Source organism: Helianthus annuus, chromosome 6 (assembly GCF_002127325.2).
Source record: "Helianthus annuus cultivar XRQ/B chromosome 6, HanXRQr2.0-SUNRISE, whole genome shotgun sequence".
Taxonomy (NCBI): Eukaryota; Viridiplantae; Streptophyta; class Magnoliopsida; order Asterales; family Asteraceae; genus Helianthus; species Helianthus annuus.
In genome coordinates this window covers 81,289,387-81,361,475 of record NC_035438.2, presented here as the reverse complement: position 1 = coordinate 81,361,475, position 72,089 = coordinate 81,289,387, and the positions used below count along the sequence as shown (strand labels likewise).

The 72,089-nt window shown below is 38.0% G+C and overlaps 3 protein-coding genes, 1 non-coding gene and 1 pseudogene across 5 annotated transcripts; 4 read left to right on the top strand and 1 right to left on the bottom strand.

Moving 5' to 3' along the window:
• The first annotated feature begins 6,182 nt into the window (after window positions 1-6,182).
• LOC110944884 lies at window positions 6,183-6,711 on the top strand (annotated as a pseudogene).
• Window positions 6,712-7,128: 417 nt separating this feature from the next.
• LOC110865668 (protein PEROXIN-4) lies at window positions 7,129-10,354 on the top strand. Of its 2 annotated transcripts, XM_022114993.2 has the most exons (6): window positions 7,129-7,226; window positions 7,334-7,360; window positions 8,463-8,582; window positions 8,679-8,807; window positions 9,744-9,873; window positions 10,035-10,354. In XM_022114993.2, the coding sequence occupies exons 2-6, from the start codon at window positions 7,355-7,357 to the stop codon at window positions 10,121-10,123; spliced, it is 474 nt and encodes a 157-aa protein (XP_021970685.1). In that variant the 5' UTR covers window positions 7,129-7,226; window positions 7,334-7,354; the 3' UTR covers window positions 10,124-10,354. The 2 variants fall into 2 exon arrangements, with proteins under 2 accessions (XP_021970685.1, XP_035830628.1); XM_035974735.1 differs by lacking the exons at window positions 7,129-7,226; window positions 7,334-7,360 and adding an exon at window positions 8,173-8,322.
• Window positions 10,355-28,735: 18,381 nt separating this feature from the next.
• Window positions 28,736-30,964, top strand: LOC110865667. The gene is made up of 2 exons (XM_022114992.2): window positions 28,736-30,359; window positions 30,431-30,964. The coding sequence occupies exons 1-2, from the start codon at window positions 29,078-29,080 to the stop codon at window positions 30,853-30,855; spliced, it is 1,707 nt and encodes a 568-aa protein (XP_021970684.1). The 5' UTR covers window positions 28,736-29,077; the 3' UTR covers window positions 30,856-30,964.
• A 2,730-nt stretch (window positions 30,965-33,694) lies between these two features.
• Window positions 33,695-34,123, bottom strand: LOC110944883 (uncharacterized protein Rv2082-like). Its single transcript, XM_022186530.1, has one exon. It carries the CDS (start codon window positions 34,121-34,123, stop codon window positions 33,695-33,697), a length of 429 nt encoding a protein of 142 aa, XP_022042222.1.
• Window positions 34,124-67,068: 32,945 nt separating this feature from the next.
• LOC118479970 lies at window positions 67,069-67,175 on the top strand. Its single transcript, XR_004861612.1, has one exon. It is a non-coding gene; the product is annotated as a small nucleolar RNA R71 (small nucleolar RNA).
• The last annotated feature ends 4,914 nt before the right edge of the window (window positions 67,176-72,089 follow it).

Genomic DNA, 72,089 nt, shown 5'->3' with positions numbered 1-72,089 from the left:
TTGTTACAGGACCACTAAGGGTTGCCCTGACCACTCGAATTCGATAGGTACATCAATGCACTATGGAGTTCTACAGTACTTTCACCTTCACTTCAAGGTGTGACCCTTTTGACAATGAGGGGGTTGCATTTCGATGTGGTGGGATGAGATACTCGATCTCTATGGCACAATTTGGGGCAATAGTGGGACTGTATACGGAGGAAGATTCGGGAAATGAGGAAAACACTGGGGGATTGCGAGATCTGGATGAAAACGAGCGCCAAGCCGCATGGGCCCAAATTGGTGAAGGATACTACAACTCAAGCAGCACAAAGAGTACTAAGCTGAGGGACCCGCTTTATCGCTATATTCATAGGCTCCTCACTTACTCTCTTAGTTAAAGGCACGACAGTGGCGGTGTTGTTGGGTTAAGAGATTTGGTAGTCCTTCACTGCATCCACAACCAAAGACCCCTCGATGTTCCGTATCTCCTGCTTCGAAACATGCATCTGAACCGGCTTGCTCGTGCACCGACCCCTATCTTCTATGGGGGATGGGTGTACCGCCTCTTCAAGCACTTCACGCGCATTCCTAGGTCCTTTGAAAGGAGCCCATGGTCGGGACGAGTCGATATACACATTTGCCGTGCCATGAACCTAATTTATGAGGCGGAAGACGGATAAGTGAGCTTTCAAAGGATGCAAGGCCATGCATGGAACCCACAGGAGGCCCTAGTCCTTCACGCTCCACCTCCCCACTACCAATATCAATCCCATGGTGATCCGGGCCAATCCTCCTCCCAGGGAGGTGGTTTTCCTAACCTTCAAAGTTTACATGATCTTTTGCAGGAAAACCTCATGTGCACCAGGAACACATACAACCTCCCCAACAACACATACCACCGGGTCGGAACTATTGAGCGAAGCATCACCGATATCCAAGACGACATCAGGAACATCTGGGAGTACATGGCGGGTCATGGGGACGGAGGTGATGACAGTGATGAGGACATGGATTAGGTGGGTGAAGAAGGAGCAGGAGCGGGTTGGTGAGCCTACAGGTTAAAGTCCCCTTTTTCTATCAAAACAATTTCCAGCCTGCGTGCCGAGTGTTAGACAATTTACTTTCCTTAACTTCTTTTTATTTTCTGCTTTATTTTTCTTTTCACTTTACGGTTTGGATGATTAACTTGATAATTAGGACGTTCGGTATTGCTTGGTATGGTGTTTATTGATAAAACAGGTACAAATGAGGCTTATAGTGCTAAACATTAGCACTAATAAAAGCCAGGACAGGAAAACCGGAGAAAGAAACCTGTTTTTCGGCCCTGCAGACAGTCCACACGGGGTCGTGTCCAGCCGACACGCCCCCGTGCCCACCTCCCAGACCTGCTGTTTGTTTATTTTTCTGTAGCTTTTTGCCAGACACGGGGTCGTGCCCAGCCAACACGCCCCCGTGTCCACCTTCTGTAAGTTTTCGTTACTGGCACCTGAACACGGGGTCGTGTTCGATCACCACGGGGCCGTGTCCAGACTGCCAGTAACATAAAATTTTGCTTTAAACACCATTTTACACATTCAATCAACCTAAAAACTTATTTTGGGACACATTGAGGACAATGTGTAATTTAAGTGTGGGGGGGGGATGCTAAAACCTTGAATTTTTCAAGTCCTAATAACAAGCCTTACACAAAACTCTATTGGAACCGCTAATCACCCCAATTTTTTTCAAAAATTTACATTTTTTTACTTGTCTAAGTTTAAGTTGGGAATTCTAACTCTAACAAGGTTATATTTTTACAAATTTACAACCGATAGCGTCGTGATAAAAAGAACCAACATAAGAAAATTATGAAACAGCATGACAAGCTTAGTTAAAATTTGATTATATATACTTGATCACGTAAAAACCCATTCCCACAAAAGTGAGTTTTGAGCCTTTATAGAGGATACAAATATACATCTTTACACTAAATGCTCATTTTTCGTTTCTTGTGTGAATAGCCGCTTGGTTCTTACGACTCTAGAACTTGCCACGATAATTCATTCCCGGTCCTTACCATCTTAAACCCAAGTAAGTAAATGATGGAGGCATTAGGACTAACCCTTTTTCTTTCAACACCATTATTTTCATTTTTCTTTTTACCTACCCAAAAATTCCCCCTAGTTAACCCTTTTGAGCCTAAACCTTTTCATTTCTTAACCCAAAACCCTTTTTACCCACCAAAACCCCTTTTTCATTTTTTTCCTTATTTTAGTAACAAAGCTTGGTTTTCGTGTGACTCTTATTAAAAAAAAAAAAAGAAATTTTGACGAATGATGATGAAGTTGGAAATAAACAAACAAAGCTCCTCAAACAAAAGCTTGTTTGAATAAATACTTCATTGAAAATAAAAAGTCACAAAAACAAAATGTATTACGATGACCAACGCTTTTTACGCCTTTTCGCCCTTTTCAACGAACCACTAACCCAACCACCCACCTTTAGCCCAAGCCTAACCCTTCACCTAAAAAGTCCTCTTGATATTTACAAAGGTATAAAGTTAAAAAGGAGGATGATTGATTGCTTGGCAAGCTTATGGTAGAAATAAGTTCCACGCCGCTCTCGAGTGATTCACTAAAAATACACCTTCGGCCGAGTGTGAGTGATTTCCCCCGTGAGGTATGTGAACTTGTATATAAATGGAATTTTAAAAAGGTATGTTATGCCTTAATAAATAATTTATCTTATGAAATGTTTTTAATAAATCATGACGAATAGGATTGTAAATAAATAAAAATAAAACCTAAACGATCTTGGAAAATCCCGACACTCTATGACAAGCCCAAAAACCTTCTCTTCTACCCATTCCATTTGGGAGTGAATAAAGCCACATTATAAAGAGTTTTGCTTGAGGACAAGCAAAGATTCAAGTGTGGGGGTATTTGATACGCGCAAAATGCAACATATAAATTATATCAAATATGGCATAAAACTAACCCTTTTTAGTATTAATGTTGGAAAAAGTGTGCTTTTGTCTTCCTTTTGTATTTTCAGGATTAAATGAGCTCAAATTAACAAAAGAAGCAAAAAGACAACAAAATCTAACATAAATACAAGAAAAGGGACAAAAGTGGATTGCCCGACCCCTCGACAGCATCCTCCCAAGCAAAACAAAGAAAGCAGAAGACTGAACACGCCCCGTGCTCAGCGAGCACGGGGCCGTGCCCAAGAAGCAGCAGAAAAGACAAACTAATAGAAGCTTCTATTGCCCACCACGGGGCCGTGCCCAGCGGACATGGGGGCGTGGTTAGAGTACTGCAGGCGCATTTATTGTAATTGCGAATTACAATTAATGAAGAAAGAGAGTGTCAGACGGCCACGGGGCCGTGCTCAGGCTTCTGTTCAGCCTATAAATAGGAGTGCTTGGAGCCATTTTAACTCATCCCTTGGCACACCACCTCTCTCACACTTCACCCACCACCCACCACCACCATAACACCATCATCCACCACCATCATCCATTGTCCATCATAGAGTGTGTGAGTCGTCTTGGGGTCCAAGATTGATCGTAAGAGTTCTTGACAATCAAAGGCCATGTTTGCCTAAGTCTCTTACATCACTTGGTGAAGACAAGTGTCTAGTGTAATACTTTTTATTTTTAATCTTTTGCACTTTTTATTTGATTTTGTATTAATGACTTTAATAACTAGTTTCTTATGTTGAAGGTGATTCTTCCTTATCGTTTGTCCGTGGTGTCTTGACATTATTTTACTGTCTATATAAAATAAAAGATTTTCACCATTCATATCTCCACGGTCTATATGGAGGTATGTTGGCTACCTGGTCTGGGGTTAAGGGAACAGTTTGGTAAGAGTCTTGCCCTTGTTCAACGTTTAGAGGTCTTGCAAGGGACGTGGGTCAAATTTAGTAGGATCTCCTTCAATACCCAAAGGTATTGGATGGCGGGGATCCAAACTCTTTGACCCCCTCATAAGTAAACTAATATTAATACTATAACCCGGCTATTTAGGACTGTATCCCTGCTGACTCAGACTACTTAGTCGAGGGTAACGTCACCTTCAAAAGAGGGGCCTACCATAATTTGCATTAATAACTTAATTAATTATCTTTCAATAATCCGACCCTTTAGGATTGTATCCTTGCTGACTCAAACTACTGGGTTGAGGGTAACGTCACCTTCAAAAGAGGGGCCTACTACAATAACTAAGATAATCTCTTAAACAAGTGCAAAAGTGCGAAAATAATCAAAGGTTACACTATACATGAGTCGGATCCAAGTGATTCATCTTGTCTATCTGTTTTATTTTTATTTTTCAGCATTTAGTTAGTTTTATTTTCTTAGTTTTAAAATCTTTTCTAACATTTTGATTTGATTAGACGTTGAGGATAAACCGGTACTAAAAGCTCTTGTGTCCTTGGACGACCTCGGTATCTTACCAACACTATACTACGTCCACGATGGGTGCACTTGCCCATATGTGTGTGTAGTGTTAGTAAATATCGTGTTTTATAAATTTAAAACTTGGCTAAAAAGTGTAAAAAGGGCTTAAAAGATATACCTAAAACATATACACACTAGCACGCATCACAAAGTCATCTAGGTCTACTTTTTGAGCATCACTATCAATACTATCCATGTCATCTTCAGCATTAGCTTCTTCATCAACATCCATGACTATAGCAGATTTAAACTCATTCATGTCAACTACCACTTCCTCAACCATATTATCCTTATCCACCATACTATCCATGTCATCTTGCCCATCTTCAGTTTCATATGGACCCTCACCATCAACCCTATTATCCTTATCCACCATACTATCCATGTCATCTTGCCCATCTTCAGTTTCATATGGACCCTCACCATCAACCCTTTTCTGAACGAATGGATCAATAAAATGTGCAAGAAATTCATCATCAGACATGTTTCCTACATCCCCATGTACAACATTCTCATTATCAGACATGTTTCCTTCACCATTAGACATGTTTCCTTCATCATCAGACATGTTTCCTACATCCCCATGTTCATGCCACTCAATTAATGGCACTATAATAGTAGGTGGCCCATCATCAATAATCTCCTGAATTATCACATTATTACCCTGTCCAGGAACTTGAAAATTTCCATTCAACTTTGTGACCCAGTGTTCCGTGTATATTTGTATCACTTTAAACTTCCTCACATATTGTATCATGTCTAGAACATCTTTATCATTACCAAGACATCTAAGACCAACATCTAAGTCTTGATCAGGAATTTTCAAATGATAGTACATTACCTCATCTGATGAGTAGCCTAATGGTTTTTTGAAGATTATGTTTAACTCATGCAAGGAGAACTCATCAGAATCTGCATAGTCAAAGAATGTGACTTTACCATTCACATACTTCCTCCCTGGGAATTTCACAAACTCTCCTGAGTGGAATATTTGTAGGGTAAACAGAGTAGGTTCATTAGCTGCGATTTACAAACGTATCAAAGATCAGAATGGTTTAACATATAAAGTAATTATATACCAAAATTTAAGGTTTAAACATACCATAAGCTTCAAATGGGTTGATCTCTTCACCTTCCTCACGAGCCTTCCACTCAACAAGAACCATTACGATCGTATTTGGGGATGTCGATCGTAATTACATTTGGGGATGACGATTAGGGTTCTATAAAAATCGCAGCTAATGAAGTACCGTTCCATAAATACCCATTCTGATCTTTTATTGGGGAAGAATGCAAATGACAGAAATACCCTTTAGTGTTTTGATGAATTAATGTAAAATTAACTCTAGTTAGTGATTTGGACGAAAAGGGTTAAAAAATTAAAACCATAGGGAAGGATTTGTTAAAAATTAGATTTTTGGACGAAACTAGTTAAAATGAACAAACCTCAGGGATGAAAACCAAAATTTTCTCTATAAAGAATGAAAAGTGTAATTTACCCTTAATAATATAAGGAGTAAATTGCCATTTTCGTCCCTGAGGTTTGGACATGTTTGCCATTTTCGTCCAAAATGACACTTTTGTACCATTTTGCCCCCCACGTTTGGCATTTTTTGCCATTTTCATCCAAACCACTAACTGAGTTTGTTTTTTTCTGTTAACTTTTAATAAAAAAAATAAAAAATATAAAAAAATAATTATAAATCCTACCCCACCCACCCCCACCCCATTCTCTCTCCCTCTCTAAACCTCTGCCTCTATTAACACCAGGTACTCATCTTGGGTACGAGAACAACTCGATGACTTGCCTCATAGCTTCACCATAACCGACCCATGGATTCCGGGTCACCCGATTGTGTTTGCTTCAAAAGAGCTGTTGAAAAGGTTCGGTTATTCAAGACAGGAGGTTGTGCGTAACAACGGGAGAATATTTCAAGGGATTAAGACCAACCGGCGATAGGTTATGGAAATTCGACAGGCGGTTAGGGAGGAGAGGACCATACAACTTACCTTGTTGAATTATATGAAAAACGGGACACCATTTTTGGATTTTGTTTCACATGTTTCCTGTTTTCAGCAAGGAAGATGGGAGAGTGGTCCACTTTGTTGGTGTTCAGGTCCCAATTATGCCGAGGCGGCCCCGGAGTGAGTCGTGTGAGTACGATGCTGCTGTTGCTGCTCTTCGGTTTTGTCGAAGGGAGGTCTGTTCAGATACCTTCGCAGAGTTGACCCGTGTTCCTAATTTGGACCTTGCAGATCATGATACAGGTTTGGTTGATACACTTTAGTGTCTTGTGGCCAGAAGCAGAGGTGGTGGTGAAAATGGGATTACGGTGGTGGCGTTGGATTTTGGGCTTCGATCGGTGATGATGGTGTGGTGTTGGTGGGGTGGTGATGGGTGGTGGTCTGGTGGTGAGGGGTTGTGGTGGTGACGGTGTTGGTGGGCTGGTGAGGGTGGTGTGGTGGAGATGGTAGATGAGAGAGAAGACAGAAAGAGAGGTGATAAAAAATATATTTTTTTTATTAAAAGTTAACAGAAAAACAAACTCAGTTAGTGGTTTGGATGAAAATGACAAAAAATGTCAAACGTAAGGGGCAAAATGGTACAAAAGTGTCATTTTAAATGAAAATGACAAACATGCCCAAACCTCAAAGACGAAAATAGCAATTTATATTTATACTCTAATATAAGCCAAAACTCTAGGGACTCATTTCAACAAAGATATAAAAACACCTCAAGCACATACAGCACATACAAATCGTAGAACGCATCTCTTTTGACTCCATCATCAATTTCTCTCAGGTAATTCCACCAACATCTCTTTAGGGTTTTATTCTTCTTTAATCTCTTCGATCTTCTTTCTCTTAACATATTCATAACCATAATATTCTACTTTTGCAAATTTACAGGAAGATCACAAATCATATCAAATGCAGGTCAGTTATTTCCTAACTTCATGCCTCAATTTCACCCTAATTTGTATTAATTAACCCCAAATATTCACAAAATAATATTAGTTATACACAATTGAAACTCAAGCAGCAAGGTTGTTATCTGTTAAAATTCTAGGGTTAGTTGCTGATCTTCTGCACCTCTATATGCAATTTGATAATTTAAGCGACTATAATCTGTAATTGATGCGATAATTATGTTTAGTTGAGGTTTATGTAAGTTTACCCTAACCAAATTTGAGTAATTGTGATCTTGGTTTAGAAAGCGAGAAGCCAACAAAAGCGCACAACTTTTCGTACCGGAGGCCGGAGGCGCAAATAATTGTATAATTTTTTATATATTTTCTATAGGTTTCTAGCGTCATTTACCCAATATTTAGATACAAGTAAGCTTTATACATAATAGTAGGCAAAGTTGTCAATAGTGGTCGCTATGGTCGCTAGAGCAAATAGCGTAGCGTATAGGTCGAAGGTTGCTATAGGGTATGTAGCGATAAACTGTGGGATTTCAGTTTTTTTTTTTTTTTTTAAATATATATAGTGATTAAATATAGCTATAAAATAGCTGGATTTTAGGTTTTTATTAAATATACATGTAAAATAGCGTATACACCACCACTATACCAGGTATTTTGATGTAATATACCTATAATCCTTTTTTAATTTTTTTTCTAGTGTATCGCTATTTATAAAATAGCGCCCGCTATTTATCGTGATTCGCTATGCAGTATATAGGTACCTTATCACTATTTGTCGCTAGTCGCCATTAACAACTATGATAATAGGAGAATTACATACATGTACAACCTGAAAAGTGAAAAGCATGCTGTACAACAACTTGTTGGCTGTTGCACAAAATATGGGAAATACATGAGGCGCCCGCCTCAGGGTGAAATTTTTTGCCAATGAATCATGCCTCAGGTCGCCTTATGCTACCAAAAGCACAGGTTGTTGAGACTTTCACGTAGGCGTGCTTTTTTTTTTAAACCAAGATTGTGATTTTAGGTTTTGCATTTAGTTTGTATGTTCATGTTTTGTAGCTCAATTTTGACTTTTTGGTTTGCCAACTATTCACTGATGAGTTTAGGCATCAAGAGCAAGATTGTTTAAGGAATACAAGGAGGTGCAGAGGGAGAAAGTTGCTGATCCAGATATTCAGCTTGTTTGTGATGATTCTAATATATTTAAATGGACTGCACTTATCAAGGTGTGGCTGACATGAATGGATGTATACATATATGCACATATATTTACACACATAGACATTATGTATGGATATTGGTTGATGAGTTTGTATGTACAGGGACCGTCAGAAACGCCTTATGAAGGTGGGGTCTTTCAGCTTGCATTTTCTGTTCCAGAGCAATACCCTTTGCAGCCTCCTCAAGTGAGGTTTTTAACCAAAATATTTCATCCAAATGTACATTTCAAGGTATGAAATTGTTCTTTCATTTATAATAGTGTCGACAATTATTAGCGTATGTAGTAGCATTAAGAAGTTGATTGAATCTTTATCTACTTAACATTCCCATTTTAGAAGGATTGAATCTTTGTTCCTATTTGGTGATTTGTTGCATCTGTAGATCTTTTCTAGTTTGTGCTTTTAATTTTCCTTTTTTGTCCCATAGATATCTTTCCTTGTACACTAGAATGCAACTCTAACTAAATGATTTGTGGATCAGCTTCTTACATATATGAATATGATATACATCATTAGCTTGACTATGAGTGTGTTGTGTGATGTTTACGCAGGAGGGTGTTAGGTGTTTTGGAAGTGATTTATGTGATATTAAATAATCAGCTTTAATTTTACTGGCCATAGAAAATAGTGTATACATTTAGTTATTATTTTCAAACTTTAATAGATATTAAATTAATAATCGTCTGTTTTTGTGTGTGTGTGTGTGGTTTTTTTTTTTTTTTTGCAAATTCTACTTTGTTAAGAAAATAATATTTATCAAATAAAAAAACTTTATATTTGAATTAGGAGAGGGGTTGTGTGAAATAGGAGTAAAAGTCTCTCAGGGGATGTTAAAAGAAGAGACAAATATGTGATTTATTTACCCTTAATTAATAAGTTTTGTCACAGGTAGTATAAAACTGATCTGAAGCAGTCGGATGTTAGACGTATACGTTTATCCCAACATTAAAAAATCGTTCATTTTGACTTGACTTCAGTGCTAAAACGCAAATCTAAACAACGACTGCATATTGCTATTTGCTAGGGTTTACACTCTTTTTTCAGAGGGGATTTTCATGTATACGTAACTTCATTTCATTGAAAAAAAGTTCCGGTGTCTTCTTGTCAATGACTGTCGTTAATTTCGAGAGTTTCGTTTATCGTGATTTATCTTCTGTGGTTATGTAGACCGGAGAAATATGTCTAGATATCCTGAAGAATGCATGGAGTCCAGCTTGGACGCTCCAGTCTGTTTGTAGAGCTATAATTGCTTTAATGGCCCATCCAGAACCAGATAGCCCTTTAAATTGTGATTCAGGTACTTTCTTGAGTCGGTTTACGTGAACATTTATTCAATTTTAATTCGTCATCTGTTTTCATTTCTTCAAATTTTGAATTCATGATGTATATATTCATTCCTCTTAGTTCAGAAATGCAATCTTCTTGTTTTACATTAATTGTTGTGAAATTTGGTTGCAGGAAATCTTCTTCGATCTGGTGACGTTAGAGGTTTTCAGTCTATGGCTAAGATGTACACCAGGCTTGCAGCGATGCCCAAGAAAGGTTAAAATCATTCATCACTCGCCTTACTTGTGCTTGGTCTCATATCCACCACCATTGTATGTTTGTGTTACTGCTATTTTACGGCTTTTGATACTTTTGATTATGGAAATTAAGTGTTGTTCAGAACATACACAAATCCAAAGCAAACATTTGCTATTAAACATCATGAAAGTTGTGGTTCATTAGCACAAAGTTAGGTTAAATAAATGAATCTTTTATTATAATAGTTTTTACTGAAAACTTATTTGGTTTTCTTTTATGAGAAGAGATCCATTCTGTTCACATTAATTAAAATAAGGCAAAATATGTCCTTTTACTTATTATTTTTTTCCTTTTTAGTTAACTGTTCCCTTTTTAGCTACATTTACTCTTTTAAGTGTAAAAAGACCAAACCGATTGACTCGTTTTATAAGTAGACAGGCCATACACGTAACCTGTATGACCAAGTGTTGGGTATTTGCGAATCTAGAAGAAAAAGGATTGTTGATGCTTGATAAAAATAACACCTTGAGTTTATCTGATATAGTGTCATCTAGACAGACCTATGTCACTATGTGCTCTCGTCCGTAAGGGGCGGATCTATGTAGGCAGCACTGGTGGTAAATTCTCTTTTGTCTTATATGGTCTCATCTGTAGGGGCGGATCTATGCAGGCAACATTTGCGGCAAATTCTTTTTTATGTGTTATATAGTGTTCGATACTATTTCTAATATTTTTGAATAGCCACTCCATTATAACATTATATATTCATTTTCTACTCAGTTCTTTAGCATCTGTCTGCCATGTTATATCCGTCAGGCTTAGATGAAAATATATCAGAAATATGAAGCATCCCCATAAACCGAGTCGAACATATTCAATCTACAGTTGTCACTAAAAGCGTCATTTTAACTCTATATCATTGTGAATCACAATTGTTAAATAACCGTTGCGATAATTTCTTTCTAATGTTTGAAAATTTTTCATTCGTGCTCAAAACTTTACAAGCTTACTCGGTTTGAGTCTCTCTACCAAGTTGAAATTTAAGTTTTTTCGAACTCGGCTTGTTTACAACTTGCCAACTTGTTTGAAAATAATCATACATAAGAACCCTAAACTAACCAGCTTGAAAGAAACTTTCAAGAACCATAGAACAAATCAAAGAAGAAACCAAGGGCTGATTTAACACAGACTAAAGGACACACCATAAAATCGCCATCTGGGATATTTGTCGGCACTCGGCAGCCAAAGCTTGTTGTCTGACTGCTTGTTGAATGGCAGTTATGGACCTCGGTTCGTCGGCTGTGGTGGCCACCTTTTTTATCTTGATGACCAAGCCACGGTGGAACAAATTATACGACCAAACCACGTTTTAGAGGGAGAACAAATTATACGAGCCAACTCGTGTTAATGATCAATTCCTAGCTTAGTTACGTTGTATTTTACTCCACATAGCCAACAAGGGAGCTTAAATTATACTTGAAAACTATACGAGGCAACTCTGAGCCAAATTCGCTCAAGCTGATTTCACAGACTTTTTTCGCTCAAGCTGATCTCACATACTTTTTTCAAACTAATTTTAAGTGAGTTACAAGTCATGGTCATCGACAAGATAAGCAACCTTGTGTAGTTGTACTAACTAGAAATTCGACTCACGCGCGTTTCGGAGCGGGCAACGAAGGTGAAAACATAAGAAAAAGGGGTAGCTTATGGTATGACATCAAACAAACTTTTCAACTTCGTGACTCGTAAGTTTTTTGTGTGACAGGAAATTAGTTATGTTACAATAGCATAATTGGTATCACATCAAACGAACTTTTTAACTTCGTGACTCGTGTAACCTGTTTATTAACAGGTTTGTGTTCGTGTTTCAAAAATCTGACACGATAAGATTTCGTGTCATGTTCATGTTTACGTGTTTTGGGTTCGTGTCTTAACAGATTGGGTTAACTCGTTATGCCAGCCCTAGTTTTAACCAACCAAAAGACAACAAATTTTTATACTCACACAAACACACACAAAACTTATAATCAACGTACTGATTATTGTCTATCTTTCGACAACATAAATTCTATAACAACTCGTAACACACGTGCATTGTTTAACATTTTACGTCTGATAAAAGCATTGTTTAATATTTTTACGTCTATTTTTATCAGTTATCCCGCCACAACGGACAAGTTCTAAAAATTGATTAAATTAAAATACTAAAAATTGAATAAATAAAAACATTAAAAAGTGTCAAATAACTGGTATCAAGAACAGAGATGCAAGATTTTATTAAACCTAAAAATCAGAACGAATCCGAACTACAAAGAACTCACTCTCACAACTCTCTTCTCACAAGCAGATTATCAATATGATAATCTGTATAGACAATATACAGGAATCAACAACAGAAAAGAGAATCGGAGTAATTCTCTCAAAACCCTAAATCGTCTAAACAAGAGAGAGAGAAAGCACAAAGATGAAAACTGAGATATGATTGAAGTTAGGTAGACTTATATATAATCCAGATGACAAAACAAACTCCGGGTAACCCGGAGCCTTCACCCGATCCATATATGCCCATATCTGAGGAGGCCCATATTTTCTTTAGAAGCCCAGCTTTAGACCAGCAACTAACAACAACCCAAATATAACCTTCAGTAACTTCCAGCAGTCCAGTAACAAATATGACATGAAACATGACGAGAAATACTAAAAGATCAGTCAATAAATATAATGGAATTGAAAAAAATGTATGCAACGATATTTTCAACACCCCCCACAATTCCATTAACTGAACATATCATACAACTTCAAATCTCGGCATGAAATTTGATGTTCTTTTACTAATACTCCTTTTGTAAAAACATCCGCAATTTGTTTATCCAATTTTATGCCAACACATTTTATCGTACCTTTTGCAATTAAATCTCGTAGAAAAAATAAGTCTAATTCGAAATGTTTGGTCCTATCATGAAAAACTGGATTGGCTGCTATAGATATAGCAGCACTGTTATCACAAAACAGTTTAATAAGAACTTCAACAATAACCTTTAACTTACTAAGAAAATTTTTTAACCAAACAGATTCACATGCAGCTGCACACATAGACCTGTAGCTGAAGATCTAGACACAGCAGACTGTTTCTTACTTTTCCAGGATATCAAAGAATTACCAAGAAAAATGCAAAACCCTGTAACTGACTTCCTGGACACTAAACACTTTGCCCAGTCAGAGTCAGCAAAGGCTGTCAGATTAAACGACTCATTTTTACTAAATAACAACCCTTTTCCTGGAGCAGATTTAAGATATCTTAACAAACGAAAAACAAGTTTTAAATGTCCCTCACTGGGACCATGCATATACTGGCTTAACATATGGACTGCATATGAAATATCAGGCCTAGTGTGAGACAGGTATATGAGTTTTCCTATTAACTGTTGATAACCAGTTATATTATTCAAAGGACCAGAATTACTTTCAAGCAAAGCATTAACGACATGACTTTGTTCTATAGGCACACTAACAGGCTTACACCCTAGCATACCATATTCAGTCAATAAATCACTGCAGTATTTCCTTTGAGACAAACAAATGCCTGTTTCACAAGTTAACACCTCAATACCTAAAAATATTGCAACAAACCTAAGTCTTTGATCAAGAATTTTGTTTTTAAACTTTGTTTTAAACTTTCTATTTCACGAACAGGATTTCCAGTGATGACAATATCATCAACATAAACTAACAAAACAACAAACACATCATTAACATTTTTAATAAACAAAGATGTGTCACACTTGCTTTGTACAAACCCAACATCAAGTAATACACTAACAAGTTTCTCATTCCACATTCTAGGGGCTGGTTTAAGCCCGTACAAAGACTTATTAAGTTTACACACTTTAGACCCGTCATTTGACTGATGACCCTCTGGTAAAGACATATAAACATCTTCATTTAGATCACCATATAAGAAGGCATTATTAACATCTAATTGATATAAGTTCCAATCATTCTGAACAGCCAATGCAATAATACACCTTACAGTTACTAACTTAACCACAGGAGAGAAAGTTTCTTCATAATCTATTCCCTCTTTTTGGCTAAACCCTTTAGCAACTAATCTTGCCTTATATCTTTCTACTTCACCATTAGACTTATACTTAATTTTATAAATCCATTTACACCCCACAACACTTCTATTTTTAGGTCTGTCAACAACATCCCAAGTGTGATTTCTGTGCAACGCTTGAATTTCATCATTCATTGCAGAAACCCAGTTGGGATCTTGAACAACCTCTTTAAAACTTTTAGGTTCAACATCTTTAGAAAGAACAGAGGCAAAGCATTTATTATCACATGAAAGTTTAGAAAAATTAACCACTCTTTCAATCCCATATTTAACCTTCCCTTCTAAAACAAAATCACTTAATTTTGTTGGCAAATTAGAAGTCCCATAGGACCTCCTAGGAAGAATAGACGTCTCAAAACCAACTGTGTCACCCTCAAAAGGAACTTGGACTTCATCTGTGATATTCACAAGTTCTTCCCTATCAGCAAATTCTTGAACCTCATCAGACTGCTGAGCACTAGTCTCAACATTAGAGGTATCAAGATTCACTGATTGCTGAACCCTTTGTGTTCTCACATCAGTCTCACCTCGACCCCTTCTTTCATCATAGGGATCCTCTACAGTTTGAAAAGGTTTGGGTTCTGAGTTTTCATACAGGTCAAAAAAATTTAGAGCATTAATGTCTTTAGTAGGATTAGAATTATAATTATCAAAAACAGATTGTTCCTTAAAAGGAAAGATAGTTTCATAAAATTTCACATCCCTTGAAAAAACAACAAATTTTGAATCAAGACTAAAAAATTTATACCCTTTCTTCTCAAGAGAATATCCTATAAAGACACATTTTTCTGCTCTACTATTCAGTTTGTCATTTTCATTTAAAATAGTATAAAAGCATAAGCACCCAAACACTCTAAGATGATCCAAGAAGGGTTTAAATTTATACACTAATTCATATGGCGTCTTTCCAGCAAGTATAGAGGATGGAGTCCTATTAATAAGATACGCAACAGTTAAAACACACTCATGCCAAAACCTAACAGGTAAATTACTTTGAAAAAGTAAAGCTCTAGTAACATTCAGCAAGTGCCTATGCTTTCTCTCAACAATTCCATTTTATTGAGGAGTATAGGCACATGAAGTTTGATGAACTATTCCCAACTGACTACAAAACTGATTCATTTGATTGTTAACAATTTCTGAGCCATTATCACTTCTAAAACATTTCCCTGTTTGTTTAAATTGAGTTTTAACAATGTTAACAAAATGTCTTATATTATCAAAAACTTCAGTTTTATTTTTCATGGAGTGAATTTCAAGGATTGTCCTTTATGTTTATACCCATTTTCAGACGTTGCCCTTTATGTTCAAAATTGATGAGTTTTGTCCTTAATGTTTTCATAGCATACACGTTGTGTCCTTTAGGCCTAACCCAGTTAGTTTTTTCAGTTAAACTTGGTCGTATGCTTTGCACATGAAGGCATTTTTGTCAATTCAAAGGTAAGTTCAACGGCAAATTTACAGCTCAAAGCTTCTGCAACCTTTGAATTGACAAAAATGCCCTCATGTGCAAAGCACATGACCAAATTTAACTGAAAAAACTATCTGGGTTAGGCCTAAAGGACAAAACGTGTATGATATGAAAACATAAAGGACAAAACTCGTCAATTTTGAACATAAAAGACAGCGCCTGAAAATGAGTATAAAGATAAAGGACAATTTTTGAAATTCACTTTTTTTCATGAGATACACCCAAACAACACGGGAATAGTCATCAACAATAGTCAAGAAATACTTGTGACCTTCCCTACTAGTAACCCTATAAGGACCCCATACGTCCAAGTGAACCAATTCTCCCAATTGAGAACTCTTATGTTCACTCAAAGGAAAGGGCTCCCTATGCTGCTTAGCCCTATGACATACATCACAAGGGCCATGATCAACCTCAGTTGAAATGTTTAAAGTATCTTTAAACATTTTAATAGCTTGATCAGCCGGGTGTCCTAATCTAGAGTGCCACAATTTATACACAGAAGCATTAAAGATAGACACATTAGACACAACAACATTACCACACATATATAAACCTTGAAAGTTGAAACTGACTACTAATCACCAGGATTTTCCCTGTTAACAAGTCCTGTATATAACACTTATGTTCATCAAAACCAACAAACAACTTATTATCCCTGGCTTGCTTATGTACAGATATTAGGTTAACACTATATTCAGGGACTACAAAGACATCATGTAAAACCACACCATCATCCAATTTAAAAGTTCCAATTTTAGTAACATAAGCATCAGTACGATTAGGATGCTTTACTTGAATTTTAAGACTTGAAACATCAACATAATTAATTAAATTTGTTTCAGATTTGACCATGTGATTATTAGCCCCTGAATCTATTATCCAACCTAAACCTTTACTCACGCCACAACCAAAGGAATAAACAGGACTGCTAAACACAATTGAGCAAAACAACTCACCTGAAACATTACAGCTCTGTGATGATTCAGGTGTTCTGTCTTTAATCAAACTCATCAATTTAGTCAACTGATCAGAAGTTAAAGCAGTAATAGGAACACTTGACTCATCAATTTTAGAACTATTACTAGAACTATTTTTCTTCCCTTGATTCCCTCTTGGTGGTTTCAACCAAGAGGGATACCCAATAATCTCAAAACATTTCTCTATTGTATGCCCAACCTTATTACAATGAGTACATTTAAGATTTTGATTTAAAACTTTATTAGTTTTCTTCAAATCAACAAGAGGACCACCTTTAGAAACAAAAGCTATGTTTGGATTTTTCTTATTACTACTACTATAGTTTCTATGAGATTCCTCTCTAGAAACTACAGCAAGTGCTTCTTTAACACTTGGTAAAGTTTTTTTCATCAACAAGTTAGTTCTAACCCCTTGATACATATTATCCAAACCCATTAAAAACTGCATCAATTTTATCATATGATTAAAATCATTAAACTCCTTAGCAGCATTACACGAACAGGTAGGCAATTGCAAAATCTGATCCAACTGACCCACATAACATTCAACTTATGATAGTACTCAGATACACTAGACCCATTTTGACTAAACGAATTAATTTTCTGATACAAGTCAAAAACAACAGATCCATCTACTTTATTATAAGTTTCCTTTAAATCTGACCAAACATTACAAGCTAATTTAGAAAACACATTCCCCATATATAACTCTTCACTAATTGAATTCAAGATCCAAGTTAATACTATAGAGTTACATCTATCCCATTGCCTAGCAAGAACCTCATTGTTTTCAGATTTGATACAACTTTTATCAATAAATCCCCATTTATTTTTTTTTACTTGTAATGCAAGTTGCATAGCATTAGACCAAATTGTGTAATTCTCAGATCCTTTTAGCTTTATGGAAACAATAGTCAAGTTACTAGAATCAGATGGATGCAAGTATAAAGGGTCACTTGCATCAAGTTTACTCACAAGTGTCTCAGGTGGTGGATCACTGGGACCAGAACCACCACTTGTGACAACATGACCGTCAACCATTGAAAACACAAAACCAAGTAACAAACAAGAAATAATGAAACAGGAAGTATCAACAAGAATACAAATCTACCACAACAATAAAATCAGAAAGTAACTAGGGCGAAACCTTGACAGGGACTAGATCAGAGGTTCATCACTCAAGGTGCCTCTGCAAGTCTTATTAAGGGAGCCTTTAGACCTAGACACAATCTAAATAACCAGATATACACAGAAACTACAAAACACTGAATATACCAAAACACCAAACAAGAAGTAAACAACAGCAAATCGGAATGAACAGAATGTACCACAATGAGAACACAGAATATAACATAACAACAAACAAGAAACAATCAATAGCAAATAAGAATGCAACAGGATGTACCCTTCCTGTGTCCCAATCAATCAAACCGGTCCAAACTACCCTTGCAACAGAATGCCTAAAAATGCAAGAATCGAAAAAAACAAGATAAAGGAAAGATCTCACCAAGAAAGCAAACCCTAGCAAAGGGTTTCTCCAGTCCTTGTTCCAGATTTTACAATCTCACTAGATTGAACCTGGAAACAAGAACAACAGATTCCAAATAAGAAATCTGAGTTTTACAACCTTCTAGGGTTGAACTCAGATCTGAAACACCTTTATCCTTCCAACATGTCTTCTCATGAACAGCACAGAACCAGTCCGATACACCACAAACAAACCAACTCAGATGAAAAACCCCAAATACGGAAACCCTAACTTCAAGATCTCCAACACTCAGCCCTAACAACGGAAGCAATAATCCAAGGAGCATCACACACGCTCTGATACCATGTCAAATAACTGGTATCAAGAACAGAGATGCAAGATTTTATTAAACCTAAAAATCAGAACGAATCCGAAATACAACGAACTACAAAGAACTCACTCTCACAACTCTTCTCACAAGCAGATTATCAATATGATAATCTGTATAGACAATATACAGGAATCAACAACAGAAAAGAGAATCGGAGTAATTCTCTCACAAACCCTAAATCGTCTAAACAAGAGAGAGAGAGAGAGAAAGTACAAAGATGAACACTGAGATATGATTGAAGTTAGGTAGACTTATATATAATCCAGATGACAAAACAAACTCCGGGTAACCCGGAGCCTTCACCCGATCCATATATGCCCATATCTGAGAAGGCCCATATTTTCTTTAGAAGCCCAGCTTTAGACCAGCAACTAACAGCAGCCCAAATATAACCTTTAGTAACTTCCAGCAGCCCAGTAACAAATTTGACATGAAACATGACGAGAAATACAAAAAGATCAGTCAATAAATATAATGGAATTGAAAAAATTGTATGCAGCGATATTTTCAACAAAAAGAAACGTTTTTTTTAATGAATAAATAAAAATATTAAAAAAGAAAAGTTTTTTTTTAATATAAGGCCATAGGGATAAGATGGTTTAGGAAAAGAGATGCACAATTGTCGTAATAGGCTTTCGGCAGACACCCCATCTCGCATGTTTAGACTGCGGGGTGTTGGGGGTTTGGGTTGGAGACAATGCTCGACATGGGGTGAGTGTTGGCTCCATCAGACCATCCCAAAAAAGTGGAGCGTGGAAGCGGCGTGGGGTGACATGTGGATTTTTTTTTATATTTTTTATATAGTTGACATTTATATAATAAAACACAAACTTATATTAATTAAAAAAAGTTACATAAAATCCTAAAAAGATTAAAAACCGATTTATTAAATCCTAAAAAAATAAAAAAAGTAGTTACTAAATCCTAAAAAAAGAAAAAAAAATTACAAAGTTCGGTAAATATTAAGTGTGGAACCCACTTAAAATCCGAATTCCCATTGTGCCTATACTCGATCTTAGCGATCTCCACTTGATCGTCGTAGGTCAACTGGTCAAGTCGCCCGCAGGGACACGGTCGAAGCAAACTCTAAACCGATCCAACTTCGGTTTGAGCTAACACCACTTGTGTTGGCACCCAGTTAAATTGTGACGCGCGTTCCCAACGTGTTGTTGGTATCGCTGAAACGCTCGTCCTCAATACGCGGTTTGACCGCGTTGTAGGGTTCGTTGTGCGTCAACAATCGACGTTACTAGTGCTATTTTTTCTCCTCTGTCCAATGCACCATTTTCGTTTTTTTGGTGTAGGTTTGGTTGAAGATTTGTTATTTGTGTTTGATTTTGGTTGAAGAAGATAAATGTGGAAAAAATAAAGTTTGAGATAGTTATTTATAGATTAAAAACTGTAAATTTTTTTAAAAAGTTGATTTTTTACTTACGAACCCAATGGCTAGACCAAACGACTAGCCTACGGTCATCTCTCACCAGCCAATCCAAGCCAGCCACCTCACCTCTCCCCCCACCCTACGTCAGGCTTCAAACCCACACCAGCAGGACAAGGTCATGGCCAACACTGGCCCGGCAGAGCCTTATGTGCGAGCAATGACCACTCTTCACTTCCCATCAAAACGTTAAACTTGTCTGAAGGATCATGACTTTCAACTTCACCACTAACCTCTTTATATAGCCATCCCTTCTCTTCCAACTTTGATATGGGACCAATAATATTCATATTCGGTTCCTAACAACGATGATGCTATAAATATGACACCAACGACAAAATTCGTACATTCTCCTGGTAAGTAATCCAACAACTTCTTTTGTGGTTTACTCTGTAACTGATCAAAAGTTCTTTCCATTTGTGATTCTCTACTTAGGGTGTCCGGGGCACCCTTCGGTGACCCCTTAGGTGACTCAAGTCACCGATTAGGTGAGCACTGCCAACAATTAGGTGAGGTAGAGAGAGGGGGTGAAATGGGTGGGAAGCTGCCGAAGAGAGGGGGAGGAGAGAGAGAGGAGAGAGGGAGAGGGGACCAATCAAAAGTTTTTTTTTTTTTTTTTTTTTTTTTAAAAAAAAAAACCAATTCACCTAAGAGGGGAGTGCCGCCATCAATTTAGGGTGTTAGGGGAGTTTAAGAGGGGAGTTGACGTGGCACACGAGGATTGGTTGGGCGTAAGAGAGGGGACTCACCTCTTCGGTGAGCACCCCTTACACCCTTATAGCAAAGGTACCTGCTTTCTTAGTTTTTCTTATGGATTACTGTAGTGTGTTGGTTCAGTTCTGTTTGTTCATGAAGGAAAACAATATAATCATACCTGTCACCGCAGATAGTGCAGAGGAGAATCCTGTGAGAGAGTTCGACATGCCTGTCATCTTGATTCGGTTCCTCCTTAGGGTGCTGACTGATGATGGTGACTTAGAAAACCGAAAAGGGATATCGGCTTTGGAGAGGAGGCCGAAACTAATGATGTTATGATCTAATGGGGTGTGAATTGTGAAAACTGAGTAACCCTTAAACCTCCACATAACTCTCCTTATATAAGCACCCAGGAGGAAACCTAATTAGTTACTAAGGGTAATATGGTCCATCAACAATTACCAACTAATTAAATAATAGGTTCTAATATATTTTGATCTCTATAATGTAAATGATTAAGATGGCTATAGATTAAATATTAAACATAATAATATTTAATCTTACATTCTCCCACTTAGCCGAGTAATCATTTACTATGAGTATTAGCTAAGCCTGATCAGGAGTTAACACTCATTTTAGCCTTAAACAAGTACTATAGCAGAGAAATACAGCCGTTGAATCATTATGCGACTCAGGACCCCCATTAATCATACTATAGCCTTAATTTAAAACCTAGTCGTTATGATCAAAATACGCGTAAGCCCTTTGTTTGATTTGTAACTTTTATTTGTCTATATGCCATTATACCGGTTGAACATATTCTAATAGACATACAAAATCAAACTTGAGGAAATTTCATTAAACATAAAACATAAGCTAGTACAATATGCTCAAATAAGGTCTTTACATAATCCCATATTCCGAACATGTTCTTCATAAACCTTAGGAGGGAGACCTTTAGTCATCGGATCCGCAAGCATATCCTTAGTACTAATATACTCGATACAAAGATTATTTTCCTCAACACGTTCACGTACAAACAGATATTTCGTATCGAGATATAAACCAGCTCCAGTCGAACTGTTACTGTTCGAGAAACTAACGGCAGCTGAATTATCACAGTAAAGCTTCAATGGTCTAGAAATGGAATTAACGATTTTGAGTCCAGTGACCAGATTTCTAATCAACATTCCATGACAGGTTGCGTTATAGACAGCAATGTACTCTGCCATCATTGTGGAAGTTGTGGTCAACTGTTGTTTATGACTCTTCCAAGAGATAGGGCCGCCTGCTAACATAAAGATATAGCCCGAAGTGGATTTCTTGTCATCTTTGCATTTGGCAAAGTCAGAATCAGAATAGCCCACCACTTCTAAATGATCACTTCTTCTATAAGTCAGCTTATAGTCTTTCGTCCCTTGCAGATATCGAAGTACCTTCTTAGCTGCTTTCCAGTGATCTAGGCCAGGATTAGTCTGATAACGGCCTAGCATTCCAGCAATATAAGCGATATCTGGACGAGTACAGACTTGAGCATACATCAAGCTCCCGACTACTGATGCATAAGGTATCTGGCTCATTTGCTCCTTCTCAACCTCTGTTGTCGGACACTGAAACGAACCGAAAACATCTCCCTTAACTACTGGAGCGATGGAGGGTTTGCACTGTTGCATGTTATATCGTGTAAGGACACGATCTATGTAGGCCCTTTGGGACAATCCTAAGATCCCTTTGTTTCTATCTCGGTGAATTTCGATGCCAATGACGTAAGATGCATCTCCGAGATCCTTCATGTCGAAATTATGCGAGAGTAAACGCTTCGACTCATGCAACATGTCTAAACTATTACTTGCCAATAGAATGTCGTCAACGTAAAGGACAAGTATAGTAAAGTTGCTCCCACTCATCTTGAGGTAGGTGCATTGATCCACTTGATTCTTCATAAAACCTTGCTTCTTCATGACTTCATCAAACTTGAGGTACCACTGACGTGATGCTTGTTTTAACCCGTAAATGGATTTCTTCAGCTTACAGACTAGATGCTCCTGACCTTCAGGCTCAAAGCCTTCAGGTTGCTTCATGTAAACATCTTCGTCCAAATCTCCGTTAAGGAAAGCGGTTTTAACGTCCATCTGATGCAGCTCTAAGTCGAAATGAGCTACTAGGGCCATGACGATCCTTAATGAATCTTTACGAGAGACAGGTGAAAACGTCTCTTGATAATCAATTCCCTCTTTCTGAGTGTAGCCCTTTGCAACCAATCTCGCTTTGTAGCGTTCAACGTTACCATTCGGATCCAGTTTTGTTTTGAACACCCATTTGCATCCTACGGGTTTGACTCCGTTGGGTAATTCTACCAAATCCCAAACGTCATTTTTCTTCATGGAATCAAGCTCATCAATCATTGCTTTATTCCATTCAGAAGACTGATCACTGCTAATGGCTTCATTGTAAGAGATAGGATCATTGAGCTTTCCGGGATCCATTTCAGTCAGGTAGGTAACATAATCATCCCAATTAGGAGGCCTTCTTTGCCTGGATGACCTCCTGAGTAGATTATCGGGTTCAGCGTTGTCTTGGTTTTGAGCGTTTGATGTGCCTTCGTCATGAGGTATAATTGGTTCTGATTGTAGAGGTAAATTTTCAGTTGGTGCAGTAGCTTCAGGTGTAATAATTGCATTGGGTACAAGAGGAGTAATCGGAGTAATGGTAAGCGACGAGTCTCTCCCCCCCGCGTCTTGTACTTCTTGCAATTCTTCGTAAGGGTTGGTACTGCTCCCACTGACCTTGAAATTCTCCAGGAACGCGGCACGCTTGGTTTCAACAATACGGGTGACATGGGAAGGACAATAGAAACGATAACCCTTAGAGTTCTCAGGATACCCGATAAAGAAACAGGTAACTGTCTTAGGGTCAAGTTTCCTTAGGAAAGGATTGTAAAGTTTTGCTTCAGCAATGCAGCCCCATACTTTCATATATTTAAGACTCGGTTTCCTTCCTGTCCAAAGTTCATAAGGAGTTTTAGGGACAGACTTAGAAGGAACTCTATTGAGTATATGAACAGCTGCTTTTAACGCTTCAGTCCAGAGGAATAATGGTAAGTTAGTGTTGGCTAACATACTGCGCACCATGTTCATAAGGGTACGGTTTCTTCTTTCAGCGACACCGTTCTGCTGAGGTGTACCAGGCATGGTGTATTGGTTTACAATCCCCTGGCCCTTACAAAACTCATAAAATGGACCAGGAGCTTGACCCACATCAGTATGTCTTCCATAATACTCACCGCCTCTATCTGATCTCACAACTTTAATCTGACGATCTAATTGCTTTTCAACTTCAGCCTTATAATCTTTAAAAGTTGTTAGAGATTCAGATTTCTCCTTAATAAGATACAAGTACATGTAACGAGAATAATCGTCAATAAAAGTGATAAATGAAGTATGTCCTGTTATGCCAGCGATTTGGTAGGGACCACTAATGTCAGTGTGAATGAGTTCTAATAAATTAGAACTCCTAGTGGCACCTTTCTTATTCGCTAATGTCATTTTACCTTTAAGACATTTGACACATGTTCCAAAGTCAGAGAAATCGAGAGGAGGTAAGACTTCATCCTTTACGAGACGATTTAATCGCTCTTTTGAAATGTGGCCTAAACGCTGATGCCACAACATGGATGAAGTCTCTAAGTCTCGTTTCTCTTCCATCTTTGTGAGTGATTCATTAATGTTATATGACAACAAAGATTTGGAAAAGCCATCATCTAGTTCTAATCTATAGAGACCTCCATCCAGAACACCAGTACCATAAAGAACAGAATCATAATGGATAGAGAGTTGGCGATGACCATGGGAAACAATAAAACCGTCCATGTCTAACTTTGGTCCTGATACAAGGTTCCGAGTTACCTCAGGAACATATAAGGTATCATAAAGTTTAATACATAAACCAGTTTTCATAACTAATTGTAATGTTCCAATGGCCTTCACTTCTAATTCTCGATCATCCCCAACCTTAAGCGTTCTTTGGTTTCTTTCCAGCTTCCGGATTGAAAGGAATCCCTGAGTAGAATTGGTAACATGAACCATAGAACCAGAATCAAACCACCAAGAATTAGCAGGAACACTTAAATTATAGGACTCAAGTATCATAAAATAATCGTTACCTTTCTTAGCCAGCCACTCCTTAAAGTCAGGGCATTCCTTCTGCATGTGTCCTGTCTTTTTACAGAACTTGCAGCGGATACTGCCTAAGGAGTTCTTAGAGCTGGAAGGTGCACTTGCATTAGTGTTAGGATTAGACTTATGGACTTTAGAAGCATCCTTCCTCTGATAATTGTGCTTCCTTTTCTTAGGATTGGAGGTAGTGAAATTGGCAACATCAGTATGGCGATCCATCCTCATACGCTCCTCCTCCTGTACGCACATGGCGACCAGCTCACTCATCGTCCATTTTTCCTTCTGAGTGTTGTAGTTGATCTTGAATGCTTCAAAAGAAGAAGGAAGCGAAGTAATGATGAAATGAACAAGGAAACCATCACTGATTTCCATTTCCAGCCCCTTCAGCTTATTGGCCATGTCGTTCATCATCATGATGTGCTCGCGAATGCCGCTCCTCCCATCATACTTAGTTGTCACAAGCTTGAGAATAAGAGTACTAGCGTGCGCCTTAGACGTCCCTTTGAACTGAGCCTCCACATGTTCCAAGTAGGTTTTAGCATCTTCAGAATCAGGAATAGCTCCCCTGATTGCATTGCTTATGGATTGCTTCATAAACATGAGAGACATGCGGTTACACCTAGTCCACTTTTCATGAGTTAACTGCTCAGCAGCAGTGCTTTGAGTGGTAAGGTCCGCTGGCTTTTTCTCTCTTAGAGCATAATCGAAATCAAGCAATCCGAGAGTAAGCATGAGAGCATCCTTCCATGCAGCAAAGTTATCACCAGTTAAAGGTGGAATCCCGCAGTTGGGTGCTGATAGTGGAAATAAGATGAGCAAGTTATGATACTAAGGAAGAAAACTAATGTGATCTATGGGCACGTTAAACTAAGGCAGGCAAAATAATGACCATTTTACATAATGAAGCTGTGATAATGTCTATTACTAACATCAAAATAATAGACTTAACTAAAAATTCTACTTAAACGAAAACAAAACAGCTTTGGCCAGAAGTGTAATCATTTAAGCATATGTGCAAAGTGGTTGTAACAAATCAGCTTTGGCCAGAAATTGAAACAATCACTTTAGTTATGCACTTGCTAAGTATGCCATCTATGAAAGAATTAAATCAGCTTTGGCCAGATATTAAAACATTCATGCTTATGATGCACACTTAGCATAGCTTTCGTAATACTTGAATGATAAGTAGATGTATCAAGTCAGCTTTGGCCAGAAATGATATATCAAAAGCTCATTCAAGTTAAGCTATTTCTGGTTTTGTAAAACATTATCTGATTCTGATTAATTAACTAAGTAAATTACAAAACCATTCATTTAATAGCAAACCACCCGTTAGCGCGGATCGAACTAATGACGTTATGGTTGCGAGTCGCAACTACGGTTTCGGCTAGTCACGTTATGGTTGCGAGTCGCAACTACGGTTTCGACTAGTCACGTTATGGTTGCGAGTCGCAACTACGGTTTCGACTAATCACGTTATGGTTGCGAGTCGCAACCTCATGGTTGCGAGTGATGACATTCTGGTTGCGAGTAGCAACCTCATGATTGCGACTAATGACGTTATGGTTGCGAGTAGCAACCTCATGGTTGCGAGTCATGACGTTATGGTTGCGAGTAGCAACCTCATGGTCTCGACTAATGACGTTATGGTTGCGAGTAGCAACCTCATGGTTGCGAGTAGCAACCTCATGGTTGCGAGTAGCAACCTCGTGGTCTCGAGTAGCAACCTCGCTAACAGCTGTTAATTGTGATATCATAACCGAAAATTCGAAATCTAAGGGATTAAAAGATATCCTTTCCTGTTTAAGCTGATCTAATTTTGTTAACAGATTTCGAAATTTAAATCTCTTTATCTTTTAACAGTTTTCTAAAAAATTTTAGAGGACAAAATTAGATCAAAATCAGGAAAAACACTTAATAATCCAAATCATATTCCAAAACATAACAGAATATTCGAATTTTCACATAAACATGATGAACCCTAATCATAAAAAATAAAATTCTGGAACCCGAAACCTGAGTTTTAATAATTTTACCAAACAGATTTCGGCTAAAAATATAATCCAGTTAATTCGGTGAACAAACAATTAATCCTTTCATCGAAAATCATGATTTCGAGTCGATTCTTATGACTCGAAACCGGCTGTCAAGTTCATACGGTTTCAAAAAATTCCGTTTTCCAAGTTTCAATCCCAGAATTATGGATACGAAAACAGAACTGACTAATCAACATATGCTCTGATACCACATGTTGGTTCAGTTCTGTTTGTTCATGAAGGAAAACAATATAATCATACCTGTCACCGCAGATAGTGCAGAGGAGAATCCTGTGAGAGAGTTCGACATGCCTGTCATCTTGATTCGGTTCCTCCTTAGGGTGCTGACTGATGATGGTGACTTAGAAAACCGAAAAGGGATATCGGCTTTGGAGAGGAGGCCGAAACTAATGATGTTATGATCTAATGGGGTGTGAATTGTGAAAACTGAGTAACCCTTAAACCTCCACATAACTCTCCTTATATAAGCACCCAGGAGGAAACCTAATTAGTTACTAAGGGTAATATGGTCCATCAACAATTACCAACTAATTAAATAATAGGTTCTAATATATTTTGATCTCTATAATGTAAATGATTAAGATGGCTATAGATTAAATATTAAACATAATAATATTTAATCTTACATAGTGTCCTATAGTGAGTGGGTTATTGTTAGGAAAAGAAGTCGGTGGGTGTTATTACTTATTAGTGTTATCTACACATCGAGTATATCTATGTACACCGTTATATCCGCCTATTTCTACTTTGTGTATGTTATGGAAAGCTATATAAACCTTTATTGACATATGCATAAAACCCGTGTTCAAATGTAACGCACAATAACAACAGTGAATGATAAAGAGATTATTTGCGTTTTAAAGAATATGTGCGGTCTCTGTTTAAAAAACTTATGGCTCGTTAGAAATTGACTTGTTTGTAAATGAGCGGAACTCAAGCCAAGGTAAGTTTGTTTGTTGACTCGCTCATTTGACCCGTTTATATTAAAGTCCAAATTTAACCTTTTATAAGTCATAACTCAAATAGCAGTCAATATTAATCTTTCTAAGTTCAAGTTTACATCAATCTAGCCATCTAGGCTCATTGGCTCTCATGTTTGACTCGTAATAAACAATCCTAAAAGTGTTGCATTTATTTAAAAAAATATCATTTGGATTAAAATTTGAAAAAAAAAATAAGCGAACTGGCTCAAGTTTTTTACAATCCAGGCTCAAACTCAACATTTTAGATTGTTAAGATAAACAAGCCGAGACGAGCTAGCTCATTTAATTTAAGCCCGAACCCGAGCTAAAGCTTGCTCAAATCTACTCCCCCTCTATCCTAATCCAGCAGAACTTATAATCAAAATATAAATCCACATACCATTAACAAAATAACAAAGTCTTACACAAGGAACACACCAATAATACATACACAGATTTTTTAACAAATCCAGAAGGTTTTAGAATCCAATTTTATTTCAGGAGAAGATAGAATGTGTGGAAAACTGTTTGATTTTAACCAATATAAGAATTTAAACTTGAAAAAAAGGTTCTAGAAACTCTTTTACTTGAAGTGAAAGATTAGGCACTTAGGTTGTTGGTTGTGAGAAAAGGAAAGGACATTTTTTTATAAAAATAAGAGTAGATCACATGGACAAACTATATCTTTAGATTTTACAACTTTTTAGTATTACATCAACATTCTGGTCCCTTGACTAAATGCTACTTAAATTAAAACATAAAATAGTAAAACAAAAATTAACATCAAATGAGTAATTTCTTTAGGGTTAGCGAGACAAAAAGTAAAACCAAATGAGTAATTTCTATAGAGTTTTCGCAAAAAGTGAAATTTGGAGTTGCATTTTACTTCAAAAAAATAACTACTTCGCGCTAAATTAGCGAACATATACCTACATACTGTCTAACGTCATCTTGATTCGATGTCTATGAAAGACGTCTATCGAATAACGTATATGAACCATGTAGACGTAACGTAGACAAAGACAATCGTACGTCCGCACGCGGCTACTGACCGCCACGACCCCGGCCCCATTCCTAGAGTTCCCAAAAATGTCAATTCAGGTATAAAAACACCTTCTCCTTCCTCCTCGTATTTTATTTTTCAAACTAAACGAGTCCATACACCCAACCCATTTCCCCTACAAACAAAGAACCCCCCGTTTCTTGATCACAACTCACAAACATGTCACCGGAAAAACCAATCAACACACCATTACTCCTCCGGTCAACCATCAACTGTTCTTTCAGGGTCTTAATCCTATCCATTCTTCTCGGCCTAATGATCTTCTGGGGCACTGACGGTTTCGACACTTTCAATATCACCAATCTCCACAAAGATTCCACCATCTTCAACCTCTCTCCCACTAAACCCCACCAAGATTTCACCCAAAACCTGCAACAACTCACCCCCACAAACCCACTGAGCCTCAACTCAGTTTCCACCGAGTCACACTCCGGCTACTCATCCACCCTCCTTTCCCGCTGGATCGCTCCCGGTGGTTCCCCATGCAAAGATTCAATCACAGATAATATCGATATCCATGGTTTGGATAACATTAACCGGAATATTGAATTATCCACCGGAGATATCCACGAATATGTTATCCAAAGTTTGGATAGCTCCGGAAACCCCCGGTGTTTGGGTGGTGATTATTTCGAAACCGATTTATCAAGTGCCACGTGGAAATCACGTCCTCCGGTTAAAGATTTTGGCAATGGAAGTTACCAAATTACCCTCCAAGTTCACCCTGATTTCGCCGGAGATTTTAACCTAACGGTAATTCTGTTGTTCAGTAACTACCAGGGGTTAAAACTTTCACCGGAGAGATTTGCAATTGACAAAACTCTCCGTACAGTTCCGATCAAGTTTAAAAAGTTAAACTCAATCTCAACCGTTGGATTACCGGAGTTAAAACTATGTAAGAGATCAGATTATGTGACGGACGTGTGGGCCGGGCGGTGGACCCGTCACGCTAAAAACGAGAAATGCGTCATTAGTAATGACGGACGTTACCGGTGTTTAAACCATGACTATCCGTGCACGCGTCCGTGGTGTGACGGACACTTGGGGGTTTTAGAGAGTAATGGGTGGATTTACTCTACTCACTGCTCTTTTAAGTTGTATAATTCAGGTTTGGTTTCGGATTCGGATTTAGTTTGGAACTGTTTGAACAACTGTTGGTTGTTCTTTTGGGGGGATTCGAATCATTGTGACACGATTCGAAACATGTTAAATTTCATACTAGGTTATGAAATCGGAGTTGTGTCACGTCGGTTTGATATGAACATTACAAACCCTAGAAACGGGTCTCAGTCGTTTCGGATAACTAACGTGTTTAATGGTCATTATAACGTTACGGGTAACTATCAAGGGTTGAATTCGCTTTACAACGTCGGTTATCGTAGGTTTTTAACCGATTATTTCTCGGGAGAGCGTGTTCCGGATACAATAATCATGAATTCAGGTTTGCCTTCTATTCCGATGTAATTTTCCTTTCGGGTGTTTTAAGTTTTAAAATTGAGATTCGTTATTCAGGTTTGCACGACGGGGTTTACTGGCCGAATTTGAGGAGATTTATAAAGGGGGCAACGGATGCTGCCGCGTTTTGGGCCGGGGTATTGGAGGGGGTGAGGCGGCGTAATGTGGTGGTGCCGAAGGTGGTGTATAGGACGGCGGTGGCGACGGGTGGTTACGCAAGGAAATTGGTGTTTAATCCTAGTAAAATGGAGGCGTTTAATGGTGTTTTTGTTGATAAGTTGAGGGAGTTTGGGGTGATTGATTATGTTGTGGATCATTTTGATATGACTTACGTTTGGCATTATGATAACCGGTGTAGTGATGGGGTGCATTACGGTAGAGCTCCGGCGAAGATGCGGTGGAGGGATGGTGAGATTGGGCACCAGTATTTTGTTGACTTGATGTTGTGTCATGTTTTGTTGAATTTAGTGTGTTCAAACTAGGTTTGGTGATGTATATTGTACGTGTATAGTTGTATACTACATTGAAATTTGACAAATTTTTAGAACTTCACCATTTACTTATTTCAATCGAACTTTTTGTTCGGCTGAATTTTTTGCATAAATAGGTGGTTTAGAGAAAAAAAGAGTGTCTTTAGGTGATCACTGAATTTTGTTGTAACTCTAGGTAAATCGTCATATGAAACAGCGACCTTCCAAGAGAGTTCTGTCCAAAAGCTGCAAAACCTGCGAAAGAAACTGAGGTTATTAAAGATCGTTGTTTGAAACAGCAACCTTCATAAGATCGCTGTTTGAAACAGCAACCTTATCAAAGATCGCTGTTTGAAACAGCAATCTTACCAAAGATCGCTGTTTGAAACAGCAACCTTACCAAATATAATTATATAACTAATTTAAAAATAAAATATGGGACAACTTTATTAATTTACATGGATTTGCAAATTAATAAAATATGAAGCCTTAAATAAACAAAAAAATAGATTATGAATATAAATACGAATAAGATTTTGAAAGAAGAAAACAAAAGAATATTAAAACTTGAAATCCTAGCCAGATCAACTGGTAGCCACCTGATTCAATTTAAGGACGTTTAAATAGACTCAACTTAGATAACCGGTTATGCGTCTGATTCCCTATGTAACTGGCCGGTTCGGTCCGATTGTAAAAACACAGATCCAGACTTTAATATTCGGTTGCAAAATCTTTTGTTCGCAAATTCTATCCGTTGGAACTAGTATCAGTCATAGATTTCACAACACCCTTGTTTTAGTCGCTTGTATTTGACGTTGCAAACTCATTATACCAAATTCTATCTGTTGGAACTTAGATAACCGGTTATGCGTCTAATAAATATTTTCTTCTTCCAAAATCTCATTCGTATTTATATTCATAATCTATTTTTTTGTTTATTTAAGGCTTCATATTTTATTAATTTTGCAAATCCATGTAAATTAATAAAGTTGTTCCATATATTATTTTTAAATTAGTGATATAATTATATTTGGTAAGGTTGCTGTTTCAAACAGCGATCTTTGGTAAGATTGCTGTTTCAAACAGCGATCTTTGATAAGGTTGTTGTTTCAAACAGCGATCTTATGAAGGTTGCTGTTTCAAACAACGATCTTTAATAACCTCAGTTTCTTTTGCAGGTTTTGCAGCTTTTGGACAGAACTCTCTTGGAAGGTCGCTGTTTCATATGGCGATTTACCTAGAGTTGCAACAAAATTCAGTGATCACCTAAAGACACTCTTTTTTTCTCTAAACCACCCATTTATGCAAAAAATTCTTGTTCGGCTAGGGAGTATCGTTTCAGTATTATACAGTTTTTTCAGTTATGTGAGTTCGGCTTTTTCTTAAACGGCTAATTAACACCCTCTTGTTTTACTACAAGTTTTATAATAATCTTCATCACGAGACTCAACTTCTCAAAAGAATGATATCCCTTTATACTCGTTAGTACCACTAGGCTTGTCATTAACGGGTTATTTATGTATTCTTTATGTTTGTTTCTTTTGTTTAACTGTTATTGCTTTGATTATGTATGTTCGCTGGGCTTTTTACGTGTAACTAATATAACCACGTTGATTTATGGTAGTTACATTTGTAGATTTTGCTTTTCTTTTCATTCAAACGACTATAAAAGCCGTGATTGAGAACATTTATCTTAGTCGTCATTAATAAATACCAATCGAATTCCGGTCTCGTAGCGCGGGGAAACCACTAGTTAACATAAAAAACCAAGTTAGTTTCTATCTCCTACACAGAGGCGGTGATGAGGGTGTGCGGGAGGAACACCACACAGGGCCTGTGATTTTTAGTGGCACGTGTTTTAAAAAAAAAATCCGATATATATGTTAATATTTTTCAATAGTATACCTATACCAACTCCAAAATAGTCCTATTTACAAAACAATTTTTATGATTTAAAAGTTAGTCCATTGGCATTAGTTTAGTGAGCCCAGCAACCATTTAATTTTAAATAATAACAACAACAACAACAGTAATAATAATAAAACATTGTGTGCTTTTCTATACAAGGGAAAGAAATAATTACATAGTTGATCCCTATGGTATTTCAATATTACGATGTTATTTTTTTTAATAGGGCAAATCAGTCGGTATCCAGCTTACTCTAGAGGGCAAGAGCAAGCTCTTAAAAGTTAAACCCTCTCCCCAAGTTCCAACTTTCGCAACCGGGTAACGCATTTAGTCTTTGATCATTTCATACTCATATAGCGAATACATTGGTTGGTAGATAGACGACTTATTTAGCGATTTACTTTTTCTATATTTCTCAATTAATAGTTACAAAATTTACAATAAAAAATTAAAGTTTATAAAACTTACGAATAAAGTATAGCCTCGACGTTACGGCTTGTTTTCTTGGTATTGCAGAAATTCAAGAACTAGAAAACTAAAAGAACGATTGATTTACTACAGTATTTCAAACAAAGACTTGACATTAACTTTTTGAACGAGAGATATAACCCTTTTACGACTGAACGGTTGATGGGGATAGTTTGGTAAATCACTTATCTCAATCGTTAGTTTATTTTGCCTTGAAATATCGATTTCTACTACCAATTCAATATGTAGCATTTTCTTTGTTACTTTAAGTGAAAGGAATCTACGTCTCTTACCAATCAACTTTAAGATGAAATGATTTTAAAGTAATTGTGGTATCTTTGATGTTAAACAAATAGTAAGGGTCTGATTGGTATGGGCTAATGGAATGGACAAGAGAATGGAATGGACGAGAGAATACAATGGATCATTACTATTTCATGTCTTGTTTGGTTATTACCAGGAATGGAATGAATTATTATCGTGTATTGTTTGATAGGTAAGAAATAACGAAAGAAAAAATCGATGGTGAGTAATGGTGGTCGGTGGCGGTGATTGTGGATGGTGATAGGTGGTGGTGGCGGCTACGATGGGTGACGGAGACGGTTCGGTGGCGGCGATTGTGGGTGGTGATAAGTGGTGGCGCCGGCGATGGTAGTGGTTGGTGGCGGCGGTGAATGGTGGTGGTGGTGGCGGCGGCGGTGGTGAGCGACGAGTGGTGGTTGGTGGTGGCGGCGGCGGTGGTGAGCGACGAGTGGTGGTTGGTGGTGGCGGAGGCGGAGGCGGCTGTGGGTGGCAACAATGGCGGGTGGGTGGTGGCCGTCGATTTGGCAACGGAGTCGGGTGGCGGCGGAGGCGGAGGCGGGTTGCGGTGGCGGTGATTGTTGGGTGGCAGAGGCGTGGGCATCGGTGGTGTGTGGTGGCAACGGTACTGGATTGTGGTGTTGTTAACGAAGGTTGCAAAAGGGGATGAAATGGAAAAAAACATGGGGGAGGATGAAATGATTTCGAGGGAATGAAATGCCTTATGTAATGGGTGATTCCATTCTATTGACCAACCAAACACCATTTTTCTTCATTCACTCGTAATGGTCTATTTCATTCCACCTGCATACCAAACACTAGCTAAGTTTATAATTGTGGCAAAATATACTTAAATGAATGTAAATGTATATGCTTGTACGTTTTTTTAAAATATCTCATGTTTAACCTCACATGTAACTTATAAATATGGTTTACTATTGATCCGTCCCTAAATATCAAATGAAAACAAAAAAATTAATCTTAAAAAGAAATCCATGCCTAAATATCAAATAAAAACAAAAAAATTAATCTTAAAAAGAAATCCATGCCTAAATATCAAATAAAAAAAATAATAATAATCTTAAAAAGAAAAACTGAAAATGGGAAAAAAACAAGATTTTTCCTCCGCTCGTCAAGAGGAAATACTGAATTATTCCAAAATCTTCATATCACCCATCATCTTGTAAGTATGATCCCATGAATGAGTTTTCGTTTTTCAGTGGAATTGAGTCGTGCCATACTAAGGTACCGAACAAGTAAAATCCACAATCTGTGAGACACCTAACCATTTGGAAATAACATCTCACGTTCTAACCGCTATCTCACAAGTGCCAGACAGATGATCCATGCATTTGTCCACATTAGAGCAAAGAGGACAAAGAATACTAGGTGAATTAACACCCTGATTAATCAAATTCAGATAAGTTAGAAATCCGATTTAAGAAAATCCTCCAACCCAAAATGATGATTCCATCTAGTAAATGAACCACCATCTAGTAGCTCCATCATATCAATTTGATTATGAATGCACTTAACTGTGAACGAATCATTCACATCAAAATCCCAAACCCAAGAATCTGAATTATGCCAAGTGAAACATGCTCGAGCTTTAGCATAAGTGAAGAAACATCAAGTCTAAACCGAGAGGTTTATCCTTGTGGGAGGGGTCTCATCAATAATGGTTAATCCTTAATCTTTCCTCGATGATGTTCTGAGAATAATTTGCAAAACAAACCGTGAGACTCGTTATAAGGAGAATATGTGGAGAGTAAGTATCATTTAAGAAGAGTAAACGAGTGTGTGTGTTAAAAGTGAGAGAATGAGAGAGCCGATTCTTAAACTTGTGGTTGAAGGATGACCTTTATAGCCGAAGAGTGTGGAGGAGGAGATGGGCTGATGGGCCTTGGCTCGGACGTCTCCAACAAGGAATATCATGTATGTCTCCTCTAACACGACCGTTAGTGCTTGCAGAGGGTAGAGACATTGGTGCATGGTGATTGGAGCCACGTGGCCTGACAGTTGTCCTTATTGTCGAGCATGTCACCAGCTGTGAGTGATATCATGGAGCGGTGAACAACACAACCGGATTGGTTCCACGTCACTGTCATTTTGTACTTATTGTCTCCTGCACGATTGGCCATCGTGGGAGTTGTCTGGTCAAGACCTGGCGGATGATGATTGGTTGCCTTTCCCGCTGTCTATACTATTGTACTCGTCTTAGCTGTCATTACGCTGCATGCACCGGTCCGTGTCTACGTACATGCTCTGATTACAACTAAATATAGTTTTGTTAAGTCTGGGTATGATCATCTCCGCGCATGTCTTTTGATGCCTTGCGCAAGATTTATGACCATACACCTTGAATAAGGGAATTGAATTATTTAGATTCCACCCCTCCCCTTATCGACGCCACTCTCTTAAAGGACAATCACTTCATAAATTGTTTTTCAAACTTGGCTACAATCCTTGTACATTTTACCCAGAACATCTGGCCCTTAGATATTGAAACTTCGAACTATATAAAAGTCATAATGTTCAACTACCTAACAATATAGAATATCAATCATTTTAAGTTACAAGTCAAGAGAATTTTCGTATGACTTAGTGTTGGTTTAGATTGTGCCTACTTCATCAATTCATTATGTGTTGTTGGGTAATGTAGCGGAAATATGCCATCTTCTTTCATTTTTAAACCAGTGGTAAAAATGTAAAGCTATATATTGAATAAGTTAACACTTAAAATTGATAAACTTCCATCACAATGACCAAAATACATGAAGATTGAGTGAATAAGTGCATGGCTGCCTTAGACGGGGTCATCGAATAGGGCCCAAACTTTTTGAGTGCCCAAAAAAAATATTTCCTTATATTTAGAGAAAAGTGCAACTTGCGTCCCTGTGGTATGTGTGAAACATCAATCTGAGCCCCTAAATTCATTTTTTGGTTTTTTGAGCCCCTGAGCTTATAAATTCATAACAATTTGAGTCCCTTCGTCACACTTCCGTCTGTTTGACTGTTTGAGCCAGGGGTAAGACCGTCTTTTGGATTTCTTTCCCTTCTAAAAACCCCAAAATTCATTATTAAGCCCTAAGTTAAACAGTTAAGTATCAAACATGTACATAACATATCACTAAGTTAAATAGTTAAGCATGATTACAATTAAACACAACATAAATGCACACTTGCATTATGTTAAACATACAATACAGAGACAAAACGTCATACCAAGAAAGATAGAAGGATACCCAACTTGGTAGACTTGACGGAACTTACAGACTCGATAACAAAAGACCGTAACATACAACGAGTTTTCGAATTTCTTCGTGATGAAAACTCAAGGAGTGAGTGGTGCACTTCGGAATGTAGCTGATAACCCCTTTAGTGTAGCTCTTCGATTTTCCTTGAAATTCCAGAGCTCGTTAATTACATATCTGCCACTGGGGTTATATCCATTCATATGCACCAACCAGCTTATCTTTTAGCAATTGATCGTTCTGATCAATCACTTCCTTATGTGCACCGCACCATCTTCCAGGAGGTTGTCAAGTATTCTCGCCAATGTTTTCGTAGTTGGTGTTTTGCGTATCTTTACATCCGCAGCCATTCTGTACAATAAAAACATCCATAGTACGAGGGCTGATACAGTACTTTCATAATGCATATATGTATACATATATGAGGAACCCAATATGAGGAACCCAAAACACAGTTGATCTCGTATCAAGAAAACACATGCAAATGACCAATATGAGGAACCCAAAACACAGAGTCTTTAACCAACTTTATATGAGAAACAAAACAATAACCATACCCAGATTTCAACATGAACAACAGAGACTTAAGAAACCCAGATTTCAACATGAACAGCTGATGTGCACAAAATGTAACATATAAATTACATCAATTGTGGCATAAAACTAGCCCTTTTTAGTACTAATGTTGGAAAAAGTGTGTTTTTGTCTTCCTTTTGTATTTTCAGGATTAAATGAGCTCAAATGAACAAAAGAAGCAAAACGGCAGCTAAATTTAACATAAATACAAGAAAAGGAACAAACGTGGCATGCCCGACCCCCCGACAGCATCCTCCCAAGAAAAACAAGAGAACAGAAGGCTGAACACGCCCCGTGCTCAGTGAGCACGAGGGCGTGCCCAAGTGTCAGCAGAAAAGACAAAGTTGTAGAAGCTTCTATCGCCCACCACGGGGTCGTGCTCAGCGGACACGGGGCCGTGGTCAAATATAAGATTCACAGAATCTAGGCAAATCTTGATAGTACAGATACGCTTCTGCACACGGGGTCGTGCTCAGCGGACACAGGGGCGTGGTCAACTAATGCAGACAAACTGCAATTAATGAAGAAAGAGAGAAGGATGGACACGGGGCCGTGCCCAACGGAAACGGGGCTGTGCCCAAGCTTCTGTTTAGCCTATCAATAGGAGTGCTTGGATCACTTGCAACTCATCCCTTGGCACACTACCTCTCTCACACTTCACCCACCACCCACCACCATCACAACACCATCATCCACCACCATCATCCATTGTCCATCATAGAGTGTGTGAGTCGTCTCGGGATCCAAGATTGATCGTAAGAGTTCTTGAGAATCAAAGGCCATGTTTGCCTAAGTCTCTTACATCACTTGGTGAAGACAAGTGTTTAGTGTAATACTTTTTATTTTTAATCTTTTCGCACTTTTTATTTGTTTATGTATTAATGACTTTAATAACTAGTTTCTTATGTTGAAGGTGATTCTTCCTTATCGTTTGTCCGTGGTGTCTTGGCATTATTTTACTGTCTATATAAAATAAAAGATTTTCACCATTCATATTTCCATGGTCTATATGGAGATATGTTGGCTACCTGGTCGGGGGTTAAGGGAACATGTTTGGTAAGAGTCTTGCCATTGTTCAGTGTATAGATCCTGCAAAGGACCTGGGTCAAATTTAGTAGGACCTCCTTCAATACCCACCGGTATTGGATGGCGGCGGTCCAAACTCTTTGATCCCCTCATAAGTTAAACTACTATTAAAACTTTAACCCGACTACTTAGGACTGTATCCCTGCTGACTCAGACTACTTAGCCGAGGGTAACGTCACCTTCAAAAGAGGGGCCTACCACATTATGCATTAATAACTTAATTAATTATCTTTCAATAATCCAAACATTTAGGATTGTATCCTTGCTGACTCAAACTACTGGGTTGAGGGTAACGTCACCTTCAAAAGAGGGGCCTACTACAATAACTAAGATAATCTCTTAAAATGTGAAAAGTGCGGAAATAATCAAAGGTTACACTACACACGAGTCGGATCCAAGTGATTCATCTTGTCTATCTGTTTTTATTTTTATTTTATTTTTCAGCATTTTAGTTAGTTTTATTTTTCTAGTTTAAAAACCTTTTTCTAACTTTTTGATTTGATTAGACGTTGAGGATAAACCGGTACTAAAAGCTCTTGTGTCCTTGGACGACCTCGGTATCTTACCAACACTATACTACGTCCACGATGGGTGCACTTGCCCATATGTGTGTTTAGTGTTAGTAAATATCGTGTTTTATAAATTTAAAACTTCCCTAAAAAGTGTAAAAGGGCTTAAAATATACACCTAAAATATAACACACTTCACGCACATCAAGTTTTTGGCGCCGTTGCCGGGGACACAAGGATTTTAAGAAAGTTAGGAATCAACGGCCTAATCGTTTTTTCTAAATTTTTCTTTTCTTTTTTAGGATTTTCTTAATTTTTCAGCTTCTGCAGAACTCAGCACCGGCCGTGCGTGCTGAACATGCCCCGTGCCCAATCATTAGAACTGGCAATCCTGTTTTAAGTCAGACAGTAAGCTGAACAAGGGGCCGTGCCACTCAACACACCCCCGTGCCCAAGATTCAGTTATGAAAACAGAACCGTAAGATCCCGACGGTTGGTAATTTCTGACACAAACATGAGTGATACTGATACTTTTTACTTTCGGCACTCTTATGGTACGTGGTATCAAATATGTGGAGGCTCTCATAAAGAATTAGAATGTTATTTTCTAAATTATAAGCCCCACTATATAGACCCATTGTTTTCCTGTAGCCTTAAGAGGGGCGAAAGTAAAAATAATCCCTATCTCTCCCTCGAATGCGCTCAATCGGACCTTCTAGGAGAAATGCTTCTTGATGAACTATTTCAATTAGAAGATCTAATTCTTAATTGATTAAAAGAACTTAGGATGGATTTTATTAATTCATCCCAAGACGATACCAAAGAAGAATTGTTGGGATCGCATTCAAACAACTCCGATGTTCCCGATATTACCTCCAACTCTAGCGAGGACTTGATTGATAGTCGTCCCTGTGCCGATTGTGCCATGAAGGACTCTCCATCGACTTCGTTCGGTGCATACATAGACCTGAGCGATTCGGCATACACCTTCTTTAACGAGAGCCCGGGAAAGGGTTGGACTTGTCCACCTACATTTAGCATAGGAACCACCCTCACCGATAACCTCTTGCGTTCTTGTCTTAATCTAGAGCAATTAAGGTATCTTAGGCACTTTGGGGTTGTCCCATCAAGTAAGGAGCCGCCCGATCGAGATAAATTCCTTAGAAAACGAAAAATCCTTAAGATACCTTCTAGACACGGGGCCGTGTCCAGGTCAACACGTCCCCGTGTCCACTGAAAGATTCCTTTCTGATTTTCATCAGAATACAGACAAAATGTGTCAGGATTCTGTCTGCACACGGGGCCGTGTCCAGCCGACACGGGGCCGTGTGCAGCGTGCTGTCGTTTTCTATAAATGCAGCAAGATTCCTGCTCATTTGGACCACTCCAAATACAAAGATCTGCTGAAATCTTCACTCATACCATCCTAGGTATATTCTAAAGATGGTTCTCAGCAACCATCTTGTCTTTTCCACTTTTGTTCATTGCCTTCTTCTTCCATTTTCACTTAATACCTCCATTAAAGCTTGAAATCTCCATGATTCCAAGCTTTATTGTAATGTTTGTAAGGTTGTTATTCAAGGGATCTTGTTTAAAATAAGTTATACAACTTTGTTTTAAATTATTCATGCTTAAAAATAACTTACCAGTGGAAAAATAATTTAAAACTCCAAGATTCCTTACTCTAAAAACCTGCAGACAACTGAACATGGGGCCGTGTCCGAGGTACTGGTCCATAAAAATTGAACTCTTTCGGTCTGTTTCCTCAGAATGGCGAGCAGAACTAGCGGAACATCTTCATCACAATCAAGAAACAACCGACAGGGAAGGAGATCATCAACGGTAGAAGACTCTCTTGTAAACTATGTTTACGCTTTAAGAGAGGCTATCGATGAAATGACGGGGGTGGAAGAGGCGTTGGTCGAGCGTATTAATCACTTAACAGTGGGACTAGAAGGGTGTCTCCGAGAGGTCAACCTTTTGCACCAAAGGTTGAACATTCTCGCCTCTCCTCCTTTGGTACCGGTCATTACCCAAAGGGCATGGAACATGGTGCCCGAAGTCATCATACCAGCCGAATGGTACACCATGCACCCGGGGCCTCCTCGTGATATACTACAAGGAGTTCCGGTTGGTGTCACTCCCCCTCCACGAGATGTTGAGGAGAATGAAGCCACATTCTTCCTCCTGAGAGAGATAGAAGAATGCCTTTAACAACATTTAGGGAACACCCCTCGCCCGGAGCTATACCAAGCTTTTAGATACCGGAAAATTATTCTCGGAATTTTGGTTCTTAATGTAAAAGTAGAGCTCCTTAGAATGATTTGATGCACCACTTGACCTATCTAGTTTAACTCTTATCTTTCTTTTTCTTCTTTATTTTTAATTTCCTAGGAACATTATGTAATTCTCTCTATGACTTAAATGAATTGATGGTTTTAGTTAAATTGGTGTTTGGATGATGTTGTAATGGATAAAACACACTCGGGATGGTGAAGGATAACAAGGGAAACTTGCACCAGCGCCCCATGCACGAAAACAGGGCCATCCGACAAATTTTTCTTCGTTACAGCAAGTTCAGCACGGGCCGTGCCCGCCCAACACGGCCCCTTGCTGAACAATATGCAAAAAACGCCCAGTTCAGGTAACTGAACACGGGGCGTGCTCACTGAACACGCCCCCGTGTCCAGGCTTCTGTTTCTTTTTACAAACTTTTGTTACTGGCACTTGAACACGGGGCCGTGCCCGGACACCACGGGGCCGTGTCCAGACGCCCAGTAACATAAAATTTTGCTTTTTCACACCTTTTTACACATTCAATCAACCTAAAAACTTATTTTTAAGACACACTGAGGACAATGTGTAACTTAAGTGTGGGGGGGGGGGATGCTAAAACTTTGAATCTTGCAAGTCCTAATTAACAAGCCTTACACAAAACTCTATTGGAACCACTAATCACCCCAAATTTTTTCAAAAATTTTCATTTTTTTACTTGTCTAGGTTTAAGTTGGGAATTTCAAAATTCTAAAAAGGTTATATTTTTACAAATTTACAACCGATAGCGTCGTGACAAAAAGAACCAACACAAGAAAATTTTGAAACGGCATGACAAACTTAGTTAAAATTTGATTATAGATACTTGATCACATAAAAACCCATTCCCACAAAAGTGAGTTTTGAGCCTTTATTGAGCATACAAATACATATCTTTAAACTAAATGCTCATTTTTCATTTCTTGTGTGAATAGCCGCTTGGTTCTTACAACTCTAGAACTTGCCACGACGATACATTCCCGGTCCTTACCAACTTAAACCCGAGTAAGTAAATGATGGAGGCATTAGGACTAACCCTTTTTATTTCTACACCATTATTTTTTCTTTTTTTTTACCACCTACCCAAAATCCCCCTAGTTAACCCCTTTGAGCCTAAACATTTTCATTTCTTAACCCAATTCAAAAAATCTTTACCCACCTAAACCCTTTTTCATTTTAAACCCTTTATTTTAGTAACAAAGCTCGGCTTTTCTTATGACTTGAAAAAAAATTTGAGTATGAAGTCAAAGAAATAAACAAACAAGTTTATCAAAAACAACTTTTTTTGAAAGAAATAACGAGTCTTATGAAAACCAACGCTGTTTACGCTTTTCGCCCTTTTACTAACCACTAACTCAACCACCCACCTTTAGCCCAAGCCTAACCCTTCACCCAAAAAGTCCTCTTGATATTTACAAAGGTGTATAGTTAAAAAGGAGGAGGATTGATTGCTTGGCAAGCTTATGGTAGGAGTAAGTTCCATGTCGCTCTCAAGTGATTCACTAAAAATACATCTTCGGCCAAGTATTGAGTGATCCCCTGTGAGGTATGTGAACTTGTATATAAATGGAATTTTAAAAAGGCATGTTATGCCCTAATAAGTAATTTATCTTATGAAACGTTTTTAATAAATCATGACGAATAGGATTGTAAATAAATAAAAATAAAACTTAATAAAGAATCTTGGAAATCCCGATACTCTATGACCAGCCCAAAAACCTTCTCTTCTACCCATTCCATTTGGGAGTGTAAAGCCACATTATAAAGAGTTTTGCTTGAGGACAAGCAAAGATTAAAGTGTGGGGGTATTTGATGTGCACAAAATGCAACATATAAATTACATCAATTGTGGCATAAAACTAGCCCTTTTTTAGTACTAATGTTGGAAAAAGTGTGTTTTTGTCTTCCTTTTGTATTTTCAGGATTAAATGAGCTCAAATGAACAAAAGAAGCAAAAAGGCAGCTAAATCTAACATAAATACAAGAAAAGGAACAAACGTGGCATGCCCGACCTCCCGAGAGCATCCTCCCAAGCAAAACAAGAGAAAAGAAGGCTGAACACGCCCCGTGCTCAGTGAGCACGGGGGCGTGCCCAAATGTCAGTAGAAAAGACAAAGTTGTAGAAGCTTCTATCGCCCACCACGGGGCCTTGCTCAGCGGACACGGGGCCGTGGTCAACTATAAGATTCGCAGAATCTAGGTAAATCTTGATAGTACAGATACGCTTCTGCACACGGGGTCGTGCTCAGCAGACACGGGGGCGTGGTCAACAAATGCATACATACTGTAATTAATGAAGAAAGAGAGAAGGATGCACACGGGGCCGTGCCCAACAGACACGGGGCGTGCCCGAGCTTCTGTTCAGCCTATAAATAGGAGTGCTTGGATCACTTGCAACTCATCCCTTGGCACACCACCTCTCTCACACTTCACCCACCACCCACCACCATCACAACACCATCATCCACCACCATCATCCATTGTCCATCATAGAGTGTGTGAGTCGTCTCGGGATCCAAGATTGATCGTAAGAGTTCTTGACAATCAAAGGCCGTGTTTGCCTAAGTCTCTTACATCACTTGATGAAGACAAGTGTTTAGTGTAATACTTTTTATTTTTAATCTTTTCGCACTTTTTATTTGGTTATGTATTAATGACTTTAATAACTAGTTTCTTATGTTGAAGGTGATTCTTCCTTATCGTTTGTCCGTGGTGTCTTGGCATTATTTTACTGTCTATATAAAATAAAAGATTTTCACCATTCATATCTCCACGGGTCTATATGGAGATGTGTTGGCTACCTGGTCGGGGGTTATGGGAACGGTTTGGTAAGAGTCTTGTCATTGTTCAGTGTATAGATCTTGCAAAGGACCTGGGTCAAATTTAGTAGGACCTTCTTCAATACCCACCGGTATTGGATGGCGGGGGTCCAAACTCTTTGATCCCCTCATAAGTTAAACTACTATTAAAACTTTAACCCGGCTACTTAGGACTGTATCCCTGCTGACTCAGACTACTTAGCCGAGGGTAACGTCACCTTCAAAAGAGGGGCCTACCACATTATGCATTAATAACTTAATTAATTATCTTTCAATAATCCAAACCTTTAGGATTGTATCCTTGCTGACTCAAACTACTGGGTTGAGGGTAACGTCACCTTCAAAAGAGGGGCCTACTACAATAACTAAGATAATCTCTTAAAATGTGCAAAAGTGTGAAAATAATCGAGGTTACACTACACACGAGTCGGATCCAAGTGATTCATCTTGTCTATCTGTTTTTATTTTTATTTTATTTTTCAGCATTTTAGTTAGTTTTATTTTTCTAGTTTAAAACCTTTTTCTTACTTTTTGATTTGATTAGACGTTGAGGATAAACCGGTACTAAAAGCTATTGTATCCTTGGACGACCTCGGTATCTTACCAACACTATACTACATCCACGATGGGTGCACTTGCCCATATGTGTGTTTAGTGTTAGTAAATATCGTGTTTTATAAATTTAAAACTTGGCTAAAAAGTGTAAAAGGGCTTAAAATATACACCTAAAATATAACACACTTCACGCACATCAACAACAGAGACTTAAGAAACCAAACCCTGTTTTAATCGATTGTATATTTAAACATTTCAAACAAACTATAACACAAAAAAATCTTAGATTAACGCCAAAAACCAAAAACCCAGTCTTAATAAACAGAGAAAACCAAAAACATCACAAACAAACCTTCATAATAACCAAAACCCAAACCTCTGTTTTGATACCCGAGACAAAAACCCACAAGAATCAAATAATATTTTCACACAAAACCTGTTACATTCTAGCATATCAAAAACACATATAGATAAGAAGTGTAAAAACATGAGTGGTGAAAATGAGATATCATCAAACATCATTAAACATCAAGTTACAGAGGGTTACACAAGCATCTAACAAGAACAGAGGGTAAACCATAGTGTCGATCATGTTTTAGGTATGTGATTTTACCTTGGATTGTTATAACAACAAATGGTCGGTGAGGAGATTCAATGAAGATGATGATCGGTGTTGGGAGAAGAGAGTTTCAGATATTTTTGAGAAGTGTGATCGGTGTTAGGGAATTAGGGATTATATGTGTTTATCATTAATGGTATAAAGGACATTTCAAAATTGTCAAACAGTCAAACAGACGGAAGTGTGACGGAGGGACTCAAACTGTTATGAATTTATAAGCTCAGGGGGCTCAAAAAACCAAAAAATGAATTTAGGGGCTCAGGTTGATATTTCACACATACCACAGGGACGCAAATTGCATTTTTCTCTTATATTTATATACAAAATATTTCCATTCCCTAATGAAAACATTAACATTGTTGTAGTTCTAACGGTTATGTGCTTACTTATCAATAAACTAGTGGAAAAGTCCGCGTGTTGCGGCGGGTATCCCGACTGATATCATATTCATTTATGATATGTATTATAAATATTGACTCTTAAGCAAGAAGTTTGTTAGTTACAAAACCCAACATGTCACTCTTATCTTACAAAACGAAACATGTGAGTTATGATAAATTAACTTGAAATGTATAACAATGGTTGGATGAAAGAACAAATATAGCATATCACCTAGGACTGAATAAAATTAACTGGAAATCAGTATCAGAAATGAAACCCAAAGCTAAGGTGTAATCGTTGTTGGCCTGCAGTTTACATGGTTTGTTTCATCTGGTTTATCTTTTAAAGTATTGTGGTAATATCACTAATATATAATAGTTGGTAAACGAGATAATGGAAGTGGAAATCATTACCAAACTGGACCTCATGTTTCTTTTTTCATTTAGTTATTTGTTTGTTTTTTACTACTTTAGTAGCTAGTAGGCTTGTTTATTTATTTAATTTTTAATATGGACTTACCAGTTTGTTTGTATAAAAAAAGTGATCATTTGATTTCTGGCCAAATGGCCCAAAAATGTACTAAAATGCTTAAAGGTGAGAAGAAAAGGTCGTCTGAAAGTCATTGACAAATTATTTTAAATCGGAGGACCATAGTAACCACGTCGAACGAGATAGTATGATAAATTTAAATAAGGTTTGAATGTCTCCTTGATTTCGTCCATACTGGTTGTCCACCGTTCATCATCCTCCCAATCGTCTTGTTCGTTAGTTTGCTTGTGAGCTGGGTGTTTAGTGGTGTGGACGTCGTACCAATACATCCATGGGTCTTCTCTATTTCTTTGATTATGTTGTATTTGTGCGTGGACGTTGCTTAGAAAATATTTTTTTTTGTTAATACAAATAACATGGACTGTGTATAGGCCGTAAACTACACTTAGCCTTTTTGAAAATACGTCAGTTTACACTGGTAAATACAATTAACTGACACTTTTAAAAATGTTTTTAATAAAATTGATTTAAATGCACAAGGCACAAATAATCTTTTATAACTTGGGATAATTATTTAAAAATAAACTTGTGAAAGAATTACATGTTCGTTATACGTTTAGTAGCCCGGGCTGAAAACCGGGTTAAAGATTAATAGACACACCACATAATATATCCCATGGCGAGTTATTCTCGATCAGGCGGGTACATTATTTTACATACGCACCGGCAGGTGTATGCCTACACCCCGTGCTTAAGTCGTGGCCATTTCAATGAATGAGCCGAGGACATCCAGGACATGGTCATTAATCCCCCAAAGGCTTAGAATAAACAAAACAGATTAAACGGGTTATCTCAATGATTTAACCTTCATATGATTAAAAATTCAATACCCGACCAAGCGGTATTTTATATACCGTACCCCAAGCCCGTATAAGGGAAAATAAGTTAAAAGTATTTACCTGAGCAAATTATACAAATTTATCCCAGCCGTATATAATCAGCAAGTGCAAATATCTTTTACTGGGCTCCTAAATCTGGAACGAAGGTTTTAATAACCTATTAGATTCCTAATGGGTCTTACTTAAGTTTAAACTTAGACCGGTTAGTTTTAAAGAAAGGTAAACGGTTCAAAACGCAAGATTAAGCGAAGACCGAATTAGAATGTGATTTAGACCCGACAAGTTTGAAGATTTGTATAATATGGGTAAACTAAACACATTCTGGATTTTGAGATAAAAATGATAAGGTTTGACCCGTTTCAGTCAATTTATGCAAACTAGTCACATAAACTGCACCGAACGCGAAAAATGCATAACAGGTAACCAAAAGAGTCATGTACAGGTCTCCTAAGTTAATATGCTTAAAATGTGTTATGATACCAGTAGGATACCTTCCATTATGCCCAAACCGGATTTAAACTCAAATTAAGCACCGAAGGGGTATTTTGGTCATATTAAAGGTTATAAAAGAGATTAAATATTAATGTGAGGTTCTGGTCTGAAATGATCAGCAAAAATATTTATTCTTGCAAGTCATAACAGTCGGGTATTCGCATATATGTGAAATTTCTCATTTATAACCAAACTATGCACCGAAGTGGCATTTTGGTAATTTCACATACGCTTTAAAGGTCAAATTTGGAAATCTGAGTTCAAAACTTTTGCTTACTGTTAAAGTATCATAATTTAATTAAAAGATCAGTAGGTATTAAGTCTTATATGTCAAAAATAGTTTTAATCCATACTATGCGTTTAAAACCCGTAAAAAGTCGGTTTTAAGCGATTTTCAGGTTATATAAGGAAAGCTGAGATTTTTATCAGTCCAGAAGGCTTAAAATATTTCATTTAACATATAAATCAGTAGCAAAAGGTTTGGAATCAAAATGTTATGTAAATCTCATTTTATTAGCAAAAAGGGTATAACCGTCAATTACCGAATCAAAGCAAGAACCCTATGTTATGATCAGTTTAAAAATAAACAAAAATTTTAAAAAATCCCAAAATATTATATTACATCAGTGGGTAAAAGTTTGATGTCGAAATTTGGGTTTAAATAGGCTTTATGCTAAAAATCCCGTTTAATTAATAAAAAGCTTTCAAATTACGATATTGAGCATAACTCCCATTTTAGACAACGAACTGATGTGAAAATTTAAGGACATGTTTATATTTCAGTAACAAAGGTTTTTGTCCTCTCACATTTTCAAAAATCTCGTTTTAGTATTAAAAGGGCATAATGGTCAATATTTAAGCAATTAACGGAAACATGAAATGAATCGGAAATTAAGGAACCATGTAGTATAAACTCAGAGGGTTTTACTAACTTATAATATGGTCCTAATGGAACCCTAAGGCATTTCTAAAGAAAGGTAAATCGGGTCAGAACTGAAAGTCAAAGCAAAAGTCTTCTTTTGCGACTTTCGGTTCCGCACCGAGCCTAAACTCAGAATTGTTGGTTTGAACATGCTTAGACATGTTCTTACATTATTTACCAAGTTATTTTAATGTTAAAACAAGTTCCATATCTTCTACATTGCTAATTATGAATTTATTTGCAAAATAGCTTTCTGTTGACTTTTTAATATTAGGTTTGACCCGACAATTGACCAAGTTAGAGTGATAATCAGGGGGTGCCCTTTTAAGGACTTATTACCCACATAATTAACAACTCATAGCCAGTTTCAATTCAAATAATGGCTGGACCATTAGTGATTAATCACTAAGTCAAAGCTTAATTACGACGGCTTTGACTTTTGGAGTAAGCTAATAAAACTTGAACTAGAGAAGCTAAGACTGCTTACAAAGACTCTTAGCACGAATTAGGAACTTAAGAACACTTGCTTGAGCTCCAGGAAGTTCCATAGATGAGTTTGAAGTGAAAATATTTCAAGTGTGCAAATGAAGAACTCAAGTCATGGCCTTTATATAGTGTTTTGCAAGTCCTAAGATCAAAGCATGTGTCCCTAGGCTGTTACCAGATGTTCCCAAGTTTCCTTAGGCGGTTAAAACCAGTTGCAAAGTCCATAGAATCGAAAAACTAGCTTACAAAGGTGATGGAACTGGCTAAACCTGCTGCTGTCCATTATTCTACCCAGATACAGTCCTTACGGACCGTAAGCTTAAGCCCTTACGGTCCGTATCCGTAATTCAAATTTTTATCGCCCAGTTAAGCCGTCTTACGGACCGTAAGGCAAGAGCTTTGCGGTCCGTAAGCCTTCCATCAGAGACAAAATTTTGAGAACTTTTAACATTTGACCATGCAACCTATCATATCTCGAATCTCTGGTCATCATCAGTAGGGAAGGCTCATATGATCAGGTCTGCATTGCTAAGAATGCATTGCCATGCATTGGTTGTCTTGGAGATTTGTAAAAAGAGGTTATTGTATGAAAATTATCGATTTTGCACATGGGATTCCAAATTCTTGGATTTGAATATTGAATTATTCATTACATGTTTTAACCGGATACCCATGAAATCTTAATCAGATTTTTATGGGAATGTAATTATATTTTACAAAAATTGTAAAACGTTAAAAGGTCACTCAGAGGTGATAATTAACATGTTGACACTTTTAGTTTTTTTATATATCCTTTTTAACATGATCCGGGTTTATAACATGTTTTAAAGTCCATGACACGTGTCTTTATTATATTGGTCGTGAATTTACGAGGTGTTACATCCTCACCCCCTTAAAAGAAATCTCGACCTCGAGATTTAGTGAAATAAATGAGGGTACTTCTGTTTTATTGTGGACTCAACCTCCCACGTGTATTCGGGACCTCTACGGGCATCCCAATTAACCTTCACAATTGGTACGTGCTTCTTTCGAAGCTTCTTAACCCGTCGATCCTCCATCGACAAAGGTTTTTCAACAAACCTTGAGCTCTCATCTATATGCACATATTCATGTGACATGGCTAGCGATTCATCAGCTAGACACTTCTTTAGTTTGCAGATGTGGAACACATTATGGATTCCACTGAGCTCTTCAGGCACATTTAACTTGTAAGCCACTGTTCCGACACATTCGATGATCTCAAATGGTCCTATATATCTTGGGCTTAGCTTGCCTTTCTTGCCAAATCGCATCACTCCTTTCCAAGGTGATACCTTGAGTAAAACTTTGTCACCAACCTCGAATTTTAGAGGTTTACGCCTTTTATCTGCGTAGCTTTTCTGCCTATCCCTAGCAGCTTTGAGACGATCACGTATCTGCACAATCTTATCTGTCATCTCTAGGACTATATCAGGTCCTGTTAGTTGGACATCTCCAACTTCTGCCCAGCAAACTGGCATCCTGCACTTTCTTCCATACAAAGCTTCAAAAGGTGCAGCTTGTATACTCGAATGATAACTATTATTGTACGAAAATTCGATCAATGGAAGATGATCATCCCAACTTCCACCTAAATCAATAACACAAGCCCTTAACATATCCTCCAGCATTTGAATTGTACGTTCGCTTTGACCATCCGTTTGAGGATGATATGCAGTGCTGAAGTTTAATCGAGTACCTAATGATTGCTGAAAGCTTTTCCAAAAGTGTGATGTGTATCTTGTATCCCTATCAGAGATAATAGACACTGGTACTCCGTGAAGAGATACGATCTCATCCACGTACAGCTAGGCTAACTTATCTGAGTTGTGTGTTTCCTTAATAGGTAAGAAGTGGGTTGACTTAGTCAGTCTATCTACTATAACCCAAATAGTATCATTTCCTCTCTTTGTCTTTGGTAACTTAGTGATGAAATCCATAGTTACCATCTCCCACTTCCAGGTGGGAAGTTCAGGCTGTTGTAGCAAACCTGCGGCTTCTGGTGTTCTGCTTTAACTTGCGCGTACGTCAAACATTTGGCCACATAAGTGGCTATAGATTTCTTCAAACCTATCCACCAGTAATTTGCCTTTAAATCCTGATACATCTTATCACTACCAGGATGAACAGAATATTTGGAACTGTGGGCTTCTTGAAGGATCACGTCCCGAAGTCCTCCATAGATTGGAACCCATATTCGTCCATTCAATCTCAGAATTCCATCCTTGCCATATGATAACTGTTCAGAAGTTACTCCCAACTTTTCATTCGGATAGTTAGCTTCTAATACAGCTTCCTTCTGAGCGGCTAACAACCTTTCATTCAAGTTGTTCTTCAATTCAATGCTCTTGGCATTGATTCTAATGGGCTTAACCCTTTCCTTTCTGCTTAAAGCGTCGGCGACCACATTCGCCTTTCCTGGATGATACCGGATTTCACAATCATAATCATTTAGTGTCTCCATCCATCGACGCTGTCTCATATTCAGATCCTTCTGGTTAAACAGATGCTGAAGGCTTTTGTGATGAGAATAGATCACACACTTGGTACCATATAAATAATGCCTCCAAAGTTTTAGTGCAAACACAACGGCACCCAATTCCAAGTCGTGGGTGGTGTAATTCTTTTCGTGCACCTTTAATTGTCGGGAAGCATAAGCAATAACTTTGCCCTTCTGCATTAGCACACATCCCATGCCAGTGTGTAATGCGTCGTAGTAAACCACAAATTCTTCGATCCCTTCAGGCAATGTTAGCACAGGAGCATTGCTTAACTTCTGTTTAAGAATATCAAAGGATTCTTGTTGCTTATAACCCCAATCAAACCTAATATTCTTGCGAGTCAATGAAGTTAGGGGTGCAGCAATCCTTGAGAAGTTTTCAATAAAACGCCTATAATATCCTGCCAGACCCAAGAAACTATGAATTTCTATGGGCGTCTTCGGTTCTTTCCAATTCATGATAGCTTCAATCTTAGCGGGATCCACCTGGATACCACGCTCACTAACCACATGTCCAAGGAATTGGACTTCATGAAGCCAAAACTCACATTTTGAAAACTTGGCGTAGAGCTTCTCCTGCTGAAGAAGTTTAAGAATACATCGAAGATGTTTCTCATGATCAGACTGATTCTTCGAATAAATAAGAATGTCATCAATGAAGACGATGACAAACTTGTCCAAATAAGGCTTGCAGACACGATTCATGAGATCCATGAACGCTGCTGGTGCATTAGTGAGCCCGAAAGGCATCTGATGTGGGGTAAAATACGCATATTTGTCCCGTGTAAAATGTATAACTTTTGTATAGTTTTTATTTGTTTTATTTAGTTTTAGTATTATATTATATTAGTTTGTGTTTTGGCAGGACCTGGTGCAAATGGAGCAAAAAAGAGTAATATGGAAATAACCAGCCAGTTGGGTAGAGTAGGGCGCCAATGACCGAAGGAAATTCGCCGCATGAAGTTTGGGCTGCTAAAATACCCGTTAGATGAAAGCTGCTGCCATTTGATATTGTTATTATTAGAGTATTTTGTGGGCCTGGCTTATGATCTTTCACATGATAAAAAAAGAGAGCCTCATGTAAATGCAGCATGTTTACGTTGACTTTGGGCCATGTTAATTAATCAATTTAACATGTTATGATTTATATGATAACCCTATTGGACTATGGTTCACGAGGGGATATGTATGCCAGAGGGGGGGGGGGGGCCCTATTAATCTTTTGAGGAGAGAGCATCAAAATTAGACGGCTGCAATAGGGACACACGTTTGGAGGCATGCATTATCAACATTCTGGACGTGAATGAAAAGCCCACTTGGGCCGTGAAACATCATTAGCCCAGCAGAATTAGGTAATAATGACATTGGGCTCTGCGACCAAGATAAATCAACATTGGGGTAGCGACTTTTGAGGAGGAACATCGGAGGGGACGGCAGCAACGATCAGACGCACGAAGATACATTCTTAGATATTTTTTTGAAGGCGATTTACATATGATCAAGGCTAAAGAATCATTGGATTGAAGGTCAAGAAGCTTGGAGAGCAAGGGATTAACGGGTTTCGCTACTCAATTTCCTTAGTTTTCTATTTTTCTTGTTTGATATCTATGAATTCTTGTTTGAAACTTCGTTTGATTGTTTTTAAGACCATGTTTCTCGGCTAGATCTTTATTAACTACCTAGGTTATGACAATAGTTTAATAAAGTTTGGATTTTTATTCGGTTCTTGGCGTGGTTGTGGATTTTTCTTGTACTGTAAAAGCTATGAGAATTTAACTTGGTGCGTATGCATGCTTGTGACTATTTTATTATTGATTATTGCTTCGTGTAATCCTTGGTGACGGTCTTTATCACATAATAGGGTTGTGCTTGGATTCTTGATTTAGGTGAGTGTCTATATCACGTAATAGGTCTTTAATCCTTTAAGGTGAAAAGTGCATAAGTAACCTTAGAAACAATATTCGGTAATTTAATAAAATCAAGTGTGCTGCTAAACTCGTCGCTGTGAGGCTCGAGGGTATTAATAGGTCTCGGTTTAGTTATAAGTCCTTAACGTTCCATTGTCTATTAAACCAAGATTAAAACCCGTAGTTGCCTTAGACATTCGCGCGGCAAGGTAGAGTGTCTTACATAGGCACTTTCAAGAAACTAGAGGACTGAAAGGAAAATCTAGAAAGCCGGTGAGCATAGCATCCTAGGTAGTGCCACAAGAATCGCCTTGAGAGTGTTTGAGGGGCTTAGTGGTGTCTTAATAGGTTTAGCATTTAACGATCCCGGTTCCACACCACAAAATTATCGAATAGAAATCCATTCTGAGTTTAGCCTGCGTCTAACCTAGGTAGTCTTCATCACCACTGGTCAAAACCTACGTCCACATTCGTGTTTAGTCTTTTCTTTGATTTTTCTAGTTTAATATTTATTATATTTTTTAGGATATTTAGAAACCCCCCAATCAATAAACAATTATTTAAAGTCCGTGTCAGTCTAGGTCTAGATCGAGTCATTAGCGTAATTTATTAGAGTCTCTTGGGTTCGATACTCGGACTTCCTTAGGCTATACTACATCGATCGGTACACTTGCCGGTCATGTGGTTTAGGGTTTAGAGAGTCTTAGTTTTATAAATTTAAAGCTTAGAGAGTCTAGTTTAGGGTTTAATTTAGTTAATTTAATTGAACCACTTTTAGTACATCAGCATCACCAAGAACTCGTAGTGACCATAACGAGTCCTAAATGCAGTCTTGTGCACATCTTCATCTCTAACCTTCAGTTGATGGTAACCAGACCTTAAATCAATCTTGGAGAAGTAACTTGCCCCTTGCAGCTGATCGAACAGATCGTCGATCCTGGGCAATGGATATCTGTAGGATCGTTTGAAGACCCGAACGAGTCGTTCAGAGGTGTTTTCGTCAAGTACAGGTGCGGAATAACAAGTAAATGACGTAGGAATAGCTTGTATATCACTTTAAACTCCTTTTCTATTGATTTGACGATGAGTACAACCTGTTTTCGATCCGGCAGCACTTCGGTACGAAAATCAGGAACCGTTACAAATGAATCCGCTCATAAGGTATTTATAGGCAACTGGAACCGCTTATTGGACAGGCCCAATAAGCGGTCCATATACATGTCATAAAAGCGGCCCAAGATGTTGTCACATAAGCGGTCCACTATCACCATGTACCTATGAGCGATCCAAACCCTATAAACCTATACAATCTCACTATTTCTCGTATATTGTGCCCAGATCTAACATTTAAGACTTATGACTCGATACAAGACGTAATCAGCAGATGTAGTGCACCAGCAGACTCCCCCTCAGATGTTGATGGAGTCGACTATCGAGTCACACCATGCTGTATTTTCACATCTTCAGTCTTGAACAGTCTTCGAGCTTTTCTTTCTCTATCTACAGACTCCCCCTCTCGATTTACTGGTATTCACATCTTCAGTAACATCTTCAGGATCAACGCCTGGCTTTCCTGCATAGACTCTACCTCAAAAACAAACTATGATGAACCACTTGAAGAAGGTTAGAATTAATGAAAACAGTTAGATTTACACAAACACTTCCCCTCAAATGCTGCTCATCATGTTTAGCACACGGAATTTTGAAAATCAGTTTTCCAATATCAGTTGTCGAAAATCTTTTTGAATTTTTCAAAATTTATGCTAAAACACACACAAAATCTTTTTGAATTTTCAATATGAGAAAATAAAATGCAGAAATAAACTATTTACAAACAATATTTTTGTGAGTTCGTGCAAGAGGATCATATCAGTTTATGAGACATATCACCAACACCATTAAGCTTGATTTCATTCTAAGTTTTAAACAATTTACCTAGATTATCAGTATGTTTGTCCTCTTAAATTCTCAACACAAATTTCAATTGATTCGAGATACGATATTAATGTTTTAGAGACTTAAACTTAATTGTGTATCACTCCACTTGAATATACTCCTGTATCCAGATCCCAAATATTCAGTCTTACAGGTGAGTATACCACAGCTGATATCTGTAAAGGGGTTAGTTGCGAAACCGTGAGAGCTCAGGTCAGAACTTCCGTTCAGCAGAGAGATGACGACTCGACTTTTGGTGGGTCCCTTTTAGAGGATCTTTTTGCATTTCAACAGCAGCGACTATCAATTTTATTGTTTCATCAGCATGCTGAGGGCGGCGCTTTTTCAAGCATTTGCAGAAAGTATTATCCGGGGACTAGGTCAGTACTTCCATACAGCAGAAGTCCCGGGATAATACCCCAAATATCACTGAGTATAAAGACCTAGTATCTCAGAATACGGGACCTTTCAAACAAGATTTCGGGGGTTACCCATATATCCAAGAATAGTTACCCACGAATCAAGCAAGTTTGATTTAGGTTTATATCTCGTATCAATTTACTAAATGTGCGAAAATCTACTGACACACCCGCAGTAAGATTGTTTAACTCTTTTTAACTTTACATGTCTTTAGCGTGCCGTGATAGTCCACTGATGTACTATCATTTCCTCTTTTTCGCAACAAAACTCATTTTTGAATTTTATCATGTTTTTGGCTTTTTCAAATTTTCAAATGTTTTTGGATTTTCTGAAATTTCCCTACTCCCCCTAAAATGCAAACACATTTTAAAGAAAATTTGAAAACTTCTAAACTTTTGACCTACTAGAAATATAAAAAGCAACAACAAACTGTACAGAAACTTGACAACTGACACTGAATCACATCAAATCGCCATTCACTAGGCATAAACAATCTGAACTCCCCCTATCACAAATCATTTTCTCATTTAGATTTCAAAACACTTAAGTTTGTTTTAATCAAAATGACTTTTCCGGAAAATGAATTCGTGTTGATAACAACCACTTGTAGGTTTATCAATTTTAAAAATGGGGATGTGGTTCATCATCTTGTCTATCTTTTGCCATATATAGTAAATCAAGTACAACTTAATGTCCCTGATTTACCATTTACCTTTAAGAACCTTCTGTACCACTTGTAAATGTACTTCAAAGAATACACTCAAAGTCTAACCACAAATACCACTTGTGAAATCAAGATTACCACTTGTAGATATCCAAACAACTACCACGTGTAGGAATATTACTTCTACATCACCATTATATCAATCAGAATGCCGATTCCTGCTTCGCAATTAACCACCTGGAAGCTTCGGCATAGTCCTTCCACCTGTAAACAAAACATTCAAACATTAAACACAAACATTCAAACTTCTCAAATACTAGAAAAATGCCGATTCATGATCCACGATATAAACTTGGGATCTCCGGCGTAGTCCTTTGACTATTCTGGGAAGCAAACTTCCCTCCAAGTCTTCTCAGACCTGAGGACTTTCAACTCTTCAGCTGTAGGGTTGTATGTCGCCTTTTTAGTTGCGTAAAAATCTTTTACCCCTTTAGCTTTTCCACTCAACATTTTTTCAAATATCTTCTTAACATTCTCGTTGAATGTTTTCTCGACATCAAATTCCTTTTCATCATCATAAAATTGATTTGAAATTTCAATTTTTCAATTTCCTTCATAACCTCCTCAAACTTCAATGATGGAAGAACATCATCATTTTCTGAACTTTTCTCCATAACTTGTGGCTCTTCTGGCTTTGTGGAACCAGATTCATCGCAGATTTTCACTTCATTCTTCTTCGCAACCCAGACCTGGTTGTCATTTCCTTGTCTTTTGTAAAATTTTGTCTTTTTCTTTGAACATTCTCCAACTTCATTTTTCGAATTTCTAAAAACTTTGGATTTCTCAGATTTTTCTTCAACTTTGTCTTTCATCTTCTGAGAAGCTCCCTGTTTTACTTTGATATCTTTCGAACAATCCGATGCAATGTGACCAGCTTCATTGCATTTCAAACAGGTTTGAGCATTTCTCGGATGAAATACTCCAGTTCCATTCTTTCTTTTTTCAGCAAGAAACTCTTTGTTAGTTTGTTTCCAAAATGGTTTCTGCTGTTCATCTTCCGAGCTTCCACCTGTCACAAATTCAGATTTCTTTTTAGAATTTTTCATATTTTTATCATCTTCTGGTGGAATAAAGCCTAAACCTTTCTTTTTGTAGTTACGATTTTGGTTAGGTTTCTTTTGAAAAACAGGACAAGAATTATAACCTTTTTTCTTGTTTAGACGTTGTTGAACTCTGGAAGTATACTTTTTAGCTTTATCAAAATTTTTCAAAACTTTTAATTCAGGAATATTAACCTCTATTAGTTTAAAAGTTTTGTTGATTAACTCTGTTTTAACACTTAAAATTGGAAATTCTTTGTTGTAATATAATTTGTCAGAACCATTCAAAGTATAAACAACTTCGAATGTTTCATCATCCAAATCTGCCTTTGATAACAAAAATTCTTTACTATAAGACCGTTTAACCGACGAATTTTGACTGTTGACAGACGACTTTGACCCTCCAGACTCAGACTTTGATTCTGTCTCCTCATCAGTGTCCAACACCTGATCGACCACCTTTTTGATTAATTCAGACTCATGATCAGTATCGGATGAGGTAAACGTCACATCAATGTTTTCTGGTAAGACGTCAGTTGTGTCGGTTTTAAGCTGTATATTGACTGCTTTTGCAAGTTGTTCCTTATTTGGTTTCCTAGGTGAATACCCATCCCAAATTGGAGGTGGACACTTGTTATAGCTAACGGTCGGTTTCTTACCACAATCTTTCTTTTCTTTTGGCTTCTCTGCTTGAAAAGCTTCCATACCTGCCACAGTTGGATAAACACGATCAATAACATAATCAGAGGTAGAGTAGCTCAACAATAACCTCCTAATCCTTTCATTTTCAATCTTTTCAGTTTCCAACTCTTGCTTCCATTTGGCACTTTCTTCAATGTAGAAATTTATAGCTTTTTGCTTCGACATTAAAGTTGCATTCATCATCGTCAGTGCCTGTTCTCTTTCTGTGTTTGTCTTTTGGAGACCAGTTACTGTTTTGTTCAACACGTCGTACGATTCCTTCACATAATTGAGATTGAACAATAACTGCTCTTTCTTTTTCTCGTACTCAGCTATGATGTCGTCTTTTGCTGCACACTCTTTGCAGGCTTCCAAACACTTCTCACAGGGCTTGATGACTTCAACAATTTTTTCAACTTCGACTGTTTTCACAACTTCAATCACTTTTTCTACTTCAATCACCTTTTCTACTTCTTTCACAACCTCACCAATCTTCTCAGCCACATTTTCAGCATTCTGAACATCACTTTCAGATTCAGATTGTTGATCTTTTTCAGCTCGTTCCTCCGCCAGTTTCTCCATTTTTTCTGCAAAATAGAAATGAAAACTATTAGGAGACAATTGAGATTTTGCAATATTTATATGTTTCTCTTCTTCGTCATCACTGCTACTATGATCTGGTGATTGATCAAAATGTACAGATTTTTCAGAATCATCATCAGATACACTAGAATCAGATTGTGTTTTATCAAATACAACATCCTGTACTTGAACAGTTTCATCTGAATTATCTGAAACATCCCTAGAGTGTTCTGAAAGTTCATCACTATCTAAACTTTCATCAGATGATACAGACTTTTCATCTTCAATTCTCACATTCTCTCCAATTGATCTCATCCAAGTAGCAATCAGATTTGGCTCTCGGACGATTTTTGCAATAAAAGCTTTAAAACCTCCCTTTTCATCTACAAACATATCCCAACTGAAACCCTCTGGTAGTTTCTCATCATCTTGATCAATAACTCGTTCTGCTGTAGATTCAGATGATATGTAATCACTCCAGCTGAAATCTACCAAACATGCTCTCTTGGGATCTTCAATCTTTCTTCCGTGAGCTGTCTGAGGTTCTTGGGATTGACCAACTTGTTGATAGATAGCTTTGCGGTAATAATCATCTTTCCCGAATGGATTCTGTGCTCCGCTAGCTTCTCTTCCTTTGCACTCCCGCTTGAAATGGCCCTTCTCCCTGCATCGAAAACAAGTAACTTTAGATTTATCAAAACCTAAAGTAGAAACATGTGCATCAAGAAAGTCATTTCTCCCGGTAATGGTTTTGAATTTCTCAGCTCTACGAAGAACACTTGCAAGACACCATTTGATATCCATAAGTTCCATTTCCTCGGCGTCTATTTGGTCGTAATCCTCTTTTGTGAGCATAGGATTTCCGATTCGACCAGCAACAAGACCTTCATAGGATAACAGAACTGAACCCAGAAGTGCCATGTGGTCTTTAGCAGTGTCTTCAGAGAAGCTTTGACCTTCTGGAAGGTTGAGAGCTATGTTGCACTGAATTATGTATCCATTTCCGGTTTTTGTACTTTGAGACTGAAAGCTTGTGTTAGTTTCTTTCGGATTCACACTCGGAAATGATGAAAACCCGCTGCTGCTCTTGTTTGAACCCTGATCAACTTTTTCTGATGAATCTCCAGCACTGAAAGCGGTTTGAATCTTTGGACTTCTTTCAGTTTCAGAAACTGGAACACTACCTTTATAGTACATTTTAACATCTTGTTGACCACTAGGATTATTCATCCTCGCGATCTTTTGCTGTTCAAGATCCTGACTCTCAATTTTCTCGATAAACTGACCAATTGTAAGTTTGTCATAAACACCCGTGTTTTTCAGTATCATCAAATACGTTCCCCACTCTTTCTGAGGTAACGCGTCAGCCAATTTATCAACCCATTCCTCACGACCTTTTTCAACTCCCAACATCGATAACGACCGCACTAAGTGGCAGTATCTCTCAATCAGCTTTTTAGTATCCTCTCCCGGCAAACTGCTAAACAAATCAAATTCTTTCTTGAGCAATGCCTTCTTGCTTTTGATCATACTTTCACTACCCTCGAATTTAACTTTAAGAGCATCCCAAATTGACTTCGCAGTTTTGTCGTGTTGTAGCAGAATGAATATATCTTCTTTAATCGCCTGCTGTAACAAACTGATCATCATTTTCTCAGCTCTGTACATTGCACGTTCTTGTTCTGAGAATTCAGAAATCTGTTTAATGACTTGCAATTCTGTTCGAGGCAATGTGTACTTTTCCAATATGCATTCCCACGATCTGAGATGATTTGCCTGAACCCAGTTTTCAAAATGATCTTTCCACCCGTAGTATTCTTCAATACTCATCAGTTTCGGGGGTTTCTGGGTGGTTCCCGTCTCATTTTCAAGATTCATGGCTTGAGCAATCGCGGCTGGAGTAGTCGATGTAGCAAAGGCGTTGTAAAACTCAGAATTCATGATGACTTAACACGTTTTTCAAAGCAACTGACAGAAAAGCGGTCCAAAAATAGTTCCTTGGAGCGGTTCAAGATATGATGTTAGAATGAGCGATTCAAGGTATGTTTGTTCGAGCGGTTCAAGAATGATGTACGAATAAGCGAATCCAGATGGTCCAAATAGGCGATCCAGGTATTGTTCGTACAAGCGGTTCAGGAAATGTACGAATAAGCGGTTCACAAATCTTTTTGGAGCGGTCCAAGTCACTTGACCGAATAAGCGGTCCTAAACATGTACGGATTAGCGGTTCAAGCTAGGTCCAATAAGCGATCCATGAATGTTCCAGAAAAGCGATCCAAATTCGGACAACGATTTGACCCACTAATTCTTTGAATTTCAATTCCAAACTTTCAAGGGTTTGTCTTTATACCATCGCGCACAATCTCAGGGATTTTGAGCAAGTTTTGACCGTGAAAAATATCTGAAACTGAAAAAGAATGAGTAGAAGACAGAATTTTCGGCAATTTCCAGCTAATTCCTGTAGAACTCCTCCTCCTGATGCTCTGATACCACTTGTAGGATCGTTTGAAGACCCGAACGAGTCGTTCAGAGGTGTTTTCGTCAAGTACAGGTGCGGAATAACAAGTAAATGACGTAGGAATAGCTTGTATATCACTTTAAACTCCTTTTCTATTGATTTGACGATGAGTACAACCTGTTTTCGATCCGGCAGCACTTCGGTACGAAAATCAGGAACCGTTACAAATGAATCCGCTCATAAGGTATTTATAGGCAACTGGAACCGCTTATTGGACAGGCCCAATAAGCGGTCCATATACATGTCATAAAAGCGGCCCAAGATGTTGTCACATAAGCGGTCCACTATCACCATGTACCTATGAGCGATCCAAACCCTATAAACCTATACAATCTCACTATTTCTCGTATATTGTGCCCAGATCTAACATTTAAGACTTATGATTCGATACAAGACGTAATCAGTAGATGTAGTGCACCAACAATATCTGTTCTTGATTGTGACCTTGTTCAGCTCTCGATAATCGATGCATCTACGCATCGATCCATCCTTCTTCTTCACAAACAGAATCGGTGCTCCCCAAGGAGATGAGCTAGGACGAATAAAACCTTTGGCCAACAAGTCATCCAGTTGAGTCCTCAACTCTTTCATCTCAGTCGGTGCTAACCTGTAAGGTGCTCTTGCAACAGGTGCTGCTCCAGGAATAATGTCGATTCTGAACTCCACTTGTCTATCTGGTGGTAAACCAGGTAGTTCTTCAGGGAATACTTCTGGATATTCAGAAATAAAGGGATGTCTTCTGATGCGTGGTAGTGTGTATATATTTTAGGTGTATATTTTAAGCCCTTTTACACTTTTTAGCCAAGTTTTAAATTTATAAAACACGATATTTACTAACACTAAACACACATATGGGCAAGTGCACCCATCGTGGACGTAGTATAGTGTTGGTAAGATACCGAGGTCGTCCAAGGACACAAGAGCTTTTACTACCGGTTTATCCTCAACGTCTAATCAAATCAAAATGTTAGAAAAAGATTTTTAAACTAAGAAAATGAAACTAACTAAAATGCTGAAAATAAAAATAAAAGTAAAAACAGATAGACAAGATGAATCACTTGGATCCGACTCGTTTGTTAGTGTAACCTTCGATTATTTTCGCACTTTTGCACTTGTTTAAGAGATTATCTTAGTTATTGTAGCGGGCCCCTCTTTTGAAGGCGACGTTACCCTCAACCTAGTAGTTTGAGTCAGCAAGGATACAATCCTAAAGGGTCGGATTATTGAAAGATAATTAATTAAGTTATTAATGCATAATGTGGTAGGCCCCTCTTTTGAAGGCGACGTTACCCTCGGCTAAGTAGTCTGAGTCAGCAAGGATACAGTCCTAAGTAGCCGGGTTAAAGTTTTAATAGTAGTTTAACTTATGAGGGGATCAAAGAGTTTGGAACCCCGCCATCCAATACCTTTGGGTATTGAAGGAGGCCCTACTAAATTTGACCCAGGTCCTTTGCAGGATCTATACACTGAATAATGGCAAGACTCTTACCAAACCGTTCCCTTAACCCCCGACCAGGTAGCCAACATACCTCCATATAGACCGTAGAGATATGAATGGTGAAAATCTTTTATTTTATATAGACAGTAAAATAATGCCAAGACACCACGGACAAACGATAAGGAAGAATCACCTTCAACATAAGTAACTAGTAATTAAAGTCATTAATACAAAACCAATTAAAAAGTGCAAAATATTAAAAATAAAAAGTATTACACTAAACACTTGTCTTCACCAAGTGAAGTAAGAGACTTAGGCAAACATGGCCTTTGATTGTCAAGAACTCTTACGATCAATCTTGGATCCCGAGACGACTCACACACTCTATGATGGACAATGGATGATGGTGGTGGGTGGTGGGTGAAGTGTGAGAGAGGTGGTGTGCCAAGGGATGAGTTGAAATGACTCCAAGCACTCATATTTATAGGCTGAACAGAAGCCTGGGCACGGCCCCGTGTCCTTCTGACACTATCTCTCTTCATTAATTGTAATTCGCAATTAGAATAAATGCGCCTGTAGCAACCTGACCACGCCCCCGTGTACGCTGGGCACGGCCCCGTGGTGGGCAATAGAAGCTTCTATAGGTTTGTCTTTTCTGATGCTTCTTGGGCACGGCCCCGTGCTCGCTGAGCACGGGGCGTGTTCAGTCTTCTGGCTTCTTTGTTTTGCTTGGGGAGATGCTGTTGAGGGGTCAGGCATATCACTTTTGTTCCTTTTCTTGTATTTTTGTTAGATTTTGCTGTCTTTTTGCTTCTTTTGTTATTTTGAGCTCATTTAATCCTGAAAACACAAAAGGAAGACAAAATCATACTTTTTCCAACATTAGCACTAAAAAAAGGTTAGTTTTAAGCCACAATTGATGTAATTTATATGTTGCATTTTGTGCACATCAAATACCCCCACACTTGAATCTTTGCTTGTCCTCAAGCAAAACTCTTTATAATGTGGCCTTATTCACTCCCAAATGGAATGGGTAGAAGAGAAGGTTTTTGGGTCTGTCATAGAGTGTCGGGAATTCCAAGATTATTTAGGTTTTATTTTTATTTATTTATAATCCTATTCGTCATGATTTATTAAGAACATTTCATAAGATAAATGATTTATTCAGGCATAACATACCTTTTTAAAATTCCATTTATATACAAGTTCACATACCTCACGGGGGAATCACTCAACACTTGGCCGAAGGTGTATTTTTAGTTAATCACTCGAGAGCGGCATGTAACTTACTCCTACCATAAGCTTTCCAAGCAATCAATCCTCCTCCTTTTTTAACTATATACCTTTGTAAATATCAAGAGGACTTTTTGGGTGAATGGTTAGGCTTGGGCTACAGGTGGGTAGTTGGGTTAGTGGTTAGTAAAAAGGGCGAAAGGCGTAAGAAACGTCGGTTTTTGAAAGACTTTTTATTTTTCACATTTTTATTTTTTTTGATGAACCACTTGTTTCAAACAAGGTTATTTTTGATGAACTTGTTTGTTTATTTGGTTTCATCAAAATATACAACTGTTTTTTTTTTTTGAATAGAGTCATTAGAAAACCGAACGTTGTTACTAAAATAAAGGGTTAAAAATAAAAAGGTTTAGGTGGGTAAAAAGGGTGATGGTTTTTTGGGTTAAGAAATGAAAAGGTTTAGGCTCAAAGGGGTTAACTAGGGGGATTTTGGGTAGGTGGTAAAAAAAATGAAAAATAATGGTGTAGAAAGAAAATGGGTTAGTACTAATGCCTCCATCATTTACTTACTTGGGTTTAAGTTGGTAAGGACCGTGAATGTATTGTTGTGGCAAGTTCTAGAGTCGTACGAACCAAGCGGCTATTCACACAAGAAACGAAAAATGAGCATTTAGTGTAAAGATATATATTTGTATGCTCGTTAAAGGCTCAAAACTCACTTTTGTGGGAAAGGGTTTTTATGTGATCAAGTATATATAATCAAATTTTAACTAAGTTTGTCATGCCTTTTCATAATTTTCTTATGTTGGTTCTTTTTTATTACGACGCTATCGGTTGTAAACTTGTAAAAATATAACCTTGTTAAGACTTGACTTCCCAACTTAAACTTAGACAAGTAAAAAAATGAAAATTTTTGGAAAAAATTTGGGGTGATTAGCGGTTCCAATAGAGTTTTCTGTAAGGCTTGTTATTAGGACTTGCAAAATTCAGGGTTTTAGCATCCCCCCACACTTAAATTACACATTGTCCTCAATGTGTCCCAAAAATAAGTTTTTAGGTTGACTGAATGTGTAAAATGGTGTTAAAAGCAAAATTTTATGTTACTGGCAGTCTGGACACGGCCCCGTGGTGACCGGGAACGGCCCTGTGTTCAGGTGTCAGTGACAAAAATTAAAGAAAAGAAACAGAAGCCTGGGCACGGGGGCGTGTTCAGCGAACACGGCCCGTGTCCAGTTACCTGAACTGGGCAATTTTCTGCAGGGTGTGCAGCACGGGGCCGTGTTGGGCGGACACGGCCCGTGCTGAACTTGCTGTAATGAAGGAATTGTTGTCAGGCGGCCCTGTTTTCGTGCATGGGGCTATGTTTCTCGTTTCCCTTGTTATCCTTGACCACCATGAGTATGTTTTATTTCTGCAAATTTAAACTAACAGATTAAACTAAACTAAGGATAGTTCCACGGAATGCCTCCGTGGTGCACCACGTTTATAAGGGTCCTTGGCTAGACCCAAGGTGAGGTTATATGTTTTCCGAGCAGGATGTTTTGCATCCCATGTTGCACCGTCGGAGAGCATCATCCAAACTCGAATCAATAACCTTCATGTAATTGACCGGGTCATCGTCCTCTATTCTCTTCCCAACCCCGAACTTTGCTTCCTTATCCCCATATTTTAAAGTGAGCGTTCCGTTATTCATGTCTACCACTGCTTGTGCAGTGGCTAGAAATGGCCTCCCTAGTATGAGGGGACTTCGGTGTCTTCTTCCATATCAAGTATGACAAAGTCGGCCGGGTAGACGAAATTGTCGACTTTGACTAGTAGATTTTCAGCGACACCTTGCGGGAATTTGACGGATCGATCAGCAAGTTGTATACTCATCTTTGTAGGACTCGTTTTTCCTAAGCTGAGTCTTTTGAAAATTGATGCGGGCATGAGGTTAATGCTAGCCCCAAGGTCAGCTAGTGCATTATGTATGGGGGAGTCCCCAATCGAGCAGGAATTGTGAAGCTTCCGGGATCAATCTTCTTTTGGGGGAGTCTGTTGAGTACGAGGGCGGAGCACTCTTCGCCTAAGTTAACTAATTGCAATGATTCAATTTTCCTTTTATGAGTGAGGAAGTCCCTAATGAATTTTGAGTATTTAGGCATTTGGGTCAGGACGTCAATGAAAGGAATGTTGACATGCAATTGTTTTAGTAGACTTTCGAATTTTGCGAATTGCTCATTGGTCTTTTGACGGATTAACCTAACGGGGTATGGAACCGGAGGAGCCTTGGTGGGCTCTGGTGATGGAGGAGAAACCTTCTCTTGTTGGGGCGGTGTTGCGATCTCCTCATTATGCGGTGGTCCTTCCGCGGGACCCACGGTACGGTTCCGTAGCGTTATGAGATGAACTTGCGCCTTTGGGTTTGTTTCGGTATTACTTGGTAACGCGCCTTGCGGTCTCTCGGAGAAATTTTGGGCTAGTTGATTTATTTGTTTTTCGATGTTTTGTATACTAGCTTGTTGATTTCTAAAATTTGATTCTAATTGTAGAAACCTATCCGAGTTTTTCTTTTTAGTGTCGGAGATGAGGCGAGATACAGTATCTTCAAGCCTTTCTCGTCCACTTTGTTGTTGAGGGAAATTTTGTGACTCATTTCTTGGTTGTTGAAAGTTTGTTCGTTGATTTAGGCTTAGTTGGTTACTACTATTGCCGGGTTCTCTCCAACGAAGGTTAGGGTGGTTACGCCATCCTTGGTTGTAGGTGCCCGTTGGAGGACCCGACGGCCTAGTTCTATTATCAATGTAGTTTACCGATTCTGGTTGATCGTCTATTTCTTTCATACAACTCCAATTTTCATGTGGCCCACCACACCCTTCACAAGCCATAACCGAGGCCGTTTTTGCCATTTCTAACTTTTTAATTTTTGAAGAAAGGGCCTCAATTTGGGCTTGTAAAGAAGTGCTTTCATCAACCTTATGGGCGCCCGGGGCAATAGATTTATTACCTCGGGGAGTGTGCCATTGAAAATTGTTTTGAGTAATTTACTCAATTTGATTGTATATTTCATGTGGGCGGCGGTTACCTAAAAGTCCCCCGGAGCTTGAGTCAAGTGTTTGTCTTGTGTGTGGAAACAACCCATTATAGAAAGTGGATACTTGTTGCCATATCGCAAGACCGTGATGAGGACACTTTCGCAATAGCTCCTTGAACCTTTCCCAAGTTTCATATAAGGATTCCCCGTCCTCTTGTGAATATGTATTAATTTCAGTCATTAATTTAGCCGTTTTAGCGGGAGGGAAATACTTATATAGAAATTTTTGGACTAGTTCATCCCAGGTGTTTACCGATTGTAGGACCGGTTTTGGCACCGTTCGATTGCGCAACGAACGTTTCACGTGCGGAATCCGTGAACGAACGTGACCGAACACACAATAACGTACTTTTAATGTGATTCCATTGCTAACTTTGACAAGAATGATACAAGAATCACAAATCTATAACTTTCTCTCTCTACTTTCTCTCTCTAGAAAGTCTTCTCCAAGTCTTCTCCAACTCTAACTCAAAATCTCTAACTAAAATCATGACATATCTCCTATTTATATGGTCAAGGCAACTTAATGAAAGTTCTCATTAATTACAAGTTTGCCACCTTGCCATTTCTAACTAAATATGACATAATGCGCTTGATTTCTTCCCGGCTTTTCACTATGACGCGGATTGACGAAGGCGATAGACAAAATATGCATCAACAATCTCCCCCTTGGATATTGCCGTAGTCAATCTCGTAGTGAAACTCGTAACAACTTGTCTTTCTCTCTCTCTAAGACTCGAACAAAGATGTAGTCGACAGACAACTGCACTAACAAACTCCCCCTTGAATGTTGACGGAATCTTCAGTGAGAGTCTTCAATCATTCACAGCACCTCCTAGTCTCATAACTCCAGTACCGGCAGTTAACAGCAATGTGTCCATGATAGCCGCAGCTGTAACACACTCTGTTATCGTACCTATCACCATTTTTAGTCCAAACACTCAGATCAAAACATTGTTTGGCTTGGTGATATTCTTTTCTCAAATCTGATGAATTTAGCTTTTGAGCACTATGGTTGGATGATCGATCTGATGACTTTTTACTATCTTTTTGTTTCTATTCCACTTTCTTCTTCAAAGGTTTCTGTTTAGAACATTCACCTTTTTCAGTCGATTGTAGAACAGATTTCTGAGATTTTTCTTTCAAATTTAAAACCAATTTTTGTTTTTCAATTTTAACCTTTTTATCATCAGATTTTCCATCACAACCTTCAACTTTGACATGATCAAAGTTTGTGACTTTGTCACTCATTGGAACAGAGTTGATTGGTTTTGGACAAGGAATATTCAACTTGTCAGATGAAGTCACAAAACCGATCAATTTCTTTTCAAGTTCATCAATTCTGTTCCTCGAATTCTCAGCTTCATTTTCAAGCTGAGAGATTCTTTCAAGATGAGACTTGATTGAATTTTCATTTTCATTTTTCAAATTTTCAAGAACAGATTTCTCATTCATCAACACTTTTATCTGTTCCTGAAATTTTGATTCACTTGCTTTCAAGTTTTTGTTTTCCAGCTTAATCCAGAAATCCTCATCTTCTGACGATTTCTTTTTGCTTCCAAACTCCTTTTCTAGCTCTTTGATTTTCTTTCGAGCACATTCACCTTCCTTTTCAAGTTTAATGATTTTCTGAAGATGGGAATTTATCATTTTCTGTTTTTCAATGTTGTTTTGGCTAAAAACATTTCTCCCATCTTCAAGAATTTTCAGTTGATTTTGAAATTCTTTTTCACTTCTTGATTTTTCAACTTCAAAATTTTTAATTTTCTCTTCAAAAATCTTTTCTTTTTCTTTCAATTTCTTGTTTTCAAATGTCAAACTGTTCAAATTACTTAACAGTTTGTCATTTTCAGCTTTCAATTTTTCATAATTTTCCTGAACCATAAGAATCTGTTTATCATCAGCTTGCTTCACATCTTCTAACTTCTTGACCTCTAATGCCAAACTTTCCGCATCTTTGACAAATTTGTCATTATCGGTCTTCAAGTTGTCACATTTTGAGCATGCTGATGCTGAACTAGAAGATCCAAACTCTACAGATTCTTCAATCCTTGGAGTATCCTTTGTTTCCATCTTGTCGATTCCTGCACGAAAGAGTTTAACAAAATCAAAAGGATTCAGATTATCATCAATATAACATTTCCTTTTGATATCATATTTCAGAATACTCTTTGTTGCAAGAAAATCACAAACTCTTCGATCAACTTCAATGAGAACATCCAGCTCCAATCTATGTAAATTCTTTTCCATCTCAGACAAAAATTCCCTCCTTTTCTTTTCTTCCTTATACCATTCTGCTCTAATTTCATTAAAGAACTGATGTGGAGAAAGCTTGGGAAAGAAATCTTTCTGTTTTAGCTCAACCATAAACTCATCCCATTTAGTAGGTAATGCAGTTGTCAATTTTGATAGATATTCATCATTTGACAGCCTAATACCCCTATTCCACATATTATCCGTTAAGATTTTAAACCGATTTTCTATCTCTTTCAACGTTTCCTCCTTTTGGCATATGAATAATTCAAAACTTTTAACCCAAGTGTCCGTACTCACATTTCTATAATCGGTATCCATATTTCTCATATACCAATTGTTAAAATCCTCTAGCATATTGTTTTCTTGTTCATCAAATACCATTGCCATTTTTCGCAAAAACAAACCCGACACGTGTTTACCTTCAAATGGCGGTGCTTAAGCTAAAAGTTAAAAGGGCCGTGTGGGTTGGGCCTTTTTGCTTAGGATTGGCTAATAATGGCTGTGTAACAATTCAACAATTATGGGCGATATGGGATTGGGCGGTGTATAGGAGCTTGTTGATTGGCCCAAATATTTAGTGGGCGGCAGGTATCATTTGTTAAACGGTGCAAATGTTCTGTCTATTTAATGGGCTGCAATTGGTCAGATAATGTGAATGGGGCGGTGGGCGGTATTGATTGGTTCTTAGAAGGTAATGGGTCGGTGGGTTTGGGCTTCACATGAATCACCAAAATCTTTAAACAACCAGTGGCCGACACTTAACTGACAAGTGGGGCGGCAAAATAACAACAATTGGGCCACCAAACCTCACCGAAACTATGATTTGTGCAGCATAATAGTCCACTTCAAGACTTTTTAACCCACAAATATTCGAATTATCACTTTAGCCGACAACCTGCAAACCTGTAAGATCAAATCATCACGTGAAAGTGATGACACAACAGCGAACCAGGAATATCAAACCTTTGAGCGGACCAACTTATGACTAAAAGGCGATCCACATTTAATGATTTTGGAGCGGTTCACACGTATGATCTAATAAGCGGTTCAGAAGTGACTTATCAGCGATCCAGAACACTTTCACACCTTTTGAGCGGTTCAGAAGTATCTTTTGGAGCGGTTCACCCTTGTGTCATAAAAGCGATCCTGAGGTGTTCAAAAAGGCGATCCACAGCTGCGAATTCGGACCGAAAAATCGAGATTTCTCCAAAACGGCTTGGAGTTTCGAGTTGAAATTTGGTAGGATTGTAGATCGGGTCTAAACGCACAACATATCCAAAAATCAGGCGATTTGGACCGTATTTACCTGTTCAATTTGACGTTTTTCAGTAAAAAACGTAAGAAATAAGTAGAAAGTGATGAAATTGACAAAATCGGATCTGATTTGGCTCTGAATCGGTACGAAAATGATGTGTTTGATCAAGCAATCGAGCTCCTAGCTCTGATACCACTTGTAGGATCGTTTGCTGACCCAATGAGTCGTTCAGAAGAGCACTTAGACTAGTTCAGAGGCGGAATTCATTGAATTAGTCTTTGTAAAGCTTGATTTCACACTTTAACGTCTCCTGTATTGATTATATATCAGATTACGAGTTCGCGGAGACAAACAGACAGGGCTTCGCCTTTACACCTTGGAAAACACACACACCTCAGCTCCTGGAACCGCCCATATGACACCTATATATAGGAGTCATGGGCCGCTCATATGGACAAGTCCATATGAGCGAACCTAACAGGTGACAGATGAGTGGTCCACTATGAATGCCACAAAAGCGATCCAGCTCAACTACCCTATAAGCAGTCCTACATCTAATACATGATTTCTCGTTTATCGTTTACTATACAATCAACCCTATCCTAAGACTCGAACTAAGATGTAGTCGACAGACAACTGCACCAACAGACTCCCCCTTGAATGTTGACGGAATCTTCAGTGAGAGTCCTCAATCATTCCCAGCTCTTCACTCTTGTTCGATCTTCTTCAGGAACTCAGCCTGGAATCAAATTTTCTACAGAATTTTCTTCCTGAAATCATATGCCTGGATCTTTCTCTGGTTTTAACTTTCGTCAGACTCCCCCTATCATCATGCTAGGATCTTTGTCTGGAAATCGTTATCACCATTGAAATCAACTCCTGGCTTTCTCGGTTTAAGCTCTTCTCTGGTTCTGATGTGTCTCCTGGCTATTCGTAGCAACAGGATCAGAAACCTACAAAACTCAACCATACTATTACAAACTAATACAATTTGCAATTCAATTTAATGACTCAGCAAATCATATAAGAAAAATTATGAAGATCAAACTGTAGGTTACCATTCAACTTAGTCATCAAGTTAATGAACCAATTTTGCATTTCAAATCTTCACAATTTCACACTCTCTCCCAAACCACAAATTCAACATGTTTAGCACTTGAAATGTTGAAAATCAGTTCTTCACACTCTGTTGTCGAAAATCTTTTTGTAGTTTTCAAATCTTCAAACAAAAATACAATATTTTTGGATTTTTGAATTTAATGAAACACAAAAATGAACACTATTTTTGAGAGATTGTGCAAGAGGATCATATCGGTTTTTTGAGACATATCACCAACACCGTTGATCTTGATTAATCAGCAAATGTTAAAAACAAATTTACTTCTGATTGTCAGTATTGTTGTCCACTTAAACCTCTACACATGTTTTCAATTGATTCAAGATACGTATTTAATGTTTTAGAACTTGAACTTATTTGAGTGTCCCACCTCTTGAATATACTCCCGTATCCAGATCCCAATATTCTGATCTACAGGTAAGTATAACTACAAATGATATCTGTATATAAATTAAGGGAAAAATGCGAGAACT

Excerpts from the sequence above, each read along its gene's own strand:
- LOC110865668 (XM_035974735.1), top strand. The coding sequence starts at position 8,281 with ATGAATCATGCCTCAGGTCGCCTTATGCTACCAAAAGCACAG. Across the intron at positions 8,808-9,743 it reads ATCCAAATGTACATTTCAAG|ACCGGAGAAATATGTCTAGA; the intron begins GTATGAAATTGT and ends GTGGTTATGTAG. Across the intron at positions 9,874-10,034 it reads CCCTTTAAATTGTGATTCAG|GAAATCTTCTTCGATCTGGT; the intron begins GTACTTTCTTGA and ends ATTTGGTTGCAG.
- LOC110865667 (XM_022114992.2), top strand. The coding sequence starts at position 29,078 with ATGTCACCGGAAAAACCAATCAACACACCATTACTCCTCCGGTCAACC. Across the intron at positions 30,360-30,430 it reads TACAATAATCATGAATTCAG|GTTTGCACGACGGGGTTTAC; the intron begins GTTTGCCTTCTA and ends TTCGTTATTCAG.
- LOC110944883 (XM_022186530.1), bottom strand. The coding sequence starts at position 34,123 with ATGCCCACGCCTCTGCCACCCAACAATCACCGCCACCGCAACCCGCCT.